The 67,502-nt window shown below is 43.8% G+C and overlaps 1 protein-coding gene across 1 annotated transcript; it reads right to left on the bottom strand.

Annotated features, from left to right (window-relative positions):
* Window positions 1-15,928: 15,928 nt before the first annotated feature.
* Window positions 15,929-55,615, bottom strand: GORASP2 (golgi reassembly stacking protein 2). The gene is made up of 10 exons (XM_003254248.3): window positions 54,734-55,615; window positions 35,375-35,455; window positions 34,059-34,262; window positions 33,510-33,596; window positions 32,337-32,467; window positions 28,989-29,121; window positions 27,227-27,350; window positions 22,013-22,099; window positions 20,576-20,683; window positions 15,929-17,241 (listed from the first exon to the last, which is right to left on the bottom strand). Exons 1-10 carry the CDS (start codon window positions 54,794-54,796, stop codon window positions 16,916-16,918), a joined length of 1,344 nt encoding a protein of 447 aa, XP_003254296.2. The 5' UTR covers window positions 54,797-55,615; the 3' UTR covers window positions 15,929-16,915.
* Window positions 55,616-67,502: the final 11,887 nt, after the last annotated feature.

The raw sequence follows: 67,502 nt of genomic DNA, 5'->3' as shown, positions 1-67,502 counted from the left end.
TATGCAGCAAAAAGACACATGCAAAAATGCTCATCATCACTGGCCATCAGAGAAATGCAAATCAAAACCACAATGAGATACCATCTCACACCAGTTAGAATGGCCATCATTAAAAAGTCAGGAAACAACAGGTGCTGGAGAGGATGTGGAGAAAAAGGAACACTTTTACACTGTTGGTGGGACTGTAAACTAGTTCAACCATTGTGGAAGTCAGTGTGGCGATTCCTCAGGGATCTAGAACTAGAAATACCATTTGACCTAGCCATCCCATTACTGGGTATATACCCAAAGGACGATAAATCATGCTGTTATAAAGACACATGCACACGTATGTTTATTGTGGCACTATTCACAATAGCAAAGAGTTGGAACCAACCCAAATGTCCAACAACGATAGACTGGATTAAGAAAATGTGGCACATATACATCATGGAATACTATGCAGCCATAAAAATGATGAGTTCATGTCCTTTGTAGGGACATGGATGAAACTGGAAACCATCATTCTCAGTAAACTATCGCAAGGACAAAAAACCAAACACCACATGTGCTCACTCATACGTGGGAATTGAACAATGAGATCTCATGGACACAGGAAGGAGAACATCACACTCCAGGGACTGTTGTGGGGTGGGGGGAGGGGGCGGGGACAGCATTAGGAGATATACCTAATGCTAAATGACGAGTTAATGGATGCAGCAAACTAACATGGCACATGGATACATATTTAACAAACCTGCACATTGTGCACATGTACCCTAAAACCTAAAGTATAATAATCATAATAATAAAAAGAACTTAAAACCTCTTCAACTCACACCAGACCTAAAACCTAAATGCCTTATTTTCTTCTGCAATGCCGCTTGACCCCAATACAAACTCGACAGTAGTTCCAAATAGCCAGAAAACGGCACTTTCAATTTTTCCATCCTGCAAGATCTAAATAATTCTTGTCGTAAAATAGGCAAACGGTCTGAGGTGCCTGACGTCCAAGGCATTCTTTTACACATCAGTCCCTCCCAAGTCTCTGTGCCCAATGTAACTTGTCCCAAATCTTCCTTCTTTCCCTCCCGCCTGTCCCCTCAGTCCCAACCCCAATCGTTGCTGAGTCTTTCTAATCTTCCTTTTCTACAGGCCCATCTGACCTCTCCCCTCCTCCCCAGGCTGCTCCTCGCCAGGCCGAGCTTGGTCCCAATTCTTCCTCAGCCTCCGCTCCTCCACCCTATAATCCTTTTATCACCTGCCCTCCTCACACCCGGTCCGGCTTACAGTTTCATTCTATGACTAGCCCTCCCCCACTTGCCCAGCAATTTACTCTTAAAAAGGTGGCTGGAACTAAAGACATGGTCAAGGTTAATGCTCCTTTTTCTTTATCCCAGATCAGATAGCGTTTAGGCTCTTTTTCATCAAATATAAAAATCCAGCCCAGTTCATGGCTCGTTTGGCAGCAACCCTGAGACGTTTTACAATCCTAGACCCTAGAAAGTCAAAAGGCCGTCTTATTCTCAATATACATTTTATTACCCAATCTGCTCCTGACATTAAATAAAAATCCAAAAGTTAAATTCTGGCCCTCAAACCCCACAACAGGACTTAATTAACCTCGCCTTCAAGGTGTACAATAATAGAGGCAGCCAAGTAGCAACATATTTCTGAGTTGCAATTCCTTGCCTCCACTGTGAGACAAACCCCAGCCACATCTCCAGCACACAAGAACTTCCAAATACCTAAACCGCAGTGGCCAGGCATTCCTCCAGAACCACCTTCCCCAGGAGCTTGCTACAAGTGCCAGAAATCTGGCCACCAGTCCAAGGAATGCCTGCAGCCCAGGATTCCTCCTAAGCCGTGTCCCATCTGTGTGGGACCCCACTGGAAATTGGACTGTTCAACTCACCTGACAGCCACTCCTAGAGCCCCTGGAACTCTGGCCCAAGGCTGACTGACTCCTTCCCAGATCTTCTCAGCTTAGCGGCTGAAGACTGACGCTGCCCGATCGCCTTGGAAGCCCCGTAGACCATCACGGACGCCGAGCTTTAAGTAACTCTCACAGTGGAAGGTAAGCCCATCCCCTTCTTAATCAATATGGAGGCTACCCACTCCACATTACCTTCTTTTCAAGGGCCTGTTTCCCTTGCCTCCGTAACTGTTGTAGGTATTGACAGCCAGGCTTCTAAACCTCCTAAAACTCCCCAACTCTGGTGCCAACTTAGACAATACTCTTTTAAGCACTCCTTTTTAGTTATCCCCACCTGCCCAGTTCCCTTATTAGGCCGAGACACTTTAACTCATTTATCTGCTTCCCTGACTATTCCTGGATTACAGCTGCATCTCATTGCCGCCCTTCTTCCCAATCCAAAGCCTCCTTTGCGTCCTCCTCTTGTATCCCCCCACCTTAACCCACAAGTATAAGATACCTCTACTCCCTCCTTGGTGACCGATCATGCATCCCTTACCATCTCATTAAAACCTAATCACCCTTACCCCGCTCAATGCCCATATCCCATCCCACAGCATGCTTTGAAAGAATTAAAGCCTGTTATCACTCGCCTGCTACAGCATGGCCTTTTAAAGCCTATAAACTCTCCTTACAATTCCTCCATTTTACCTGCCCTAAAACCAGACAAGCCTTACGAGTTAGTTCAGGATCTATGCCTTATCAACCAAATTGTTTTGCCTATCCACCCCATGGTGCCAAACCCATATACTCTCCTATCCTCAATACCTCCCTCCACAACCCATCATTCTGTTCTGGATCTCAAACATGCTTTCTTTAGTATTCCTTTGCACCCTTCATCCCAGCCTCTCTTCGCTTTCACTTGGACTGACCCTGACACCCATCAGGCTCAGCAAATTACCTGGGCTGTACTGCTGCAAAGCTTCACAGACAGCCTCCATTACTTCAGTCAAGCCCAAATTTCTTCCTCATCTGTTACCTATCTCAGCATAATTCTCATAAAAACACACGTGCTCTCCCTACTGATCGTGTCCGACTAATCTCTCAAACCCCAACCCCGTCTACACAACAACAACTCCTTTCCTTCCTCGGCATGGTTAGATACTTTTGCCTTTAGATACCTGGTTTTGCCATCCTAACAAAACCATTATATAAACTCATAAAAGGAAACCTAGCTGACCCCATAGATCCTAAATCCTTTCCCCACTCCTCTTTCCGTTCCTTGAAGACAGCTTTAGCGACTGCCCCCACTCTAGCTCTCCCTGACTCATCCCAACCCTTTTCATTACACACAGCTGAAGTGCAGGGCTGTGCAGTCGGAATTCTTACACAAGGACCAGGATCGCGTCCTGTAGCCTTTTTGTCCAAACAACTTGACCTTACTGTTTTAAGCTGGCCATTATTATGTCTCCCTGCAGTGGCTGCTGCCGCCCTAATACTTTTAGAGGCCCTTAAAATCACAAACTATGCTCAACTCACTCTCTACAGCTCTCATAATTTCCAAAATCTATTTTCTTCCTCACACCTGATGTATATACTTTCTGCTCCCCGGCTCCTTCAGCTGTACTCACTCTTTGTTGAGTCTCCCACAATTACCATTGTTCCTGGCCCGGACTTCGATCCGGCCTCCCACATTATTCCTGATACCACACCTGACCGTCATGACTGCATCTCTCTGATCCACCTCACGTTCACCCCATTTCCCCACATTTCCTTCTTCCCTGTTTCTCACCCTGATCACACTTAGTTTATTGATGGCAGTTCCACCAGGCCTAATCACCACACACCAGCAAAGGCAGGCTATGCTATAGTACAACCCACTAGCCCTCCTCTTAGAACCTCTCATTTCCTTTCCATCGTAGAAATCTATCCTCAAGGAAATAACTTCTCAGTGTTCCATCTGCTATTCTACTACTCCTCAGGGACTATTCAGGCCCCCTCCCTTCCCTACACATCAAGCTCAAGGATTTGCCCCCGCCCAGGACTGGCAAATTAGCTTTACTCAACATGCCCTGAGTCAGATAACTAAAATACCTCTTAGTCTAGGGAGACACTTTCACTGGATAGGTAGAGGCCTTTCCTACAGGGTCTGAGAAGGTCACTGCAGTCATTTCTTCCCTTCTGTCAGACATAATTCCTCAGTTTAGCCTTCCCACCTCTATACAGTCTGATAACAGACCAGCCTTTATTTTATTAGTCAAATCAGCCAAGCAGTTTTTCAAGCTCTTAGTATTCAGTGAAACCTTTATATCTCTTACAGATCTCAGTCTTCAGAAAAAGTAGAACAGACTAAAGGTCTTTTAAAAACACACCTCACCAAGCTCAGCCACCAACTTAAAAAGGAATGGACAATACTTTTACCACTTTCCCTTGTCAGAATTCAGGCCTGTCCTCAGAATGCTACAAAGTACAGCTCATTTAAGCTCCTGTATAGATGCTCCTTTTTATTAGGCCCCAGTCTCATTCCAGACACCAGACCAACTTGGACTGTGCCCCCAAAAAACTTGTCATCCCTACTGTCTTCTGTCTAGTCATACTCCTATTCTCCATTCTCAACTACTCATACATGCCCTGCTCTTGTTTACACTGCCAGTTTACACTGTTTCTCCAAGCCATCACAGCTGATACCTCCTGGTGCTATCCCCAAACTGCCACTCTTAACTCTTAAAGTAAATAAATAATCTTTGCTGGCAGGACTATGCTGAATCTCCTTAGGCACTCTCTAATCAGATGTCCTGGGTCCTCCCAATTCTTAGTCCTTTAATACCTGTTTTTCTCCTTCTCTTATTCCGTTTAGTTTTTCAATTCATACAAAACCGTATCCAGGCCATCACCAATAATTCTACACGACAAATGTTTCTTCTAACAACCCCACAATATCACCCCTTACCACAAAATCTTCCTTCAGCTTAATCTCTCCCACTCTAGGTTCCCACGCCGCCCCTAATCCCGCTCGAAGCAGCCCTGAGAAACATCGCCCATTCTCTCTCCATACCATCCTCCAAAATTTTCGCCATCCCAACACTTTACCACTATTTTGTTTTATATAAGAAGACAGGAATGTCAGGCCTCTGAGCCCAAGCTAAGCCATCATATCCCCTGTGACCTGCACGTACACATCCAGATGGCAGGTTCCTGCCTTAACTGATGACATTCCACCACAAAAGAAGTGAAAATGGCCTGTTCCTGCCTTAACTGATGACATTGTCTTGTGAAATTCCTTCTCCTGGCTCATCCTGGCTCAAAAGCTCCCCCACTGAGTACCTTGTGACCCCCGCTCCTGCCCACCAGAGAACAACCCCTCTTTTTCCTTTACCTACCCAAATCCTATAAAACAGCCCCACCCCATCTCCCTTCGCTGACTCTCTTTTTGGACTCAGCCCACCTGCACCCAAGTGATTAAAAGTTTTATTGCTCACACAAAGCCTGTTTGGTGGTCTCTTCACACGGACGCACATGAAACAAACCTTTGAAGTGACCAAAGTAATGGCAGGGGAGAGTATTCGGTCAATTCATGGTGCAGTATCCTTTTTTTTTTTTTTTTTGAGACAGAGTCTCACTCTGTGTCGCCCAGGCTGGAGTGCAGGGACACCATCTCAGCTCACTGCAACCTCCACCTCCCAGATTCAAGTGGTCCTCCTGCCTCAGCCTCCCAAGTAGCTGAGATTACAGGTCGGCACCACCACGCCTTGCCAATTTTTTTGTATTTTTAGTAGAGACGAGGTTTCGCCATGTTGGTTGGCCCGGCCCATGGTGCAATATCTAATAAATTACATTTAACTTCCACGGATCATGTTTAATACAGCTTTTTGAGATTTTAAAGTTATTTAATGAGATATTTAATTTTCTTCACAGAAAAACAATTGTATTGGGGAATTTTGAAAAGTTTTTTGCTTAAACACTGGATCCAAGATCCACCTGGGGAAAAATATAAACAGTGTTCTCTGGTTCTGAGTGAAGTCTGTAAATGTAGTCAGGGTGCAAGACAGCTCTGTTCTCCCCCTACCCCCCCTCCTTTTTTTTTTGGAGATGGAGTTTCATTCTCGTTGCCCAGACTATAGTGCAGTGGCGTGATCTCGGCTCACTGCAACGTCTGCCTCCCGGGTTCAAGCGATTCTCCTGTCTCAGCCTCCCGAGTAGGTGGGATTACAGGCACATGCCATCACGCCTGGCTAATTTTTGTATTTTTAGTAGAGACGGGGTTTCATCATATTGGTCAGGCTTGTCTTGAACTCCTGACCTCAGGTGATCTGCCCGCCTCGGCCTCCCAAAGTGCTGGGATTACAAGCGTGAGCCACCGCATCCGGCCGACAGCTCTGTTCTTTAAGGATCAAATGATATATGTGTGTGTATATATGTATGCATATACATATTTTCTTTTCTTTTTTTTTTTTTTTTTTTTGAGATGGAGTCTCGCTCTTTCACCCAGGCTGGAGTGTAGTGGCACGATCTCGGCTCACTGCAGGCTCCGCCCCCCGGGGTTCATGCCATTCTCCTGCCTCAGCCTCCCGTGTAGCTGGGACTACAGGCACCTGCCACCTCGCCCGGCTAATTTCTTTTTTTGTATTTTTAGTAGAGACGGGGTTTCACCGTGTTAGCCAGGATGGTCTCGATCTCCTGACCTCATGATCCGCCCGCCTCAGCCTCCCAAAGTGCTAGGATTACAGGCGTGAACCACCGCGCCCGGCCTATTTTTTCTTTTTCTTTTTTGAGACAGGGTCTCACTCTGTCACCCAGGTTGGAGTTCAGTGGTGCAATCACAGCTCACTGCAGCCTCAACTTCCTGGGCTCAAGCAATCCTCCCAGCTCAGCCTTCTAAGTACTACAGGCTCAAACCACCACATCCAGCTGATTTTGTTCATTTTTTGTAGAGACGGAGATCTCACTATGTTGCTCAGGCTGGTCTCCAACCCCTGGGCTCAAGTGATCCTCCCAAAATGCTGTGATTACAGGCATGAGCCACCACACCCAGCCTAAATTGTATCTTTTAAACAACTTCGTGGGTTTTTTTAAACAACTTTGTGGTTTTGGACAGCCAATTCAAGAATACAAAGCCTGGGACCTGGGTGTTAGAGGCAGAGTAGCCCTTGCCTTTCGGTCACACTGACCCATGCACAGCGTACCTCCAGAGATAGCCCATGTCCCCCGGGGGGCGGTGGGAAATGGTTTGAAACCTCTTCCCCTCCCCACCCTGCTCCATTCTGTAACTTCCTCCCAGGAAGGCAGGCCCCTCCCCACTCAAATCCCTATCCAGGGTCCAGAGAAGGGAGTGGCCCAGGCAGAGAACCCCACTGAGTGCCCACACATGCCAGACACTGACTGCCACCCCTTCGACTCTAACCTAGCACCCAGCACATGGAGCTACACTCATCGCCTATGCCTTCATGCGGCATATGGTGAGTGCCTGCTGGGACCTAGGTGCTGGAGAGAACTTTAAGTCAGACTTTGTCCCCGACACCAAGGCTTGAAGACAGATGTAACCCCTGAGGCCACCTCCCCTCCTCACAGGTCGCATTGTAGCACTTTCTCACCCCAGTCGTCCACCTTGCCTCTGCTGCTCTGCCAGTCTGCAGGGGCAGAAGGATGCCCGTGCCCAGGAAGAATGCTGAAGCCAGGTGCGTGGCCCCTGCAGTGGTGGAAGCTCCTCCAGCAGCGGGCGGCCATTTGACTAGGCTGAATCGAGTTGACTTCACAACCGAGGCCTGATCACTGACTACACCATCTCCTTGTTGGGAAAAACAAAAAAACCCACAAACCACTGTTATTTTAAATTCTCATCAAAATGAAGATACTAAAAGCCCTGGGGGCTGGGTTCTGAGAATCCCCCACGAGTCTCCCGAGGACCTTGCACCCACGTCCTCCATGCAGCCCTGCAGTTGCAGCCTGGTCCGTTTCTGCTCCACCGGCCCCGCCCCACACCTGCCTGGGTCTCAGGCTTGCTGAAAGAATCCCTGGATCCGATTTCCACCTGGGTACTAGGTATAGGCCCAGCTCTACCACCCCCTAGCCGTATGCTTGTCGGAGAGACATTTAACCTTTCTGGATTTCACTGTTTTCATCTATAAAATGAAGGAATCGAGAGGGAGGATCTCCACACTGCTGTCCCTGATCCATAGGCATCAGTGTTTTTCAAAGCCACCAGGGTTGAGAAGTGCTGGTCCATGGTTGCTTTTCCGAGCTCAGGATTGAAAGAGTCCTTTGGCTAAAGAGCTGAAGAAGAAAGAGGACGCTCTCTCACCCTATCCAGCTTTTGGTTCTTCCCAGTCCGCTACAGGACCAGGGAAAATGTGAGTTACTCCTCCAGACACAACTAGAGCAGGCAGGTGGAAGGTGGGGGATGAGGTGTGAAACAGCACTTTGCTGGACTTTAGTTTTTGGGGATAATGGACTCCTGAGATTTCTCCCACGCCATCCAGCTGGGGATGACTATGGCTCCTTTCTCAGGGATGCCCCGCCTTTCCCTCCTGCTCACAGCGAAACTGCCGGCAGCTCCACATTGGCCTGGCTTTTGAATCCATGTTCCATACGATTTTTTTTTTTTTCCACGAAAGGTCTCTGCTTGCTAAAAAGGAGGTTTTTCAGACCTCCTTTTTAAGGGGCAAGCTCCCTGGGTACTTCACTGCCAAGAACAAAAAACACCCCCCTTATAAACTCCCCAGGGCAGTGCAGTCTAAGCCCCTGAGCATGGCATTCAAGGCCTTTGGCGATCTGGCCCCGCTCCCCCTTCTGTGGCAACTGCTGCCACTCCATACTTGACTTTTCACATTCCAGCAACCAGAGCTGTTTGTAGTTCCGGGACACACCACGTGCCACATTCCTGTGTGTCCTTGCAGACACTGTTTCCTCTGCCTAAGCGAACCTCTTCCTTCCACTTTGACCACCTAAGAGAACCTCTATGCATCCTTCAAATCCCTAATAGTAGCTGCCCACGAACGCCTTCCTTGATCCCGCACATGTTAGTTACCCGGCCTCTGGGCTATTCTGTCCCCTCTGCTCATCAATAGATCCGAAATGGCTAATTTACAGGCAGCGCAGTGGGATGCTTTTGGATTCGGGACACCTGGGCCCAGACCCAGCCACCCCACCCCGGCGCCCCAGGCTTGTGCACAGCAGGAGCCTCCGCCCCGCGGGTGTGGGTTGGACGAGGCCAAGGGCAGCAGCCGGCCAGGGGCCAGACCCGAGTCCAGCACTGCCCTCGGAGGAAGCCGGGTGGGGGCGGCGCTCCTGAAGGCTCCAGCCCCAGAGAGGGAAGCCGGCCCCGCACCACCCGCACTGGGCGCTCAGACCTCTGGCGCTTCCACGGCGTCTGAGGGTTTCTCAGCCAGCGAAGGGTGTCTCCGCCGCACCCAACGGGTCCCCCGGTGGAGAGATTTGCCTTCACAGCAGATTAAAGGGGGCTCCGTTTGGTGAAGGCGCCCAGGCTCATCCCCCACGCTTCCGCACTGGGTCTGAGATGGAAAGAAAGCGGGGGACCAGAGCCCTTCTTCCAAACAACAGAAAGCGCCCCACCGCGACGCCCCGGCCCCGCCCAGGGGCCCTGCGAGGCCGGCCCGGAGACCCCGCGGCCGCTGGTGGGGCGCGACTTTCCCAGGCTCCCGGCGCCACCTGGTGGCCCATAGCGCGCACTGCGGTCCCCGCTCGGGAGGCCCCCTTGGCTCGGATCCCACTCCACGTGGGCGGCGGTAAGACCGGAGTTCCTGAACAAAGGTGAATGTCGTTCCAGGAACCTGCCGCGTGGGGACAGAACTGAGGCGGGGGACCGGACAGACCTACGTGGATTCAGCTCCTACCCCAAAGCTGCCCGCCTGTGAAGCGGGGGCCTCGGTTTGAGCTCTCCAGGCGCACCTGCTTCCTGGGACCTGAGGGAATTAAATCAAGAACTCACCCAGCACTTCTCTTTAAAACCATTCCCTTTTTTCACTGAAGTTAATTTGTAAAATTCGCCATATCCAATGCAACTATTATTTTTTCCCCAATAAGTGCTAAAATAAAATATATAGGTATTAAAGGAGGAAAGACAGTTTTCTTCACTCTGGGTAACACCAGTCCACCGGATCAAGTTCAGAACCTGAGCCTGGCCTGAGGCCTGCCCGGTGGCTCGTCTCTGCCTCTTCTGTCTCCTTCCGATTCAGCCACAGTGAACCCTCACCTGTCCCCTCCTGGAATATGGCAGCATCACGGTGCCAAAGATCCCAGAGGGCTGTCCTCTTTTCTCAGGTTGTACTGCTTACCTAAGAGAGATCTGAATTTGGGAAAATGAATTAGTCTCTAAAGTTTCATGCCCTTTAAAAACAAAACCTTGACAGAGACCAAGGCAAGTAACTGTTTATTGAAATCGGAATGAGCTTTGAGCTCCTGGACTCATACAACAGGCATCTGTTTCTTCTTGATTTTATGAGGCTCCTCTAGCAGTTCTGTTCCTCACCACCAAGAAGCACACAGGTTGTTTAGCCACTGATCTCGAGTGAACATGTTGGAACCATGCATACTTCACTACCTGACGCTAATACTGTTTCCAGAGCTCTAGAGGCCAAAACAGCGCCTGGGTACAACGTGGATTCTTGCCATTGTGTTTCTGGGCTCTTTCAGCATAGCTGTCTGAGCTACACAGTTCTGGCCAAACTGATTTACAAACACAACACAACATTGCAAATCAGTCACAGTGCAAGTCTATTCAGGGAAATTTCACGGATAATTCTAATCTAGGGACAGTGTTGGGGGTTTTTAGCAGAGGAGCTCCCTTTGACCAGTCACGACGCTGCTTGGGGAAAACGCTTCCCCGGCCCTGCAGCAGCGGCCGTCCTGGACAGACTGAAATGAAAGGCTTCAGAAGAGATGGAACAAGGCTTTTTTTTTTTTTTTTTTTTTTTTTTGAGACAGAGACTCTATCGCCAGGCTGGAGTGCAGTGGTGCGATCTCGGCTCACTGCAACCTCGGCCTCCCGGGTTCAAGTGAGTCTCCTGCCTCAGCCTCCTAAGTAGCTGGGACTACAAGCACCTGCTACCATGCCCAATTTTTGTATTTTTAGTAGACAGGGTTTCACCATGTTGACCAGGATGGTCTCGATCTCCCGACCTCGTGATCCACCTGCCACGGCCTCCCAAAGTGCTGGGATTACAGGCGTGAGCCACCGCGCCTGGCCCAGAACAAGGCTTTTTCTGGCTCTGTAAATCTCCCATTCATCCACCCCCTAGATCAAAATAACCCTATCGTTTTTAGTGATTAAAAAGTAATTCACACCGGGCGCGGTGGCTCACGCCTGTAATCCCAGCACTTTGGGAGGCCAAAGCGGATGGATCACGAGGTCAGGAGATCGGGACCATCCTGGCTAACACGGTGAAACCTCCGTCTGTACTAAAGAGACGAGCTTGCAGTAAGCAGAGATCGTGCCACTGTACTCCAGCCTGGGCAACAGATCGAGACTCCGTCTCAAAAAAGAAAAAGGCAATTCAAAGCCTGGCACGGTGGCTCACGCCTGTAATGCTGGCACTTTGGGAGGCTGAGGTCAGGGGTTCAAGACCAGCTTGACCAACATGGTGAAACCCCATCTCTACTAAAAATAAAAAAATTAGCCGGGCGTGGTGGCACGTGCCTGTAAGCCCAGCTACTCAGGAGGCTGAGGCAGGAGAATTGCTTGAACCTGGGAGGTTGCAGTGAGCCGAGATTGCACCACTGCACTCTGTCCTGGGTGACAGAGCAAGACTCCATCTAAAAAAAAAAAAAGTAAAATAAAATAATAAAAAGTAATTGTGTTTTTAAAAATTCTGGCAATACGCAAATTTATAAGAAGACATGAGAAGTTCCTGTAACCCCACCCCCAGCCACCATAATTCAAGTGCTTCTGGAAGAGGCTTGCCCTGAACCTCAGGCAGACTTCTTAGTATGGGTCTCAAACCAGGCCAGCCTGGGCAGAGCTAGGCAAACAGGCCCCACCCCAGGAAGCAGACCTGGAGAGTGTACGACAAGAAAGCCAGTCAGAGATTCATGAACTCTTATTCACAACCCTTGGTCTCTGGAAAAGAGAATTGATGATCCATTCCAATAGAGTTGGTTGGTAAGGTAAATAATCAATGGGTTGGGGACCCAGAATATGGCTTTAGGAAAAGAGACTAGTGGAACTCAAATTGCTGTTACTGTCCCAGTCATTGTCCAGGGACATTTTCTCCCTCAGGTTTATCGTCTAAGCGACTGCTTCAAATTCTGCTAACCTTAGTGCCCATTCCACACGATTCATTGGATCCTAAATAATGAAATCCGTGAAGGACCTTGTTTCCTGATCCTGGGTCCCCACGGGTTCTGGACCCGCTGACTGTAAGGAAACCTCGGTTTCCCAGCCATCCCCTCTCCCCAGACTCAGCTGTGTTACTACCAGGATAACACAGGGCTCTGCAAACTCAGACACCTGCGGGCGGCAGGAGGGGTGCTGGCACACGCAGGTGGGGCTGTGGGAATTGGAGACTGGAGGACAGAGACTCCAAGGGGCGTTCACTTCCCTGTAGGACTGATCTGTTGCCAGATCTTGTGACTCTGAGAAGCCAGAAATCTGGATTTATGTGAAATCTTCTGATTTTTAAATGTTGGCAATTAATTCACATTTTAATATATACAGGGGAGTTCAAAGGAAACATGCCTGGGGGGAACCCATTTGCTTCCTCTTGTCTGCTGGGCAGAGCACTGTCTTATCTCATTATTCACCCCATGTACAGGAAGCACTTAATACATGCTGGTTACCGTTATTATCCCAAGCCCCAGCGGCCTTCATGGATCATGGGCTTGTATCTATTTCTTGCCAGGAAATACAGTGTAACCTCAACTCTGGTAACACTGAAAGTCCGAGGCCCACGTCTGTCAATGGCTGCAGTGTGGCGTTTTCTCTAAACTGTCAGTGACCAGAGTACCCACGTTTGTCTAACTCCCTGGAGAGGCAGTGGGGAGGCATCTGCACCTGTCTGCACTCCTCACTCCTCTGCTCTTTTGCCGCGCATTCTCATTCTCCTCACCCCTCCCCATCCCCCTCACCTGTAGCCCCCAGCTGGGAGTGGGGCCCACTTGCCCTTCCATGTCTTGTTCTAGTGCTTGAATAATTGGCTGTGGCATTAATTCCCCATTTTATCAATTGGCTCGATATGCAAAAGGCCTATAAAGAAACACTTTGGTTAGCCAAGCCGGAAATTGTTCTTCCTAGATCTAATGCAACACACACACACACACACACACACACACACATATAAGTGACAAAAGGATCCCTCCTCTAACCTGTGCATTTTGCTTAGTGGTAAAAGTAAACACCTAGCAAGAACGATGACCTTCCTATGCCCGTTACCTCCCGCAGTTACAGGTCCACCCTCCCTGGGGAAGTTTTTAAAAACTCCAAGAGCCCAGGAATCAATATTCTAATTGAGGCGATTCTAATCTGAAGACAGGGTTGAAACCATGCTGGGTAGTCAGATTATTAAAGAAGACCTTCATCTTCAGGGTCACAGGGAGAAGACCCAACCTTCCTTCACAAGTTAGTGATAAAAAATAGGGCCACTCTCTAGAAGAAAAAACTTTTCACAAATAAATCCTTTAAATAAGATGTATTTAATTTTCTAATAAAATGCACCTGTAGCCAACTGCTGCTGGCGGCTTTAACACCCATGGCTTTCCTACTGTGAGCTCCCTCAGGGCTCCTGCCTGGATTTTTTAACTCCTTCTCCACCTGCTAAAATGTAGGTCTGGCTAAGCCTTCTTCAGGTGCCAGAGAATGTTCCCTTCACCCAGACTCTCCAGGTCTTTGATCAGCTGAGACTCTTCACTTGCTGCAGTTTGCATGAAGTTGCCTCATGTTCCCACCTAAACCATAGGTTCCTTAAAGGTGGGATCAGGGCTTCCATGTCACTACCGTAGCTCCAGCAGCCCACCGGTCTCATCTTCACTATAGTCAAAAGCAGAAATGTTTGGATATCCAAGGCAGAGCCGTCTTTGAGCTTTTGTAGGTGCCTTTCAGGTGAGGAAGAGGTCACAAGGCCATTTCTAGATCTCCAGAATTTTCAGAAAATGAGCTAAGTTAAGCTGCTCCCAGGTAAGCACAATTAGTAATGGACTAAAAATAAAACAGGAACAAAAATCAGAGGGGGAGAGGTAGTCATTGATATGGTTTGGCTGTGTCTCATCCAAATCTCTTCTTGTAGTTCCCATAATCCCCATGTGTGGAGGAAGGGATCCGGTGGGAAGTGATTGGAGCACGGGGTGGTTTCCCCACTGCTGTTCTCGTGAGAATGAGTTCTCACGAGATCTGATGGTTTCATAAGCCTCTGGCATTTCCCCTGCTTGCACTTCTCTTCTGCTGCCATGTGAAGAAGGTTCTTGCTTCCCCTTTGCCTTCTGCCATTGATTGTAAGTTTCCTGAGGCCTGCCCAGCCACGTGAAACTGTCAATTAAACCTCTTTCCTTTATAAAATTACCCAGTCTTGGGTATTTCTTTATAGCAGTGGCAGAACAGACTAACACAGTCATCATCCTAGACTCAAAGTAGTCTTAGCTAGCAAAGGGGGTTCAGGTGAGCCTCCCTCCTGAAGCTGGTCCCCCACTGCGCTGCCCCTCCAGCCTTCATGACTGCCGTATTTAAGCCAAAGCTCAAACTCCCTGGTCCAGCACACAGGACCCAGCCCCATGCACACAAACATTCAAGACTTTTCCTAATCTTGCATGGTTTCCTCACAGTTCACTGCAGCCTTGACTTCCTGTGCTCCCTCCTACCTCAGCCTCCTGAGTAGCTGGGACTCCAGGCACGTGCCACCATGCCCAGCTAATTTTTAAATTTTTTGTAGAGACAGGGTCTATGTTGCCCAGGCTGGTCTTGAACTCCTGGGCTCAAGCAATCCTTCTGCCTTGGCCCTAAGGACTGACTCCCTGGTCTGTCTCCCTACAAGGCCAGGGAGAGTGGCCCACCGTCAGGGAAACTATCTCTTACATCGTGTTTCTAGAACCTGGTACCAGATCTACCACTGTTAAAGACTGAAACTGGTTTTTCTGAAGACAGCAGAAAATAATGAAGTATTTTCCGCCTCAGGGAAGATCCAACGAGCCAATCTAGGCTGAGTCTGTGTCCATTCGTCAAATGAGTGCCAAGAGTCCCTCACTGTCATGGTGGCACACACCTGTGGTCCCAGCTACTCAGATTGCTGAGGTGGGGGGATCGCTTGAGCCCAGGAGGTCAAGACTGCAGTGAGCCAAGATCAAGCCACTGCACTCCAGCCAGGGTGACAGAGCAAGACCGTTTCAAAAAAAAAGAAAAAAAGTCCCTCAATCTCCCTAGAGATTAGTGTTTCATTTATGCTACAGATATCTGCCCAGGAAGAGAGCCCAGACTGTCACCGTTCCCAAATGAGAGCTGTGACTGCACCAGAGTTCACAAGCACTGCCTTGGAAGAACTGTTTTTAAACAAATCATTTTGTAAAACTTAAAAATTACTCGCTTTCCACTAAGGGATCTCCTTAACATTTGTTTTTTAATGTAAAAACAACAAATATTAAGGAGATCTTAATATTTAAGAAATCTTTTAGAAAGTAGTAACTTTCTCAACTTTTCCTATCCTGGAAAGTCAAAAATTACAACATTTAAATGTGCTTGTGAATACTTTCCTCACCTGTTATAAGCTCCTTTTCAAAAAACGGGATTAACTGAAATATTCTAGAAACATTTGCACAGTGTAAACAGAAGCAGCTATGATTAGGGCTGGAGCCTTCTTTCATCATTCAGTTTTAAGTACAAACCTGGCCCCAGAAACGGATCTACTCCCAAAACTGGCTGGCACTGGGCCTCCTAGGAGAGTGCTGGGCTGGCGTTGACCTCGAGTGTCCAGCAGGACGGCCAGGGGTGAGTGACATGAGGGTGATGTGAGGGTGCTGCCACCTCAGCCACGTCCTCCCTGCAGGGGATGAGCATCTTCAGACTCATACCAGGGCAATAACTGAGGAACCACTTTTGTCTTATTTCAAAAACAGGGATATCTGCATTTAATTTCATTCAGTAAATCAATTCCAGTTAACTTACCATCTCTTAAAAACGGGAGAAAGCAAACATAGGACATGAAAAGTTAAAGATGGGTGACATACTGGAGAGTAGTAAGTGCACACGTGGCAATTAAGAGTTGTAATTTAGATGTACCACAAGAAAAAAAGTAAAATTACTGTACTTTATTGCTGTATCTATGCTTTCCCAGTATAGCTATACTACTATAAGGAGCCACCAAGTGCCACCTTCTGGTTTAAAACTGACACCTTCTTTCTTTCTTCTGAAATGTCAGTTTATAAGGTGTACGTAGAAAGCAACAGCAGCAGTTACAAAATGTTGTCTGAGTGATTCTGAGAGCTCAAAACAAGGATCCGTGTATAGGCTGAAGAAAAAGACGTTCAATTAACAGTGCGCGCTGTGGAACTTTAACACAAGTCTTCAGGTGGAATTCCTGTGTAAACCTTAATAAAGATGTGACTCACGGAGACCAAAAGTAAAAATCTCTTTACCGTTTACAGTTTAGTGAGGTGGTCTGCATTCTCGCAAACGACTTACAAAGTACAAGAAATGTTGCGTGTGAGTACTAGGCATAGAATATTTCATTTTCTTACAGAAGGAGCAGCAGGGGACAGGAAACCTAGTGGACGCCCCGCCACCACCTTTCCCGAAGATGCACACCACCCAGGAATGGCAGTGCAAGCCTGGCAGCAAGCCACCCTTACAATTCTTTTTGGTTGTTTAAAATGCAAGCACTTTCTGACATCTCACCCCAGCACGTGAGCCCCACTCAACTTGGCAGGACAAAACCCACGTCCTCTTGTTTAGTTTTCCCCTTGGAATTATTTACAGGATGCCTACAGATACGGTACAAACTAGTATGAAATTAATGATACTTTGCGTTTCCAGACACGCTCCCGTGGTTAAATAAATATACCACGCCAATTCCGAAGAACAGTTCAAAGTTAAGGTGACTCAGAAGCATTGGCATCCACAGCCACAGAAACAGGCTTCTCGCTGACTGGAGTGGAGTCGCCGACTCTGTCCTCAACAGTGGTGGGGGCCTTGGCAGTGGGGGGCGTCACATCCACAGTGAGTGAGGAGGCAGCGTCTGCCTTTGCAGTAGTTGTGGCAGGGTTGGAGGGCGGGAGGGAAGACAGCAGCTCTCCTGAGCTTGCTGCAGAAGAGCTCTCTGGAACCAAGGGGAATGATGGGAGGAACTCGGATGGCAGGGGGAGAGGTGCAATGCCAGGTAAGTTTCGGGGAGGCATGGAAGGAAGAGGTGGCAGACCTAGGACAAAAACGGCATAGATCATACATCCTCCCAGCACTGAAAGGACAGCAGGCATCGTCAAAGGGCTATTTTTATTTACATTTCATTAAGGAAACTGAAGTTGAGGAGGTAACACAAATCACAACCTTGGCTGATTTCCAGATAGAGGCCCTGGCAGGGTTAACTATTCCCTACAATTGCAGCTGCCTGGAGGAATAGGTTCTCAGCTTCTAGGCTCCATATGACCCGGCCCAGCACTGGGGGAAACTGGCTCAGGGAAGAAAGATAGGATCCTTCCAGTCAGAAGAGATAGCAGCCCACCCAGCAGGTGACACAGCTACACTGGATGTCAGACAGGGGGACTCATGCTCACCCATGCCAGCTGCAAGCTGAGTTACAGCTGCATTTTTGACAGACAACAGGGAGAGGTAGGCCACAACCCTCCTGTGAAGGCAGCAGAAGGGAGGGGCCTGGATTCTTGCCCTTTCCACTGTCCTCACCAGGAGTACCCAGCATTTGCTTAAAATCTGTGATTGATAACTATTTATATTACACTCAGTGGGCTCATTATGATGATTTTAAAATGCAAGGCCAGGCGCGGTGGCTCACACCTGTAACCCCAGCACTTTGGGAGGCCAAGGCGGGAGGATCGCTTGAGCCCAGGAGTTGGAGACCAGCCTGGGCAACATGGCAAAACCTCATCTCTACTAAAAAAAATTACAAAAATTAGCTGGGCATGGTGGCACACACCTGTGGTCCCAGCTACTAGAGACTACAAGGCCACTGAGGTGGGAGGACTGCTTGACCCCAGGAGGCAGAGGTTGCAGTGAGATGAGATTACACCACTGCACTCCAGCCTGAATGACAAAGTGAGACTCTGTCTCAAAAAAAAAAAAAAATTAAAATGCATAATGAAGGAAAGGAGAATTATTTCAAGAAACAAAGGAAAGGCAGGGTGTAAAACACAGGTTCAAGGCAACTACCAGCTGGGGAAACCCTCACTACTTAGAGCCTGTCAAATTTAGGGAAAGGGCAGAGGAGGAGCCAAGAATACATGGCACAAAAGGTGGGGTGAGCGCTGCGACAGTAAATGGTAGTTTGACTACTACTAGTACTTAATTTTTTTTTTTTTTTTTTTTTTTTTTTGAGACGGAGTCTCATTCTGTCACCCAGGCTGTAGTGCAGTGGTGCGACCTCAGCTCACTACAACCTCCGCCTCCCGGGTTCAAGCAATTTTCCTGCCTCACCTTCCCAAGTAGCTGGGATTACAGGCACCTGCCACCATGCCCAGCTACTTTTGGTATTTTTTAATAGAGACAGGGTTTCACCATGTTGGTCAGGCTGGTCTTGAACTCTTGACCTCAGGTGATCCATCCGCCTTGGCTTCCCAAAGTGCTGGCATTATAGGCGTGAGCTACCGTGCCTGGCCTAGTACTTCATTTTTAAACCTTTGGCCTGAAAACTAAGTAGGTTATGGAATATATACAGATGGTGAGTGTTACAAGAGGGACAATTATCATCTAGACAGAAACAAGATGGTGATGATGCACACCGTGGTGCTGTAAGATCACTCACTGGCATCACTGACGGGCCAAACTACTGAGATGGCCTATTAAAAGTCAGCCCTCCCAAAGGTTAAGGTATGCTGATCATTAACTGTATGGACTTGTAGGACGCTGCTGCTTCATTTTCAGACAGAACATCTGACCTTAGACATGTCCATCTAAAATTTCCCACAGTTTTGAGTATAAAAGCATTTGTAAATAATGGAGAATATTCATGTCTGTTTTGTTTTTATTTTTAAAAAAAGAAGAATATTGGCTGGGAGAGGTGGCTCATGCCTGTAATCCCAGCACACTGGGAGGCCAAAGCAGGAAGATTGCTTGAGCCCAGGAGTTCAAGTCCAGCCTGGGCAACATGGTGAAACCCCTTCTCTACAAAAAATACAAAAAATTAGCCAGGTGTGGTGGTGTGTGCATGTAGTCCCAGCTACTTGGGAGGATGAGGTGAGAGGATGGCTTGATCCTGGGAGGTAGAGATTGCAGTGAGCCAAGATCGGCACCACTGCACTCCTGCCTGGGTGATAAAGCAAGACTCTGTCTCAAAAAAACTAAACAAAACAAAAAATACAAGCCCAGCCAGCTGAGCAGGGGTGACGTTTTATGGCCCAATTTCTGGGCTTGGGCTATGCACAACAGGCTCCACTACCTCCCCAGTGGCAGCGGCTCCAAATATGAAGAGAATGGCGGGGAATTCATTCGCCTCCACTAGGCAGCCTACACACCTTCATTAAAGTCAGTGCAGCAGGGCCAGTCCACTATGCTTTACTGCTACCCTGGCTTTTCTGAGGCTAAGCCATCAAGGTGCAGGAAGAAGAAAGAAGAAAGATGAGGAAGAAGAAGAGGAAGAGGTGGAAGAGAAGGAAGAGAAGGAAGAAGAGGAAGAGAAGGAAGAGGAGGAAGAGAAGGAAGAGGAGGAAGAGAAGGAAGAGAGGAGGAAGAAGAGGAAGAAGAGGAAGAGGAGGAAGAAGAAGAAGGAGGAGGAGGAGGAGGAGGGGGAGGGGAGGGGAGGGGGAGACGCAGCAGGGACTCAGAGACATTCTTCTTTCCTCTTAAGCTTTTTTTTTTTTTTTTTTGAGACAGAGTCTTGCTCAGTCGCCCAGGCTGGAGTGCAGTGGCGTGATCTCGGCTCACTGCAAGTTCCGCCTCCCAGGTTCACGCCATTCTCCTGCCTCAGCCTCTCCGAGTAGCTGGGACTACAGGCGCCTGCCACCACGCCCGGCTAATTTTTTGTATTTTTTAGTAGAGATGGGGTTTCACCATGGTCTCGATCTCCTGACCTCATGATCCGCCCGCCTCGGCCTCCCAAAGTGCTGGGATTACAAGCGTGAGCCACCGCGCCCGGCCCTTTTTTTTTTTTTTTTTGAGATGAAGTCTTGCTCTGTTGCCCAGGCTGGAGTGCAGTAGTGTGATCTCAGCTCACTGCAACCTCCACCTCCTGGGTTCAAGCGATTTTTCTGTCTCAGCCTCCTGCATAGCTGGGACTACAGGCACCTGCTACCATGCCCAGCTAATGTTTATATTTTTTCAGTAGAGATGGGGTTTTGCCATGTTGGCCAGGCTGGTCTTGAATTCCTAACCTCAGGTGATCCACCCACTTTGGCCTCCCAAAGTGCTGGGATTACAGGCGTGATCCTCTTAAGCTTTTTAAACAAAAAAGATGAATATTTATTTGAAGTAGCTGAAACCTGTTCAACTGATTTGCTCTTTCCAGAAAAAACTGAAGAGGATGGGCATTCCTGAATAAAACGTTAATTAGTGAGAGTCCTAGGAGGGTGAGATCTGCAACATACCTGGGTTTACAAGTTCTGGTAAGCCAACCCCTGGCATGATGTGTGGTGCTGGGAGGTTGAGGTTGAGGTTGGGGAGGTTGGGCAGTCCTGCTGGTAAAGGCATCAGACCTGAAGAGAAGGCAGAAAAGAAAAAAAAGGAAATCACCTGACCTGGGGAAGAAATAAATCCTTATGTATTAAAAACAATCCCAGCCACCTCTAAGTGACAGTACCAGAATTCCACCTAATGTGTGGCAGTTGTGTATCATAATCATATTAATAATAAAATTTCACTTAATTGAAATATATTTACCTACCTAAGTGATTAGATAGATTAGGTGGCTAAATGGGTGAAGATGAAAATAAATAACTAATACTCTTAACACTCTGGAATAAGAATGATGATGGCCCGAGTGCCTTGGAGAAAAGGCTGATTTGTTTCAGTAGATATGGCAGAAAATGAAACTGAATTTTTCGTTGATGGCTGAGGTTTACAGTCTCTATGACTTTTTAAATTTCTTATTCTGAAAAATAATTGCAGACTTACAGTTGCAAAAGTAGTAAAAAGAATCCACCTTTCACCCAAATTCCCACATGTCCACATATCAGCACACTTGCTTCATCATTCTGTGTGTGTACACATTTGGTTCATGGCTTAATATGCTTGGATAATGACATTTTTAGCCATACATTAAAAGCTCTCACAATGAAAGTATATTTGATCACTAAAATAGTATTTGATTATCATTGGCTGGATAAAGGGACTTGGTCTTCACTGGGAATATGAAGAGAAAAACACAAAATCTTAATTTAATGTTAGTGCTACTGAAGACCAAATAAGAAGCCTTCTCTTCCAGGCTCACACAAACGACTGTCAGGAAGTCCTCACTAAGGAGACAGTGGAGAATGGACTTCTGCAGATTCCTTATTCCTGGCCGACGCGAGCTGCAGGGGCAGTAGGTGGCCACTGGCTGGGGGTAAGGAGCACTAGGCTTGGCAGCTAACTAGCTGGTAAATGACATCTCTGGTTCCTTGTTTACTAAGGAGAGTTGCCCTAGCTCTCATTTATCACAAACTTATTGCAGAGATAAATTGAGATTAAAAGACATAAAAAGTTACCACATAGGTATAATATTTTTCATTGTTTTTAAGATGCAAATATCAGTAATGCTGTTATTATTATTATTTTTTTTTTTTTTTTTTTTTTTTTTTTTTAGATTTCTTGTCCAGCTGAGTGCAGTGGCGATTGCTCACTCAAGCTCCCTCCGGTTAGCTTCCCTGCTCAGCTCCGGTAGCTGGACTACAGGCGCCGCCACACCCGCTAATTTTTGTATTTTAGTAGAGACGGGTTTCACTGTGTAGGATGGTCTCGCCCTGACCCCCCCCCCTCCCTGCTTCAGCTCCCCCCCCCCAGTATGCTGTTATTATTAGCCACATCTCTAGTTCCCTGGTGGTTACCTGGTAATGTAGTAGCTGGGTTCATTGGTGGCACAGAAGTGAGGGACTGGTTTACTTGTGGTGGCAATAACGGTACTGTTGGTACACCTAAAAAGAAGGCACAATCTTTTCATTTCTAACAAATTTAGTCGACAAGAAATGAACAGAACACATTAGGACAATCTGCAGTCCCTCCTTGCCCCATGGTCAGGTCTTCATTTGGTCCTGATTTCCAGCTGCAACTGACTGTCCATCACCCTTTACGGCAGATTCACTAACTCTGCCCACGGCTCTCAACAAAGGCTGTTACCAGGGCCTGTGACAAGAGGGCAGGAGGCCGTGCAGTCCCACTCCAGCCCAGCTCACTGGACAAGAGGTTTACACCTGACCCAAGCAGGGCTGGATTAGAAAACTGTCTTAGAAATTTGTATATGGGACACAAAGATTCTAGTCAATCTCAACTGGGCTCCTAAACTAAGATGCCACATAAGCCGGGGGTTGCAGGGGGACCATGTGCCCTGTGAAACAGTGAATGCTAGTCTGTGAAAGAAGAGAATGACATAGGTGGCCTGAAAGAGACAAAAGAGCATATGAACCTCTAGGATGTGAGAGAATGACTTGGCTTCCTGAATGTCCATTTCCTTTTGACCTTAGGTTCTGTGACAGTCCTTCGAAGTCTAACACAAACGTGTACTAACATTAGCTTGAGGAGGTTACGTTCCTCATGTACAAGTAAGCCTCAGGATACCACCTAATCACGTTTACCACCTACCCCAGTGGGAGGTTTTGCTGATGTCGAAACAATAAATGAAAGTACACCTTTCACTTATTTAGTACTCATTTTCATTTATCTAGCATGCAGATTCCAGATTTTGTCTTACAGATCTGCTTACATATGGTAGCGGGAATAAATTGTGCCTAAAAGTATGAACCAATCACGCGGGCAGTCTATTATTTATTCATTTATCTACTTTTCTGCGGAATTCAGAGGCAAGCAAAAATAAGAAAAAAGTCTAATGGAAGCACTGGCAAATGCTCTACTGGATCCCAGACTGCATAATTTCACTGAAATAAAAGAAGCTGTTCTCTGCTCTGTACCAAAATGTTAGTGAGTGTGTGCTTTGTTAATGGTCACACACAATAGCAATGCTATAATTTTTTTGTATTTGTTTTGAAATCTCGGTTTTAAGAAAACAAAAGCGGCTTGGATTGGTTAAGCCAATTTCTTCTATTTTCCAATAAAGTCTTTCACATGTTTCTTTTCATTCTTAAAGGATAGATACGTTCACAAGTCTCAAAAATAACTGACTAAATCTAAGCCAGAAAGACTATATCTAAGACAGGAATTCTAAATCTAGGGCCCACAAGTGGGCTTCAGGGGGTCTGTGAAGCTCCTAAAATTATATACAACAATTTTTGGAAGGCAGGTTCTTTGCTTTCATCAGATTCTCAAAGGAGTTGAATGGACAGTTGAGTGTGGTCATTCATTCAAGTTTTCTGGGGGGCACCTACTGTATGTTACACATTGTTTTAGGCACTGAGGCACTTTACAACATGAAGAAAACAGAAATCAGAACCTTCAGGAAATTTACGTTCTAATGAGGGGCAGGAAAAGGAAAGGAGAAAGATCAAATAAGTAAAATACATAGCATGCAAAATGGTGATACACTTGGGCCAGGCACGGTGGCTCATGCCTGTAATCCCAGCACTTTGGGAAGCTGAGGCAGGTGGATCACCTGAGGTCAGGGGTTCAAGACCAGCTTGGAAAACATGGTGAAACCCTATCTCTACTAAAAATACAAAATTAACTGGGCATGGTGGTAAGCACCTATAATCCCAGCTACTTAGGAGGCTGAGGCAGGAGAATCACTTGAACCCGGGAGGTGGAGGTTGCAGTGAGCCAAGATCACAAAACTGCACTCCAGCCTGAGCGACAGAGCAAGACTCTTATCTCAAAAAAAAAAAAAAAAAAAAAAAAAAAAAACAGGAAAAAGGTGTTACACTGCAGAAAAATCAAGCAGGTCACAATGATGATCGATGCCACTTCAAAATCTTTTCTAAAAATTTTATAATCCAAACATCTTCAAATCCACAAAAAAGTTTAAAAATACATATACTTTTATTTCTCTACAGTTACTTTTATGTCTCTACAGTTACGTTATATGGGCTACTATATTACACTATGTTACAATGTATAGGCTACTTTGCAAGCAATATAATGAAAAGTGAAGACTGAAAAATGCCCATCAAAAAGTTGTTTCTCACATATTGTGATGCTAGAACATTTTAGTCTTTTTAAATTTATTTACTCAAAAGCGATGATGTCAATTTCTTTCAGTCTCTTTTGAGCAATCAGTGCTTTATTTGCATTTGTCTTTAACAGTCAAGAAGCCATTTCTCTGCAGTGCCAAAAGCCAGGGATCTCCGTGCACGTGTTTATCAGGCAATACAAGTATAACTACAACGTAATGAGGAAAGATTTAAAATGTCAAAGAGAAAATGGGGCTTGAAGAGACATGTCAACTATCGCCTAAAATCAGAAGTGCATCTGGGGCCGGGCACGATGGCTCGTGCCTGTAATCCCAGCACTTTGGGAGGCTGACGCGAGTCAATCACCTGAGGTCAGGAGTTTCAGACCAGCCTGGCCAACATGGTGAAACCCCGTCTCTACCAAAAATACAAAACATTAGCCTGGCATGGTGGCGTGCGCCTGTAGTCCCAGCTACTCGGGAGGCCGGGGCAGGAAAATTGCTTGAACCCGGGAGGCAGAGGTTGCAGTGAGCTGAGATCGCGCCATTGCACTCCAGCCTGGGCAACAAGAGTGAAAACTCTGCCTCAAAAAAGGGCCGGGCACAGCAGCTCACGCCTTTAATCCCAGCATTTTGGGAGGCAGAGGCGGGCGGGTCACTTGAGGACAGGAGTTTGAGACCAGCCTGGCCAACATGGCAAAACTGCACCTCCGCTAAAAATACAAAAATTAGCTGGGTGTGGTGGCACATGTCAGTAGTCAATCACAGCTACTTGGGTAGGCTGAGGCAGGAGAACTGCTTGAACCCGGGAGCCAGAGGTTGCAGTGGGCAGAGATAGTGCCACTGTACTCTAGCCTTCCTGGGCAACAGAGTGAGACTCTGTTTAAAAAAAAAAAAAAAAAGAAGAAGAGCAACTGGAACACGCTTACTCTAAAACAAATACGAACAATTCAGACTCAGAATGGGCTGCTGCCTTGGGAAGTACACTACCCTACCCTTACTAAGTCTATTCAGGAATAAACTAGAGAATTATGTGATGAGATGTAGGCAAAAAATCGTAATATCATAAAAAGGACTCATACCGCTTGAATGAAATAAACTTTAAGTTCCCTTCCAACTCTATGATTAGAGACTGATGATATTAATATTTAATTTCACCTGGGAAGCATTCTAAAACTGGATTGTGGTGATGACTGCACAATTCTATGAATTTACTAAAAATCATTTAGTTGTTTACTTATTGTGAGTAATTTATGGTATGCAAATTATTTATTGATAAAGCTGGAAAAAAAGAAAACCAGCAAAGAAGGCAAAGGGAAGTATATCCCAATATTGATAATTGATAAAGTTGGGTGATGGGGTTCATTATACATTCCAGCTCTTTTGTGTATGTTTGAAATTTTAAATTTCATCTAGAGAAATAAAACCAGGACTAAAGAGCTGAGATGAGAACCTAGGAGACCAATTCTAGACACTAAACTGTCAACCTTACTACTGCATCTTGGTAGGCTGTTTTAAGTCCATTACAGAACAAAGTGGGATATAAACAAATTGTGAATATAAATATTTAAGACAGCCCAGAAATAAAAGGTATTAATGAGGCTAGGAACCATGGCTCGCACCTGTAATCCCAACAATTTGGGAGGCCAAGGCAGGATGATCACTTGAGGCCAGGAGTTAGGGAACAGCCTGGGCAACAGAGACACCCCATCCCTACAAAAACATAAAAACTAAAACTTCAGAAAAACTGATAATGGGTACAGAGTTTCTTTTGGTGTGATAAAATATTCTGAAATTGATTGAGGTTATTGGTTGTACAACTCTACAAATACACTAAAAAAACACTGGATTGTATACTTTAAGCAGGTGAATTGTATGGTAACATGCATTTTATCTTGAGAAAGCTTTAAAAAAATAAATAAATAAAACCCAAAACAAACAAAAAGGACTGTATCAGGTAGAACAAGGGATGAAGAAAAGGAAGGAGGCTGGGTGCAGTGGCTCACGCCTGTAATCCTAGCACCATGGAAGGCCGAGGAGAGCAGATCACCTGAGGTCAGGAGTTCAAGACCAGCCTGGCCAACATGGCAAAACCCTGTCTCTACTAAAAATACAAAAATTGGCTGCTGTATGGTGGCACGTGCCTGTAATCCCTGCCACTCGGGAGGCTGAGGCATGAGAATCACTTGAACCTGGGAGGCAGAGGTTGCAGTGAGCCAAGACCATGCCATTGCACTCCAGCCTGGGCAAAAAGGGTGAAACTCTGTTTTTAAAAAAAAAAGAAAAGGAAGGAGACAGGCACATGTCCCCTAAGCAAGACTGAGCTCCTCAGAAAGGAGTTCCTACTCACTTTTGCATCCCCAGTGCCTACTACTTCAGAAACACGCAAACGTGTTGAGTAACCAGAGCAGTTAAACAGAATTTCAACTCAGAGTCCTGGATTTACAAGTTGTAGAATCTAAGGAAAGCTCAGGGTCTAAAATATGCAGGGAAGAAGTTTAAACCCCGTGTGTATCCATATGGTGATTTAGAACAAGCTTTCACAGCCAGGACCTGTCAACACAGAGTACATATGCAGTTTTCAAGGTACACTGGCATTAATTTTTTTAAATTCTTTTTTTTTTTTGAGACAGAGTCTCACTCTGTCGACCAGGCTGGAATGCAGTGGCACAATCACGGCTCACTGCCGCCACAACCTCCGAGGCTCAAGCAATCCTCCCATCTCAGGCTCTCGAGGAGCTGGGACTACAGATGCACACCACCACACCTGGCTAATTAAAAAAAAATGTTTTTTTTGTTTTTAGAGACGTGGTTCCACTATATTGCCCATGCTGGTCTAGAACTCCTGAGCTCAAGCAATCCTGCCTTGGCCTCGCAAAGTGCTAGGATTACAGGTGTGAGCCACTGTGTCTGGTCAATTTTTAAAATTCTATGCAATAATATTACATAAAATAGACTGAAAACAGAATATATTTTTTCTGCACACCTGTACTGAGAACACTACTGACAGCTGGTGGAGTTGAGCTCATAGAAAGTCCAGCCAGACTCTGTTCAATTCCTGTAGTTCCTGGTGGTGACAAAGACGGGGGATTAACCGAGGACAGCTGGACCTTCCAAAAAAAGAAAAAAAACCACAAAGATTACTTAAGTTTATTTAAAAGAAAATATAAATATTGGCTCTCTGCCCTGCAGATACATATTTGGTTCACACATCAGCTGTCACAAGCTTCATCTGGCACGTCTGCCTCCAGACATTCCCTCCTAATTTTGGTACATGTCACGGACCATGCACTGTAAGCACCTCTCTGTCCTGTCACTTCTAGTCTTGAGACACATGGCTTCTACCTCAAGTTGCACATGCTGTTCTTCATACTTCCACACTAGAAGAGATTCTACTCTCTCCTCTTTCCTCACCACCTGGAAATCATTTTATTCTACCTTTAAACCACCACTGCTTTCCTGAATTCCCAGCTGGTTTATTTGTTTTAACTTTCATTGCTCAGGAAAGAAATCAGCTGGAAGTCTTAATACATGAAAGACTTCTCAAGATTTCCAACCTCATGAGTGCATTTAATATTTTCTCATCAGTGAATACATGGGGCAGCAAGATCTCCACTTTTCAGGAGAAGAAAAAAAGGAGTCTATATGGACTCTACAGATGGGTGGTTTCATTTCTGAATAACCCACCTTCTGCAGCTCCAGTGCCCTTCAGTACATTCCGAGACAACCTGTATTCTGGCCCTTTGCCTAGCTGCTAGTCACTCTCATCTTCTCAAACTACCCAAAGAGGTTCAACTGGGAAAGCCCTGATTAGGGCCAGTGGATATGGTGGTTGGGGTCTGAACATGTAACTATATTGGCTCTGGCCATGAGCCAGTGTTGGAGGTGAAACTTCCCAGCAGCTCTTCTTTCCTTCCTCTAGAATTGAAGATGGCCAAACTGTGTAGACAAAACCACAGCGGCAGCAGCCTTGTCTTTACAACAGCAGCATTTTCTTTTTGGGTATTTGGTTTTTATTTAGTCGTGTAGACAAGAGTTAACTGCCCTGAGATACCTCCTTAAGAAACATTAAAAAACCCTATAAGCCTGCTCAAATATCTCTTATTCCTTAAAAAGTCTTACTTTGATCCTGTAATAGCCCCTTCACTCCCCTCATGACCCCCCCACACACAGCTCTCCTTGTTTTCTCAATCGTTTCTTGAAGCAATAAGCAACAGCTAGCAGCACCTTTTCACCTATTCACTCTGCTGACCTGCAATTTGTGTTTGTCCCCTGGCAAGTCTCTGAAATTGCTCTCGCCCAGGACATGGTTTTTTTCACTCCTTTCACCTGACTTCTCTGCAGTACCTGACATGGCTGACTGTGTTGATTTCTTGAAGCTTGGTTTTCCCTCTGGCCTCCTGCTGAGCTTCCTTTGCTAGATCTCTGCCCATCCAGATTTTCAAGATGGCGACCCACTCAGACCCAATCCCTAGCAGTACAGGTTTCCTAACAGCCATTGGGTTACATTACCCTCTCTTTGCTCATGATTCCCAAATCTGCATCTCTAGCCCTGTCCTTTTTCCTAAAATCCAGACTCATATATCTAACCTCTATCTAGGTATTTTACAAGAACCTCAAATTTAACACAATCAATACTTAACTCATCGTCTACCCTATTTTCATAGTGCTACTGACATATACACTAAAACACGTGACTTGTTTTGGTAGAAACTTTATGATATACTCAGGTAGGAATGTGATCTTACCTCTGTAAACCCATCTTTAAGAGGTGTAATAGGTGTACCAGCCATTTGTCCTGGAAGAGAAATTTTCTTTCCTTCCTCAAATGGGCGCGTAGGTATTCGATGCAAATAACCATATCCAATGCCACATCCTAGGCTATAAAAACATTTTTTTCTTAACATTGTTATCAATCACAGCTTGTATTTCTTTGAGGTGTTTTTTTTTTGGCCGGGGGGGGGAGCGGGGGGAGTAACCCAAGAGCATAGATTCAAGTTGCCCTGAACATGCACTCCCTTCTTTGAGATTTTAAAAGATAAAAACAAACAAATTTCTATTCTTTTAGATAATGTCATCTAAGCAGAGGTCTCCCAGACCACCCCACAGAAAACAGCACCCTTCCCTCCACTGTGGATAACACCCTTACTCCTTTATTTTTCAAGCATTCATCACCATCCAACATACTGCATATTTATTTACTATCTATCTCCCCCAACAAAACGTTAAGGTCCTGAAGGGCAGAGACCTTGTCTGTTTACTGCCTTCATAGCTGCTGGCACATGGCAGACATTTGATGATTATTTGCTAAACGAATGACATCTATACAGCCTTTCCACTGAAGAGCTCTAAGCACTTCTGTATGATGACATCATTTACACATTCCAGTTCTCTTTCAGAACCTGACACAAATCAGTCATGTATGTTCAACCCAGATCTCTTCTATTTCATCCTCCCACTGCCACCAGAGGCATTTTTCTAGTAAGATGTGATCACATTGCATCTTTCTAGTCTGATGTCTTCTCAACATTCCTTTCTCTTTCCTCCCTTTGGGGAATTACTTCTCTGCTGTTGTGTGCAGTGCTGGTAGGACTGTCAATCAGAGTGTCTGCCCTGCCCAAACCAAGGGCATGGCTCATGGTCAAAGCCAGGCCAATTTCTCTTGCCCATGGCTGCAAACCTTGGGAGTCAGAGGAAAAACAAAAATGGGTTTAGTAAAATGAATGCTGATGACATTGCCAAATACTTCTTCCTATCTAAATCCCTAGAGGTTTTCTGAGTCCTGTCCTTTCTACATCTGGTTCTTCAGCTGTTTCCTTGATTATATGAGCTAATCCATATCATTAAGTATGTTACCAGCTTATGATGGTGACAGCTGGTTTTTACCATTTGAACCCAAAACCCCCTACTGATACAATTATCACAGCCTCAACTGCTCAAAATATATCAGAAGTCCTGACCGTGGTATTTAAGGCTCTCCACAATCAGGTTCCAACTTATGTTTCCACCATGATGTCTTTTATTTCCCAAACAACTTGACAATTTCAGAATAGGCTATGCATGAATACCTCTGTGCCTTTCTCCTGCCACATCATCTATTATCTCCACTGCCACCAAAAGCTGGGTGAGCAGGCAGTGGCCAACTTCAGCTCTTTTTAAATTTATTTATATATATATTTATTTATTTATTAAGACAATTTATTATTCTGTTGACCAGGCTGTAGCGCAGTGGCATGATCTTGGCTCACTGCGACCTCTGCCTCCTGGGCTCAAGCAATCCTCCCGCCTCAGCCTCCTGAGTAGCTGGGACTACAGACGCATGCCACCACGTCCAACTAATTTTTGTATTTTTTGTAGAGACGAGGGTTCATCAGGTTGCCCAGGCTGGTACTGAACTCCTGAGTTCAAGTGATCCACCCGCCTCAGCCTCCCAAAGTGGTAGTACTACAGGCATGAGCCACCATGCCAGGTCTAGCTCCTCCTTAACCAGTCTGATGTGCACAATGATGCTTCATCTCACAATTATTTGTTCCTTCTTCCCTTCTTCCCTCACAATCAAAACGGAAATTCAGCCAGGCATGGAAGATCACACCTATAATCTCAGGACTTTGGGAGGCCAAGGTGGGAAGATTGCTTGAAGCGAAGAGTTCAAGACTAGCCTGGGAAACAAAGCAAGGCCCCATCTCTAAAAAAGAGTTTCTAAATTAGCCAAATACAGTGTGTACGCCTGTAGTCCCAGGTACTCAGGAAGCTGAGGCGGGAGGACAGCCTGAGCCCAGGAGTTAAAGGCTGCAGTGAACTATGATTGTGCTCCAGCCCAGAGAGCAAGACCCTGTCTCCAAACAAACAAACAAAACCCCACAATTCTCACTGGACTGGATTTCACATAGGTTTAGAGAAAGATTAAATAATTTATATTGATCAATTATGGCCTTTCAGAAGTAGCTACGTTTGAAAACAAGGTGCTTATTGATCAAAGTAATTAAGTGGTAATAGACAATGCACTTGAGGCAACAGCAAGACCCTGGGCACACTTAAAGACAGCGTAAGAATGAAATTAAGAGAAATAAGATTTAATAAATGAAATGTGGTCAGCCTCTGAGGAAGGAATAAAAACAGAAGCACAAAAAGACCAAATGCATGGTCAGAGGCAGACTGAGGAAAATGTTCTGTATGGGCTTAGCTAATGCAATGGCCAACTGACAGTATTAAACACATCAAAAGAAAAAATGTCTTCCAAAGAATGTAGCCAAATTTAGTTAACATAATTAAAAATGAAAGAATATGTGATGTTCTTTGCTGTTGGTCTTCACTGTCCACAGAATCTCTTCCTCCAGTTTGATTCCATGCTCAGCAGGCACTCTTGTGGTACTAATCTGACCTGAGTATTATTCTAACTAGAGAGGAGGTATTTTTCTATTGCAAACTGAAAATTTGTCATTCAAATAAATACAGCAGCTTCTCTGCAAATGTAGTTTATATGAGGAAGTGCCTCTTGCAATGAATAAATTTTGAATGCCTCGAGTAGATCGTATTTCTGGGCATTTACAAACCTGGGCAACGGACAATGATAATTTGATCAAGTATTGCCCCAGGTAGGCCAGACTCTTGGATGACACATCTATCTTACTTTTCTCAAACTGCAACAAGTTAGAATACTTGTGGCGAAACATTCAGCTGGAGAATCTCAGGTAGTGTGGGTAAAGATACTGTGAGCAAAGGGAGGCTTTTCCTCCCTGCAGCAACTAAGTTATCCTTTTCCCAGCATGGGATTAGAACTTTTGAAAACGTGGAAAGTTTCCAAATTCTAGGCTTTTCTACAATTATGGCTTATGCGCAATAATTTCTCAAATTAAAAAGAAATGCTGTTGGCTCTTAGGTTAGTAAAGAAAAGGACTATAGTATATATACTATGTTTCCTAGAGATGTACTTTTAAAAAGTTGGTTTCAATATTCTAGACTAGCTCTTCCCTTTTTTTTAAGAGGAGTCTTATAATAAACGAGTAACTTATTTCAAAATAAAAACAATCAATGTTTGCAAGATATCTGACTGGTATGTTTAAGTAGTCATAACTTAGTCTAAAAAATGACCTTACCTGCCTTCTCCACCCCATGCAGAATTTGGTGTAATAATCACTTCTCGACAGTTATCAGTGTCTGTGTTGTACACATACAGTTTCAATGGTTTTGCTTCATGTGTTTCAATAAGGCTGAATAGATCTTCAGACTGCAAAAGTGTCACAGGAGAAAAATGTTTCATGTTACCGTACTTTGGAACAGTGTGTCTCAAACCTGGCTACTATCAGAATCACCTGAGAAATCTAAGAAAAAAATACAGATTCTGGGCCCTGCCCCAGACATAAAAATCACAAGTAGGTTTAATTCAATATATTAATTCAAGCGAAGCCTACTTACTACATACAAGGCTTTATGGCCAGTTCCTTAAGATCTAGTTGGCACTCTTAGTACAATTCTTTTACACCTGAGTTCTACATATTCTGCTTTTACTTCCCACTATTAAGACCTGGTTGTCTGGGCACCTCATTTCTCACTCTTTTTTTTTCTTCTTTTTTTGAGACAGGGTCTCTCTAACTGTTGCCTGGGCTAGAGTGCAGTGGCATGATTTTGGCTCACTACAGCCTCAACCTCTCAGGCTCAAGTGATCCTTCCACCTCAGCCTCCCAGGTAGCTGGGACTATAGGCATGCACCACCATGCCTGGCTAATTTTTGTATTTGTTGTAGACACAAGGTCTCACTATGCTGCCCAGACTGGTCTCGAACTCCTGAGCTCAAGTAATTCTCCCATCTCGGCCTCCCAAAGTGCTGAGATTACAGGCATGAGCCACTGTGCCCAGCCTTTTCTCTCATTTTTGATTTAGCAATGTATACTTCCGCTAGCTAACAGACAAGGAAAAGGATGTAATACAGCTGAGCTAATGTTGTCACTGAACAAAAAGGGGAAGAGAAAATGAAATCAATGAACAATTGAAAATGAGAATTTGATTTAGACTTGAGGTATGCAAAGATTTCTATATATTACACACAAAATCTGTGCAATTGCCGCACAGTATGTGTTTTTCCTCACAGCTATACCTAATAAGACACCTAGCAGATGTTCCATTTAACACCCTGAGGCATAAGTTATTCTTGATCAGCAAAGACTGAAATTTTAACTCTAAATGCACAAAGCATGCAAATATCTTTCTCAACTCAAACATCAATGAAAAAATTTTATATAGTTCTCACTAGGAATAAACACACGAATTACCTCATTCATGACTGTATCTGCTCCAATTATATAATCACTGTGTGGTCTAAGACCTGCCAGTGCTGCAGGAGAATTTGATTCCACTTCCTAGAATGACATAAACACACACCCTAAAATTAATATATATAAAATAATCTTCTAAGGTTTATAGTCACAATTTTTAATTATGTTGATTTTTCAAATCTGTATACTTCTGTCTTGCTGGAGATGTGTCAGATGTCAGAAACTACAGAATATATTTTAAACTTCTGAGCATAAAAATTACATAATATTTAACAAATATTTAAAATATTTTTGTAGCTATCTACTCTAACACATCTTATAATGAATAAATCATTAGAAAAAGTTCTTAAACTTGTACATTTGCTTCTCTTCCTCAACTTAAAAAAAAACTGATCCATATTTAAAAAGCAATGAACGCTGATTTTTGGCAAAAATTGCCTATTAATAATATCCTCACAATCTTATTAAGCCAGAAACAACCACTGTTAAAACATCTTTCCACACTGCTTCATGAACCTCCAGTAACAGTTCACAGTTGATACGTACCAACACATGCCAAACATTTTCATTTGCCCCATCAAAGCTGCAGAAACGAATGCTCACTCCCAATAAGCCCTGGCCGCCCCACAGGTTACTTGGTGTGACTGAGGTCTCTCGCAGCTCCAATGTTTTGCTGCTATAGATAAGCATTTTTACAGGCTTTTCAACGTTTGCTTTCAGCAGATCCTTAAGAGTGTCATTGTCTTTATTCTGTGAACACATAGAAATCACATTCCTTAGTAAATAAAAATTTAATGTTAGCTTAAGCATCCAATGGCCCTATAAGAGTAATATTAATAATCAACATAAATAAAACATTCAACAAAGGTTTCACCAACATTTAAATTTTCTTCTATGTAAAAGAATGTCAAGAAATTAAGAACAACTCTTATGTTAGGAACAGCTTGAAACTGATTTTTTTCTAATAGCTCACTATGGATTATGGAATTTGCAACCCAACATTATTTAGAATGATCTAGGGCTTCAATGTGTAAAAACAAAATATGCCATAAGAAGTCACATTACTAACGAAGTTGTGATGACTTTGATTATAAAAATCTAAAACATTTACTGGGGTTAACGTTTAATTTTGGACTCTATTTCTAAATACATGCTTTATTAAGAGCTGGATAGAAAAGAAAGTAGAAACAGCATATTAAATATTTCATTTCATAAACAATTAAAGGCCAGATGTTGGCCTTTATTTATATGTCAGAGATGTTGTAAGTAATGAACAAAAACTTAAGACTGTTACGAAAAATTAAACCAACCAAGTGGCTACTGTCCTAAGAATTTGCTGAGATTATATAATTTCCTTATCTTAGAACTTTATTATGGGTAAACTCTAAACAAGGTATAAAAAGTGGTTTTAATTTGGTACTTTGGAGCACATCTCTCTGTCTGGTTCTAATAACATTATTTGTATATTGTGAAACTTAGCACCAAGAAAACTGACAAGTTTGAGAGAATGAGATGAGAGAATGAATCTTTCTACTAATCCATTTGTCAACAACCAACAGAAGTCTGACATCTTTAAAAAGCAATCTTTTACATCTTAATTATTTCTTTCTACTTATAAAAATTAAATATTTAACATATAAAAGACTCCACTGATTCTGAAGACTTCCCTAAGATAATCAGTGGAGCATAAGGTATAATGTTCTAGATATTTCAATGTTTATTAATACATGATTATTTCTATAAATTGGCATACTACACATAATGATTGTAACTAATAAATACCCATCTCAGGTCATCTGAAAAATTCCATTTTTGAGAGATTACAAATACTATAGACAAAAATTACAAAAAGTTGAACTTACCAATCTTGAACCATTAATAGAAACAATAAAATCAAAGAAAGGCTCCAAACCAGCTCTGTGTCCTGGGGAATTTTCTTGTACCTGTGGAAACAAAAACGACAAAAATAAAAAATGTAAAGCTTAGGTGAAAATTGTAAGCCGAATCTCTCTTTTCAGTAAAAACTGACCAATTTCATTGATAATGAAATACAGTACACACTAGTTCTCTCATTTCGCTTCATCTCTCCCAGATAATGCCCGTCCAGCTCCCTAAACTCTATCCATTCTTTAAGTTAATCTTCTATTTATATTTTTATTTTATTTCTTTGAGACAGACTCCACCTCTGTTGTCCAGGCTGGAATGCAGTGGCACAATCTCAGTTCACTGCAACCTCTGCCTCCCTGATTCAAGCAATTCTTGTGCCTCAGCCTCCCGAGTACCTGGGAGGACTATAGGTGCGCACCACCATGTCCGACTAATTTTTGTATTTTTTGCAGAGACAGGGTTTCGCCTTATTGCCCAGGCTGGTCTTGAACTCCTGGGCTCATGGGATCCACCCGCCTCAACCTCCCAAAGTGCTGGGATTACAGGTATGAGCCACTGCACTGGGCCTAGTTCATCTTCTATATGAAGTTTTCCCTCTGTGGTTCTATTTCCGCACCACTTTCTCCTTTTTTGGGAGAAAGGGGCTAATCCTCTCAGCAATTAGCAGGGGACACAGCAGACAGTTAGTCACTACAATTGAGTGACAAATTCAAGCAATTATTCCTTGACTACTACTAGCAAGGCACCACTCAGTTACAAAGCGAATACAGGCACATAGTCACCTATGTCAAGACATTTATAATCTGTTGAGGAATAGGTGAGAAGAGGAAGGGGCAATGGATACACAGCTCTCTAATCACTATAATGTAAGACCAAACAGGCTAAAGGCTATTTGGTATAAGGTTCTAAGGGAAAGATTAATTCTGACTGAAGAAGCTTCAGACATAAAAAGTGATAAGGAATTGTGGTTTAAAAAGAGGGTAGAACATTCAAAGGTAAAGACGGTCAAGGGGGTAAGAAGGACATCTGAAAATAGACAAAACAGTATGAGTAAACACCCGAAGCAGGAGTCTGAAGAATGAGGATCATAGCATGTGTAGCCAGACGACAGAGTAGTGTGGACAGAAATAGAGAATTACAGACTTTGAAAACTAGGATTAACCCAGAAATCCTCTAATCCAGGGATCTCAAATTGAGGTCTGTGGATGGCTTCAGAGAATACTACAGCTCCTGAAATTACACACAATCTTTTATATGAATAAGCAGTTTTCAGGGTGTAAATATTGGTGGCTTTCATCAGATTCTCAAAGGGTTTCTCCATAACTCCAAGAAGGTTTAAAAACCATGGATTTTGTGCAATTCTTTCATTTGATAGGTTAAAAAAAAATACCGTGTCTTGCTTATGATTCCATAGCTGCCTAATGGTGGAAGTGAAACTCAAAAATCCATCTTTTTTATTTTTATTTTTTGAGACAAGAGTCTTGCTCTGTTGCCTAGGCTGGAGTGCAGTGACACAATCTCGGCTTACTGCAACCTCCACCTCCCAAGTTCAAGTGATTCTTGTGCCTCAGCCTCCCAAGTAGCTGGGATTACAGGTGTGCACCACTACCATACCGCCTAATTTTTTTTTTTTTTTTTTTGTAGAGGCACAGTTCCACCATGTTGGCCAGGCTGGTCTCAAACTCCTGGCCTCAAGTGATCTGCCCGCCTCGGCCTTCCAATGTGTTGGGATTACAGGTGTGAGCCACTGCATCCAGCCAAAAGTCCATCTTGAAACTATTAGTCCAACAGAAGGCTGGAAAGAAGGGGTAGAGCTACATTTATTGGCCTTTAAATGAAAGAGTGAGATTACTTTTAATATAATTCATAGGTTCATAGAATGAAAAAGATTACTTAGCTTCTCAACAACTCAAATGTTTATCATCCCATATTTGATAATGGACTGTCAAATTTTCAAAATTCACAGTAGTAAAATGTTAGTAGCTAGTAACAGAAATACGACAAAAAAGCAAAAAACAAATATAATCCACTCTATTTTTTTTCCAAAATATTTTCCTGTCTAAGGAATTTTTATTCTGCTTGATATTATTAAGTGCTGTCAAAACTATTCCATGGCCAGGCGCAGTGGCTCATGCCTGTAATCCCAGCACTTTGGCAGGCCAAGGCAGGAGGATTGGAGTCCAGGAGTTTGAGACCAGCCTGGGCAATATAGGGAGACCCCTGTTTCTACAAAAAATTAGCTGGGTATGGGGGTATGCTTCTGTAGTCCCAGCTACTTGGAAGGCTGAGCTGGGATGATCACTTGCACCCAGGAAGTTGAGGCTGCAATGAGTCCAGGTCGCACCACTGCCCTCTGGCATAGGCGACAGGGCGAGACCCTGTCTCAAAATAAAACAAAACAAAAAAAACCTATTCCACAAGAACAAAAGTTAGCACTGATATTTATAGGTTGATTTTCTATAATAGTCCAAATAGTTCTACAGTCAGTTTTGCAAATAACAACAGCAAATGACAGATACACGTTCAACCATACACAAAGCTACAGCTATTTATACAGTAACAAGTCATTTTAATACTTTCAAAATGGAACCCAGATTGTTCCTAAAATACATCCCTCTAATACCAGTGGCAATCAGAATTGTTCATTACCTCTTACTGTTACCTTTTATTTAAGCCAAATTATAGTATTGTCTCAGAAGTAAAACTTGATATTCTTCTTTTGTTACAGTAAAGAATAGTTGCCCTATATAGACGGTTCAATGTCTAACTCCCTAAAACTGTTTGATCATGTTTTTATGTTTTCCTGCAAATTTGGGACCAAATCATTTTGTAAATTAAATGAGTGAAATATCAAAGGGATCTATTAAAGGTGTTCATCTTCTTCTTCTCCTTTTTTTTTTTTTTGAGACAAGGTCCCACTCTGTCACTCAGGCTGTAGTGTAGAGGGGTGCATTCATAGCTTAATCCTGGCTTCCCAAGTAGCTGGGACTACATGTGTGCACCACCATGCCCAGCTAATTTTTAAATTTTTTCTAGCACAACACCACGCACAGCCAATTTTTAAATTTTTTCTAGTACACCACCATGCTCAGCTAATTTTTTAATTTTTTTGTAGAGATGGGGGTCTTGCTATGTTGCCAATGCAGGTCTCGAACTCCTAGTCTCAAGTGATCCTCCCATCTCAGCCTCCCAAAGCACTAGGATTACAGCCTCCCAAAGCACTAGGATTACAGCATACCCAGCTTTTAGTTTCTGTATACTCAGTTTTCTATGGGGGTTATTTCATATTCTATATGTTACCCAATAAAATGTCTAGGACTCAAAATAGCATATTTCTTCTCAAATGGCAACTCTGAAAGGTAAAGTAGTGGCTGCCTGGAGTCACAAGAAAAGTGAGGTCAAGTCATAGCTATTTGGGACAAAGTCAGATCAACCAGATGTGAAATGCCTATTAGCTGGTTATCAATTAGATGTGAAAGGCCTCAGGTGTGAAAGGGGATGACCAGCACAGATCCTTAGGCGCCTCCTCAGAGTGGAGTTTCTCATCTAATAAAGCCCACATCTAATCATCTAATTCTCTGAATCTGAATGTTTCTAAAAAACTATTAATAGCATTTTATCTAGAACTCAAACTAGGTCACTGATCAATTTCAGACTTTGCCACTGAGACTGCCAGAAGTTTACCTTTTAGTTAAAAAGGGCTAAACACAGCACTTTTATAACGTAATCACTCATTTAGAAAGCTGATCCTGCATACTGATTCTTACTAGGCCACCCTTATAAAGTTTAAAGTATAAACTTTAGAGTATAAAGTTTAAACTATTTGTCTGAAATGGAAATTTTCCAATATCAGAAGTATTTTTCCTATAATTCAAAGATGACTCAATAGCTAAATTTGAATTCTAAAATAAACTTGATCCTTTCCCTAGCTCTATTTTTCTATTTCATTTGTTACTAACATTGATTTCCTCTCTGTTTCTAATGGCCCTTGAAATTAACTTCTTTCCTAAATTTATGTACATCATCAGTATCTGCACAATTACGTAGGTAGGTATCTTAATTACTGCTAGGAAGTCAGCAGAGAGTGCCCTAGAAAAATTCTCTTTGACTCTCACATACCTAAAGGAAATTTCCTGTATTTTGTAGCATGGAAAATATGATCCACAACATAGCAAACCAAACATTGACGCAGGTAAGTTTCTCTTGCAATGTTATCCACTGACAAGAATCTCCTGGCACACAATCTCTCAAGCATCAGATTACCACTTCAATACTTTTTATCCCCTATGAGATCTCCTGATTATTAATTTATCTTCTGCTTTCTTCAAGTCATCTTAACTAAAAGTCTATATATACTTGGCTCCACAGACCATTTAACATTTATTACTGGGCCAAATATCAAAGCAATTTACAATGAACAGGTTAAATCTGTAAATTTAATAATTAAGGCCAGGCACGGTGGCTCACACTTGTTATCCCAGCACTTTGGGAGGCAGAGGTGAGAGGATCTCCTGAGGCTAGGAGTTCAAGATCAGCTTGGGCAACAAAGTGAGACTCCATCTCTACAAAATTTTTTTTAAAAATTAGCCAGGCGTAGTGGCACGTGCCTGTAGTCTCAGCAACTCAGGAAGCCAAGGCGGGAGGATTGCTTGAGCCCAGGAGGTCGAGACTACAGTGAGTCATGATCACGCCACTGCACTTCAGCCTGGGCGACGGAGCAAGACTCCATCTCACAAATAAATAAATAAATGAGATTTTAAAAGATTATATACAGTGAAAAAATAATAGACTTTTAGAGCCAGACTGAGTTGGTTTTAAGCCATGATTTTGTCCACTTATTAGCTGTGTGAGCTTGGTAAAGTTTATTTACCACTCTGGGCCTCAATTTTCTCATTTGCAAGTAAGGGATAACACCATCTTCTTCACAGGAATGTTGTAAAGATTTGATGAGTTAAGTTTATGAAATGCCTAGCTAAGTCTCAAGCCTATGATAGAAGGCCAAGAAATCTTAAGCTCATCCTCCTAATTCTGCAATCACCATCTGAGGGTAAATCTTTATAGCTAACCAATTCCTGGACACAACATTATTTTTGCAACCATATTAAATACCTTTTACTCTTAAAAAGAAAAAATAAGACTTATAAAGTGTTAGCAGGAAAGAGAGACAAACCATTTTTTCAAATGTTGCCTCCCACAAATCAATTCCAGATGGATGGTAGATCTAAAGGTCAAGGGTAAAACAATAAATGCTGTAGAGAAAAACATAAGAGAATATCTTTGAGACCTTCAAGTTTGCAAAGGCTTCCTAATAAACTGGACACAAAATGCACTAACCATAAACTAAAATAAATTGATAAAGTGAACTACACTAAGAACTTCTGCTCATCAAAAGGTATAATTAAGAAAGTAAAAAGATATAATACATATCCAACAAAGGATCTGTATCCAGAACAAATCTTGAACTACTGTAAAGCATTAAGAAAGACAGACAATAAAACCACAAGATACTATTTCTTGTCCACTGGAATGACCATAATTAAAAAGAGAGTAACAAGCACTGGCAAGGATGTGGAGAAAATGGAACACTCATACATTTGCTGGTGGGAATGTAAAATGGTGTAGCCGCTGTGGAAAACAGTTTGGCAGATCCTCAAAATGTTACACACAAAGTTATCACATGATCCAGCAATTCCACTCCATGTATACAAACGACCAAGGAAAATGAAAATATATCTCCATGCAAAAACCTGTACACAAATTTCATAGCAGCATTATTCATAATATCCTTAACGTAGAAACAGCCCAAATGTCCCCCAACTGATAAATGGATAAACAAAATGTGGTATACCCATAAGAAAGGATGAAGTACCAATGCACGCTATGACATGGATAAATCTTGAAAACATTATGCTAAGTGAAAGAAGCTAGTCACAGAAGACCACATATTGTTTGATTCAATTAATATGAAATGTCCACAATAGACAAATCCATAGAGACAGAGAGCAGATTAGTTGTTATGAGGAGTTGTGGGTGGAAGAATGGGGGAATGGCTACTAATACATATGGGTTTCTTTCTGGAGTAATAAACAGATTCTGGAATTGGGCAGTGGTGATGGTTGCAGAACTCCATGAATATACTAAAAACCCACGAAACTGTATACTTTAGAAGTCTGAACTTCCTGGTATGTAACTTTTATCACAATAAAGTTGCTTAAAACAGAAAAAAAGACAACCCAATAGAAAAATGGAGAAAAGATTTTAGCAGACACTAAACAAAACAGGATACTGAAGTGATCAATAAATATGAAAATGTGCTCAACTTCAATGGTCATCAAGGAAATGCAAATTAAAACCACAATGCAACACTACACATCTATCAGAATGAACAAAATTAAAAAGATGAAAAATACTAAGTGTTAGGGAGGACGTAGGACATTTAGAAATCTCAATTACTGCTGGTTAGAATGCAAACTAGACTTGGCAATATCTATTAATATTGAAAATATGCACACCTTTTGACCGTATATTCCCACCTTAGGTATATACCCAACAGAAATGGGTATACACATGTTCTCTAAAAGAAATACACTATAATGTTCACAGTAGCACTATTTATAAAAGCCCCAAACTGAAAACTACAAAAATCCCCATCAACAGGTTAATAAATATTGGCATATTCTCTCAATGGCACCAAATACATTAATGACATGAAAGGTCTACAATAATAGACATGAATAAATCTCACAAGCAATATCTGAGCAAAAGAAGCCAGATACAAAAGAGTACCTAGCACATGGTTCCCCTTATACAAAGTACAAGAACAGGCCAAACTAATCTATGCTGTTAGAAATCAGGATATTCATCCTGCGGAGGTGGGGGTTGTGCAGGATGTCACTGGAAAGGGATAAGAGGCTGGTTACATTAAGTGTGTTGCTTGTGAAAATTCACCAAGCTATACACTTGTGTGCACTCTTTTAATGTAAAGCCTTAAAAGATGCACCCTGTATCAAAACAAGTATATTGAGGTTACACTTTTTCCAAATGCCTTTTTTTCCACTTCTTCTTAGGGCCACATGATTTACTTTGACAATTAAGAAACGTAATAAAGCAGCTGAAAATACTAAAGAGCAATTACACTTACAAAATAATAATTATAAAAAGATATATTACCAAAACATGGACAGGTAGAAGAAATTACGAACACACTAACTGGCAGTTGTAAGGTTCAAACTATACGTCTGAGGTTAGCTTACAAAATAAAAACTACAGCAGCGTGAAAGAAATGCTTCTCTCCTAACACTCTAGAAAAAATGGCTGCAATAAACAAGATGATATTTGCTAGACAGTTTTTACCCCTCAACAAGCAAAAATGAGAAGCTTATGATGAAACTGCACAGTAAAGGGGCATCTCTATTACATAAAAAGAAATTTGCATCAATGGTTAGAAGCTGGATTTTTTAATCACCAACTTTATAGCAATAATCCCTAAAGTGGTGTCATTCAACTACAGTGGATGATTTCAGTAGGTTCTGAAATCAATTTAGTGTGTCACAAAAGACAAGTATCAAAACACAATATCACAATAGAAAATCTGTCAAAAATGCATGATATAATAAAGGCCTATATTCTTCATGAAATGTAGTATGTACTGGTTGCAAAGGAAAATACATTTTTTGGTTTGAGCTACAATAAAAATAAAGTTAGGAAAAGCTGTCCTACAAGATACCGTTAACACTTTTGCTCCATCAAGTTCCTGGTATAAAAAAAAAAAAAAAAAGCAATTCACTTCTTGACTTTTCCCTCCACTTCTGATCCCAGATCATTAAAAGTTTTACCAGATTTAGCCTAAACTTTTCTTTTCTTTTAACACACAGACCTAACTACTGCTTTCCAGTGAAGCATTCATCTCTTCTTCCAGGATTAAGAATGTTCAACTACTACTACTTATGCTAGGTTTGGGTCATTTCACACTACCTCTTTCTCTCTTTAATTCTTCACTTGGGGGAGAGAAGAATGGCAGAGTAAGAGGGAAGAAGTGTTTGGGTGGAGCTGGGTGTCAGGGGGCATTCTCCCAACTGCATTGGTCTATTGACTTACATACTTTCAGCTGAGGTATACAGACCTTCTACCTTAAAGTAACAAAGAAAGGAAACCACAAGGCAACTTGCAGCACAGGATATCACCAGACTACATATTGCACTAGGTGATATACAAAGACACACTTATCCGTGTTTCTGGCTGATATGTAAATTATCTTCCTTAAGTTTTCTAACAATGAAAATTTTACCATAAAATTGGCTTACTAGAATGTATAACTGTCTCCTTTTTATTACTACACCATATATTCCTTTTCCACACATAAAATGTAGAAAAGCCCCATTGAATGACTATCTACGCTTTCATCTCTTCTAACACTCTCCCTCTTGTACTGCTTTTAAAAACAGTGGAGATGTTAAACAAGACTAGAAAATAAATTCAATCCAAGCAATACCTAAATGATGACCCACCTCAACTATAAACATAAATCCTCATGCAGTATATGTGTGCGTAGGTGATCAAAATGATGGGAAAAGATCTGGGAATGTGATATAATAAAAAGAAATCCTAAATCCTCCGTGGTTATAATAGGCATTTTTTTAGTGAGGAAGGGTGAGGGAGCTATAGTAGTCCCCGTTATCTGCAGGGGATATGTTCCAAGACCCCCCATGGATGCTTGAAACTGCAGAGTACCAAACCCTACATATACTGTACTATATTTTTTCCCATATGCAAATACTTATGATAAAGTTTAATTTATATGCTAGGCACAGTAAGAGATTAACAACAATAATAATATAAAACAGAACAATCTACCACTTATGAACTGTTTATTTCTGGAATTTTCCATCTGATATTTTTGGACCTCTGTTGACCAAAGGTAACTGAAGCCACAGAAAGTCAAACTGTGGATAAGGAGAGACTACTATATTCTATGTCTGCAAATGGGTAAGTTTCCTTATTTGGGGGTCTTGACACAAATGTGTGGTAAGTAATTTTGCAGTAGACTAGAAGAGTTCAAGCCTCATCTGCTAAAACACTGTCTTCACATGTTCTTCTCAAAGCAAAGTGCATGTTCTCCTGACACTAACCCTGACATAATTTTTAACATTCGAGCAATTTAAAATAAAATTGTAATGGCAACTAAAAGGAAATAAAAACCCATTATTGCATAATAGTTTTACAGAAAAGATCTGTACATTAGAAAAACAACATTGGAAGAAATTGAAGTTTGCTCTAAAAGAAGCAAAAACTCTGACAACTTCTTAATGCATTTTATACTATTCAAATAACTTAGGGATTCGCTTCTTAGGGAAAGAAAACTTGCTCTGTGACCTTGGGCAAATCAGATTAACTTCTCTGTGCTTCTTTTCTTTTTTTTGAGATGGAGTTTCCCTCTTGTTCCCAGGTTGGAGTACAGTGATGCAATCTCAGCTCACAACAACCTCCGCCTCCTGGGTTTAAGTAATTCTCCTGCCTCAGTCTCCCAAGTAGCTGGGATTACAGGCGCCCACCACCATGCCTGGCTAAGTTTTTGTATTTTTTGGCAGAGACAAGGTTTCATCATGTTGGCCAGGCTGGTCTCAAACTCCTGACCTCAGGTGATCACCGCCTCGGCCTCCCAAAGTGCTGGGATTACAGGCTGTGCTTCTTTTCTTTAGCTGCAAAAATGAGGAGGCTAACTATGTAATCTATAAGCCTGAATGACCCACCATGAAATAAGTCAAACTGTTGCTAAGCTATCTGTAGATTCTACAAGGAAGAAAATCAAATACGGCAAGATCATTTTAATTACATAGACTCTTTCAGCCATTTTAATTAATGTGTGTGGTAACACTGTAGCAATGCAATGAAAAGGATACTGGCACTCCCCGTTTAAAATTAAAAAACAATTTCCTTAAAAATGAGGATCGGAGGAAATTAACAGGCACCATTTATGTGTGTGCCTAGATGACTAAAATTAATGGGTCAGATCTGACCTCAAAATTACGTTTTAAACAGCAGTAAAGTACAGGTTAGGTGCACAGACAAAAATTCACTGTTGCTTAATCAAATAAAATACTAAAAATGTTTACAACTACAGTAGTATATTTTAGCTAGTATTGCCACCATACTGGTTCTGCACAATAATGCAAATGCTAGTAATAAAGGCATCAGCTAACATTTGAATCCTTATTATATTCCACATTCTAAGTTAAGTGCTTTACATGGAATATCTCATTTAATCCACAGGATAATCAAGGAGGTAGATAGTGTTGTTTTAAGAAAGAGATTTAACAATGCTCAATTGTTTTCATTATTTTCATACACAGTATCTAATGTGTTTTTTAGTGGAAAAGGTGGAAGTGGCTCTGCTATTATCCGCACTTTTCAGATACAAAGACTGAAGCTTTTCAAAGCAGTTCAAAGGGTTGCTCAAGGAAATAGAATGAAGTGATAGAGCTGGCACTAGAATCCAGTTCCCAAAGGTGGTCTCTGGTGGTTGACTATGATAGTTTCTCAATGTACTCATGTCCACAAAGATAACAAGATTCTTTCCTTCTGTCTTTATTTTTTTTTAGAGACAGGGTCTCACTTTACTGTCTAGGCTGGTCTCAAACTCCTGGCTTCAAGTAATACTCTGCCTCGGCCTCCCAAAGTGTTAGGATTACAAGTGACAGTCACTGTATATCAGGTGCTTCCTCCTTTGTTTCCTCCCTCCCTCCCTTCCTTCCATCTTTCCCTTCCCTCCCTCCTCCCCTCTCTCTTTCTTTTTCTTTCTCAAGCTCTCAATATTTTGCCAAGGCTACTCTTGAACTCCTGGGCTCAAGCAATCCTCCCACCTCAGCCTCCTGAGTAGCTGGGACTACAGGCACATGCCACAAAGCCTGGATTTTACTTTTAATTAATTAATTAGGGCAGGGATGTGGCTCACAGCTATAGTCCCAGCACTTTGGGAGGCTAAAGCAGGAGGATCACTTGAGCTCAGGAGTTTGAGACCAGCCTGGGCAATGTGGCGAGACCTTGTCCCTTAAAAAAATCAGCCAGCTGTGGTGGTACGCACCTGTAGTCCCAACTACTTGGAAGGCTAGGGAGGGAGAATTGCTGGAGCCCATGAAGTCGAGGCTGCGGTGAGCTGGGACTGCGACACTGCACTCCAGCCTGGGCAACAGAGCAAAACCAGGTCTCTAAAAAAATTTTTTTTTTGGGGATGGAGTCTCACTCTGTTGCCCAGGCTGGAGTACAGTGGCACCATCTCGGCTCACTGCAACCTCCACCCCCAGGGTTCAAGCGATTCTCCTGCCTCAGCCTCCTGAGTAGCTGGGATTACAGGCATGCGCCATCACGCCAGTCTAGTTTTTGTATTTTTAGTAGAGAGGGCGTTTCACCATGTTGGCCAGACTGGTCTTGAATGCCTGACCTCAGTGATCCATCCGCCTCAGCCTCCCAAAGTGCTGGGATTACAGGCGTGAGCCACCGCACCCAGCCTTAAAATTATTTTTAAAAAATTAACAAATTAATTAATTTTAGATATGCTGCTGTTACCGAGGCTGGAGTGCAGTGGCGTGAGGATAGCTCGCTGCAGCCTCAAAGTCCTTGGTCAAGTGACAATTCTGCTTTTATTGAGACCGGATCTCATTATGTTGCCCAGGGTGGTCTTAAACTCTTGGGCCCCCACCTCACCTCAGTCTCCTGATTGGAGTAGCTGGGATTACAAGTGCACACCATTATGCCTGGCTCAAGCTTCCTTATTTCTGACAATGTGCTTGAGCCTTCTCTCATTGGTGCTTAAAAAAGAGAGAGAACAGGCCGGGCGCGGTGGCTCATGCCTGTAATCCCAGCACTTTGGGAGGCCAAGGCGGGCGGATCACGAGGTCAGGAGATCGAGACCATCCTGGCTAACACGGTGAAACCCCGTCTCCACTAAAAATACAAAAAATTAGCCGGGCGAGGTGGCGGGCGCCTGTAGTCTCAGCTACGCGGGAGGCTGAGGCAGGAGAATGGCGTGAACCCCCAGGGGGCGGAGCCCGCAGTGAGAGGAGATCACGCCACTGTACTCCAGCCTGGGTGAAAGAGCAAGACTCCTTCTCAAAAAAAAAAAAAAAAAAAAAAAAGAGAGAGAGAGAACAAAACCCCAGAATAATTATCTTCATGCTACAGTAAATTTATTTGCAATGCCAACAGGGAAATGTAGTCTCTCAAAGTAACTACTTAGGACTAGGTGTGGTGGCTCATAAGTGTAATCCCAACACTTTGGGAAGCCAAGACGAGAGGATCGCTTGGGCTCAGGAGTTCAAGACCAGCCTGGGCAACACAGAAAGATCTCTCTACAAAAAAATTTAAAAATTGGCTGGACATGGCAGCATATGCCTGTAAGCTACTCAGGAGGCTCAGATGAAAGGATTAATTGAGCCCAGGAGTTCAAGGCTGCAGTGGGCCATGACCACACCACAGCACTCCAGCCATAGCGACAGAGTGAGACCCTGTTTCAAAAAAAAAAAAAAAAAAAAAAAGGCAGTTTCAAAACACATATCGAACTTTATATTTCCTAGTTTACATTAGTATTTTATTAGTGAATCAATCAATATATATAATCCTTTCAGTAGAATATTGAAGTAAGCAAAATGAACACACTGATGTTAATGGTTATTCTAAGCTCAATTTTTATAAAATTTGCAAAGGAATTATTAAAAAGCCCTGTTGGTATCTGACCCAGAAGGCAGAAGAATCAGTGTTGTACACGCTACTACTTACTGAAACCATGATTAACCACTAACAGCAGATCTCCCCCAGTGAGGATCCTGAGGATGATAGTGCAGGCATTAAAACACACCTCATCACATAAGTATGAAAGCGTATACAGGCCGGGCGCAGTGGCTCATGCCTGTAACCCCAGCACTTTGTGAGGCTGAGGTGGGTGGATTGCTTGAACTCAGGAGTTCGAGGGCAGCCTGGGCAACATGGCAAAAACCCATCTCTACCGAAAATACAAAAAATTAGCTGGGCGTGCTGGTGTGTGCCTGTAGTCCCAGCTACTGGGGAGGCTGAGATAGGGGAGGATCACTTGACCCTGGGAGTTGGAGGCTGCAGTGAGTGGAGACTGTGCTACTGCATTCCAGCCTAGAGTGAGACCCCGTGTCAAAAAAAAAAAAAAAAAAAAAAAAAAAAGAGGTAGGGGGTTGGGGGTGCTGGGTGCAGTGGCTCCCACCTGAAATCCCCACACTTTGCGAGGCTGAGATGGGCAGATGACTTGAGGTCTGAAGTTCTAGACCAACCTGGCCAATAGGGTTAAATCTCATCTCTACTAAAAATACAAAAATTAGTTGGGTGTGGTGGTGGGCGCCTGTAATCCCAGCTACTTGGGAGGCTGAGGCAGGAGAATCACTTGAACTGGAGTGGCGGAGGTTGCAGTGAGCTGAGATGGCGCCACTGCACTCCAGCCTCGGTGATAGAGCAAGACTCCATCTCGAAGAAAAATCAAAGTGCATATAAACAACATGACACTACTAATTTGTTCAAGGCCTATTAATATTAGAAAAAGTTTATGTTCAATGATATAATTCCTAAAAGTATCCCAAGATTTATATACATTGTATTCCATGGCTTTAATAAACTGAGATATCCTGATTCCAACATTTGAAAGCAATTTAAAAGAATGTTTATTAAACAACTTCTGGGCCTTTTATTAGAAAAGATCAATTTTGGGCTGGGCACAGTGGCTCACGCCTGTAATTCCAGCACTTTGGGAGGCGGAGGCCTGTGGATCAGCTGAGGTCAGCAGTTCGAGACCAGCTTGACCAATAGGGTGAAAGCCCGTCTCTACTAAAAAATACAAAAATTAGCCGGGCACGGTGGCAGGCACCTGTAAACCCAGCCACTCTGGAGGCTGAGGCAGGAGAATTGCTTGGACTCAGGAGGCGGAGGTTGCAGTGAGCCGAGATTGCACCACTGCACTCCAGCCGTGGCAACAGAGCAAGACTCCGTCTCACAAACAAACAAACAAACAAAAAAAGGAGAGATCAATTCTGGGGGCAGGGTCAGACTCTTCAGGTTTCACAATTATAACTTTATATATAGAAAACAATACCAAATAACCTTACTGTTTTCTTTTTACAATTGTTTCCAGAATGAGTGAGAAGGGAGCCAGAGTGAGATTTCTGTGTTAGGGGATGAGGTAGGGCGTGGGCTCACACCTGTAATCTCAGCACTTGTTGGAGGTGGAGGCTGGTGGATCACTTGAGGTCAGGAGTTCGAGAACCGCCTGGTCAACACGGTGAAACCCCACCTCTACTAAAAATACAAAAATTAGCTAGGCGTGATGGCAGGTGCCTGTAATCCCAGCTACTTGAGAGGCCGAGGCAAGAGAACCTGGGAGGTTGTAGTGAGCCGAGACGCGCCATTGTACTCCAGCCTGGGCAACAAAAGCAAAACTCCATCTCATAAAAAAAAAAAAAAAAAAAAAAAAGAGGGCATGAGTTTCAAAAGTTTGAGAAAGACAGTGTTAGAAGAATAAAGAAAACAATGACTATTGAACATCAGAAATTAATTTATTCAAAATAAGTACTAAATTGAAATCCCATCGCAACAGGATTGCATGTAGGTTAGTTAGGCACCATTTAAAAAGAGCAGTACCTTTGGGAGACCTCATCTCTGACAAAATAGAAAAAAATACATAAAAAGAGCAGTTCCATATGATAGTAGATATGGTCTAGGCATTGCATTTTCTATAGAAGTAATTCCACTTGCAGTTGCTTGCTTCTCTGAGAACACCTAAATGCTGCCCAGTCTGCAGCAAATAGCTTAGAAGATAAAAACCTGTTATTACACTGGTGACGCACTTCATGTCAATGACCCTTCCTTCAAAATATCCACCACCTCAAAATCTCTCCCAGAAGAAAGCATGAGAAAGAATGAAAATGCTATTTTCCGTGTCTCCACACTGGTGTGAATACTTGCTCCAGAAAGTATGCCCTCAGCTAGTCCCCATCTCAGAGTTTGTAAGTGTGGAACAGAATATGAATATTTTAATTTAAAAGCAGGTCCTATAATAGGCATCTGTGAGGTCACTCCAAAAATTTAATTTTGTGAACTATGTCACTAATAATTTTTTAGACAACCTTGTTTATTACCTTTCAGCTTTATTTTCCTGAGCACTCAAATGTACCTGCACATACAAAGGGTGTTTGAAACACAATTTTGAGCGAATATATAGCATTCTATCTGTGGTTAGGCCCTGATTTGTTTAACAATTTCTCAGCTGTTGGATATTTTGGTTTAATTTTGAAAATGGTCTTGTTGGGTTCACTGGATAATTAATGGAAAATGTAGGCAAAAATTCGATATTAAACACAGTTCACATATAGGGGGTAACTTACAATAACTTCACACACTGAGAAGCCCTAGCATTTTTCCTGCCTTACATTAGGATTGGAGGACCAAAATGAAAGTGCCATTCACAGTGAGCACAAATCTGACCCGCTATATAAGGAAATCTGCAATGCTATTTTTAAAAAAAACACTTCTACGCAAATTTTTAAATCCTCCACTTGGAGTCCACTTCTTTTTTAAAAGTAATTTTGCATATCTACACGTTGGGTGACTATACAAGTATTTAATGATCACTTCAGAAATCCTAGAAAATACATTAAAGTTAAAAAAAAAAGTCACCATCCACTAATAATTTTTTAGACAACCTTGTTTATTACCTTTCAGCTTTATTTTCCTGAGCACTCAAATGTACCTGCACATACACAGGGTGTGTAAAACACAATTTTGAGCGAATGTATAGCATTCTGTCTGTGGTTAGGCCCTGATTTGTTTAACAATTTCTCAGCTGTTGGATATTTTGGTTGTAATGTTAACCTTTTAAGATAACTTTTGGCCATATAGTCCTTGAATATGTCATATTATTCAAAATCTTTGTGAAACATGGCTAAGGGGCGATGTTAGGCCCAGGAAAAAAAGGAGACTAAGAGAAGTACTTCAACAGTATTTGCCTTTAGATGGTGGGATTACAGGTAATTCAGGTTCTTTGCTGTACTTTTTTACCATATCCAAATGTTCTCTAATGGACACATGTTGACGATCAGAAAACAATGTAGTTATTTACTAAAATAAAGATCAACATTTATACAGACAGCTACCATTAAAATTCAATACAGTAATCTGGGAAAAGGATGTATGTTATGGGAAAACAAAAAGTAGGATTTAAGGTTGTAAATATGTACTTATAATAACAGAAGACTAGATAACCAAATGTTCAACACCAGGAGGTACTGCTTAACCAATCTATGGTACAACAGACTACCGTGAGCTAACTGAAAGCATGAAGCAGATGGCCACTTGCTACACAGAAAGACTGCCAAGATAGGTCATCAACTGAGAAGACTGAGGTGTGCAACAGCACGGATCATGATTCCAAAGTAACAAAAAGAAACAAGGAGAGAAGGGTGGGAGAAGAAAAGACTCTTTTTTTTTTTTTTGGAAACGAAGTCTCACTCTTTTTGCCTAGGCTGGATTGCAATGGCATGATCTCAGCTCACTGCAACCTCCGCCTCCCAGGTTCAAGTGATTCTCCTGCCTCAGCCTCCCAAGTAGCTGGGATTACAGGTGTGCACCACCATGCCTGGCTAATTTTTTATATTTTTAATGGAGACGGGGTTTCACCATGTTGGTCAGGCTGGTCTCGAACTCCTGACCTCAGGTGATCCGCCCACCTTGGCCTCCCAAAGTGGGGATTACAGGTGTGAGTCACTGCACACAGCCAAAGAGACTTTTATAAGCATAAAATATATCTGAAAGGCTATGTAAGAAACTGTCCACAGTGGTTACTCTGGAGTGGGGATAAGAAGTTGGGTACACAATATGATCACAATCTGAAAATACGCACTCATACATAGAGAATACATAAAAAGGAACTACACTGCTCATAGCAGAGCTTCTGAATCCATTTAAAGGCTGTCCCCTAAAGATTTTTAGATGGATATTGAAAAATAATGAAAAAAATGGAAAGTTCAATCTATCTGAATTATAGGGACTCATGAAATCAAAAGACAGAAGTGGATATAAATGTTATTATAATTGGTATTTCAAAACCCAGTCAATCATATAAAGTTTTTACTACAGCAAGATTGGCCAGGGAATTGGTTATTCAAGAAAACTAACTTCTAATTAAATAATTCTAGAACTTGTTGAATATGGGTGATTTTATTCAAAATCTTCCTGCCACAGTTACTCCAGTTTACGAGCTTGGTAATCTACCAATGAAATATATCGCTGTCCATTTAGGCAATAACAAATGAAAGCAAGACATTTTTACGTGTTAAGATTTAACACAGCACTTTTCCCTCTAAAAACAAAGATAAGAAAACCAATTACAGAATCAGGGGCAGAGGGTCTTAGGAACGCAGACACAAAATTCTCCTAAACTAGATCATTACTGTTTTAAAGCTCTCTTTAGCAAAAGTCTAACTAAATAAGAATTATTTCATCATGTGCAACATTAATGCTCCAGATGCAGATTGGTAACTAAGGTTGTCCCTAGTTTTTCTAAAAATCAGATTTATAGATTAATAACACATCTGCACTACTGAATATGTATGAATGCTGTTTCACTTGACTGCACTTACATAAAGAAAATACAAACTCATTTTATGTCGGAGGGTAGTCACTAAGTTGGAATCCTTTTGATGTGTATGGCTTTCTTTCACACACGTGACTTTTTTTTTTTTTTTTTTTTGCTTATTAACACTAATGTGTTTTACTGAGTTTCCCTGAGTGCATGTATTATAAAAATATCACGAATCCCCAAGGATTCACGACCACAATCGGTCACTGTGAGAAACAGCTGGTAATACTGGGTAACATCTCAGGGTAGAGAACTCAAAATCAGACCAGATAATAGAAAGAAAAGCACAGCTTTCACCTCACATTTGGGAAGTGACAATTCTCATTCCATTTCCTCTCTCAGTCTGGCTCTTGGGAGTTTGGTTAACAGAAGGGGATGGGAAGATTATAATACAGTTTATTTATAGGCTCCCTTTTCCTTTCGGGGGAAAAAAAATCACCCTTTCCTACCATGAGTATGGCAGAGGAGGGATTTTTAGTGTAATGGAAAGGCAAAAGACACGATAATCCTGAAGATCAGAAAGATGATCTGTCTCAGCCCTATCGCCTAGACAGCTGGGCAATTTAAGAATGTTGTCTCACCTAAAACATGGGACACAGGGCAGGAAATGAAGGTAGCACCAGGAAGTGCACTCTCTTACTTTCAGTGAAAACGTTCTTGCCTGTGAGGAGCTAATATTGAGTGACACTCTATTACATCCCTAAATGGCGCTACACGCTGCGGCCACTCTGTTGACAGTTCTTCATGTTAACACTCACACAGGTGTCACAGCAAACAACCATCAATGCTACTTCTAAAGTCGCCCGGTTCCATGAGGAAAAGACCACATGCTTTCTACTACCCAGGCCCAGGCCGCTCATAGGTAGGGGCTTAGCTGACGCCTTTTGAGATACTATGTTTCTCTGTGTCCCGGAAGTTAAGCTAGGGTTGTTTTCCTTTATATATTCCGATTTTTTAAAAAAAATTCCTCTGCACTACCTCTTTACCACTGTGGATCTAAACCTTAATCTAAACCACACCCTCAGCAATCGGAACAGAACGGAAGTTCCCACTCCAGGAAATCTTGAGAAGGAGGTTTGGGAGGGTCAGGAGTGGTACGGGAAAGGAAAAGTCTGGTCAAAATCAAGTCTGTTTAAGTCCGTCGAATCTATTTCTAGGCCATTTCGTTTTCCGTCTCCTGCCCCGCTGGTCTTTCAGGCCACTCGGCCGGCGCCGAGGTGATTTTAACACCTGCCGCCGCAGGCCCCGCCTCCGGACTGCGGGTCGGGATCCCTCTCCTAGGAAAGCGCAAAGGCTGCCTTCAGAGTCACCACTTTGGAGACGTTGCCTGCGCGCCCTTCCTAACTTTGGAAGCTAAAAATGAAGGGGGGTGGAGGAGAGAGAAGGCCGTGCGGAAAAAGAGCAAGGTCTTCCCCCCGTCCCAGGGCTGCCCCCCGACCGAGTCGCCGGCAGCCGCCTCCAGCTCCAGCCCGTCCTCCTACAGCCGCGGACCCCGTGCCCAGGGCGCTCCGCGGAGGCGGGATGCGAGCGGCCTCCGAAACCAGCCTCGGCCAAGGCAGCGCCCGCGACCGCCGCTCCTTCGCGGGATCGGGCCTGGCAGCCCCGTGAAGGAGCCCATGGGGGCCTCCGCCTCCCCCCAGCCGGTCCCGCCTCCAGCCCGCAGCTCCCCGGCCGCCGTCGGAGCCCTTACCCGTAGAACGTGGTAGCCTTCGGTGCCCCCGCCTGGGATCTCGACGCTTTGCGAGGAGCCCATGGCGGCGGGCGATCGGTGTGGCCGAGCCGGGCTCCGCGCTGCTCCCGCCCCCAGCGCACCGCCCGCTCTGCTCCTCCGCGTAGCACTTGGGACGTGGCACTAGCTGCCGCCGGAGAGCCGGGCCGCACAGCCCGCCGGGAGATCGTCTCTGCTGCAGCCCGGGCCGCTGCGACGCCGCAGACAGCGCCACCTGCCGCGAGCCACTGGAAGGGGCCCGAGCGCGCGCGGGCCAGGAGGGCGGAGAGGGAGGGCCGGAGGAGGACTGGGAGGCACCGCGTCGTGCTCGCGAGAGAACAGAAATGCGCTTCCCCCAGCTTTGGCACCTTGCTACGGGGCCCTGGATTGGACCAGATTTATGCAGACGCGTTCCCGCTCGCCTGAAAAGAACAGATACTTGGTTGCAGGTCCCCCTGGTGGCCAGAGGCGAGGAAAGGGCTGCTGATGAACAGGAGCGAACTCAACACACACCAAGCTCTCTGTTCTCCGGGTGTGTAGGTATTTTCCCAAACTGTACAGCTGAGGGGAATAGTGGCCTCCTGTGGGCTGCATACTGCATCTGCTCAGCTAAATTTTATAAAAGGAAACGCTCCCTTCATAAAACAGGAGTCTCACAGAGTCACCTACCAACTTCTTTTTTGGTTTGGGTTTTTTTTTTTTTTCTCCCTCCCTAATTGTGAGAATAAGATTAGAGGACTGGTCATAATCAGAGCGATGCCAGCGTGGGAAGCACGGTTGGATTTCCCTGGCATTCCACCACCTGCTGCTGCTCAGTTCCCCGTCCCACCTCCTTCAGGTAGCCAGGTCGTATTCATGCTTATTCCGTTGTCGTATTCCGTTGCTGCTTTTGCCCCTTACGTGTACTCCCTCTGAAACCCCTAGTTGCTTTGTGGTCAGTTGGACTGATGGTGCGTCAACCAGGTATTATGTGGATTCCTATGTGATGCAATGTAAAGTACGTGCTATCACCCATGAAGTATTCTAGCCCAAGATGGTTAACTTGCCTCTATGGCATCTTGAGTTTGATGTTTACAGGAAGTAAGGAGAATTGAGGAGCAAGTAAAATGACACCACAGGGAACCAGGCAAATACAGGAAGTGGGCCTTCCTTCAGGACAGCTGGCCAGTTCTCTTTGTCAAGTCAGAATCCTATGAAAGGGCCTATGCCAGATTAAAAGGAACACGAAGAATATAACCAAGAGACACACTGCAAGGGCTTAAGTTGGGGGCCAACTTGGAGAAATAAGCGTAAAAGACATTTTTGGTTCATTTGGAGAAATTTGAATATGTACTGAGTATTAGAAGAGTAGTTATTCACATGGAAACGTGGAAATTATTGTCTTTTTTAAAAGCTAGTTACAAGACGGGATGTGTCTGTAGACAATATGAAAAACATGTCCTCAAAATACAGATTAATGTATGCATATGAAGATGTGGGAGGAGAATATGAACCAAGGGTTACAGTGGTGATCTCTGGGTGGTGACAGAGATAATTTATTTTTTGTTTTGGCTGGTTCCATATTCTATGATGCTCATGAAGTGCTTTTGTAATAAGAAAATATTATTTAAAATTTAAAAATAATTTTATTTGCTATCAATAAGTGAATAGCAGGTTTTTAGAAGGCCTAATAAATCCATAGATCCATAAATGAAATCTCCAGTTATTAGGCTCCTCAAAGACAGGGTCTGCAGTGGAGTTGGCTCTATGTTCTTGATATTTACCAGAATGCCTAGCAGCTAATTCAACAAATTAATACATTTAGTGCAAAAGAATAAATGTAAGAACTAGATCTAATTGTAATGTTCTCGTTCTGCTTGGCAATTATAACCCTCTTTATGATGGAAGCTGTTGCCATGTTCAGTGGTCAAAATTTTTGGACCACTTGTCTCCCATATGTCTGATGGCAGCCGTGGCTTGTAGAACCCAGGCTGTGGATCGTTGGTGGTCCGTGGGCAAGTCCAGCCCTTCCTTAGAGCTGTAGCGTGTGTTTCAGCCTCATGAGTGGCTGCTTGCTATTCTCCACACAAGCCATTTACTTTCTTACCTTCTTGATTTTATTCATGCTATTCTCTACTTCTGGAATGCCCTTCCTTACATTTTCCACTTACAAAAATCCTAACTTTGAAGAAATCCTAATCCTTTAAGTCGCATCTCAAATGTTACTTATTTATCCTTAAGGTCAGCGTGACTCTCTCCTTGCCATGAAACAGTTAGTTCCTTCATTTCTATGACATCATCGTCATCATCACAGGCCTGTCTTCCACCATTCGTGGTCCATTCATTCGGAGCAAGGATCATATGTTTTGTTTTGTTTTGTTTTCCCTTCCTTCCTTCCTCTCTCTTTCTTTCTTTTCTCCTTCCTTCCTTCCTTCCTTCCTTTCTTTCTCTCTCTCTCTCTTTCCCTTTTCCTCATTCCCTCACTCCCTCCCTTCCTTCCTTCTTTTTTTTCCTTTCTTTCTTGTGAAATGGGTCTCACTCTGTCTTCCAGGCTGCAGTGCAAGGGGTGTGATCACAGCTCACTGCAGCCTCCACCTCCTGGGCTCAAAATCATCCGTACCTCAGCCTCCCGAGTAGCTAAGACTACAGGCACGCACTACCACGCCCAGCTAATTTTTTTGATTTTTTGCAGAGACGACGTCTCACTATGCTGCCAGACTTGTTTCGAACTCCTGGGCTCCCATGATTCTCCCACCTCAGTCTCCCAAAGTGCTGGGATTATAGGTGTGAGCCACCATGCCCAGCTGATCATGTGTTTTCATCTTTAGATCCCCAGTTCCTGGTTGAGTATTGGGAACATGGTAGTACTGTTTATTGATTTGAATTGAACGTGTGTAATGAATAGCTTCAAAGCCTTTTTTTCAGAATCAGTTAATAAGTTACCTCTGTGGCTACTATTTGTGTCTCATCAAAATCTGTGGGTTTCTTTTTTCTTTTTTTTTCCTAATTCCCAGGGTGATGGTAAAAACCCATGTTATTTCTTTAGCAGCAGTTGGTGGCAGGTGTGAAGGTGAGGTACAGGGCCCACCCGGTTTGGGACTGAAAAAGTGTGAGAATGACTGCCCCATTTTTCCTGGTGCCAGTTGTTTCCTCTTTTAGTTGGAGAATACGCTCCAACAGAAGGCAAAGGATAAAATCTCAAGGATATGACCGAAGCTAATATAAATAATACAACATGATGGAGGGAACACGTGGGAGATTATTGTCAAGTCAGCTTCAATTGGAGTAAGAATCTGCTGCAGGCAGGTTGGTATTTTGAAACATCAGAGGCAGCAGAAAAGTGAAGTCCAACAGAAGCAAATGTCTACAGGCTAAAAAACCGGAAGTAATCTATTCTTCTGGAAGAAGTATCTGGTACTCAATTTTGTGTGTGTTCTGAGTTCCATTAACATTAATTCTGAGTTCTTCCTTCCCCTCCCCTCCCCTCCCCTCCCTTCTTTCCTTCCAATAGAGTCTCGCTCTGTTTCCAGGCTGGAGTGCAGTGGCGCAATTTCAACTTGCTGCAACCTCCACCTCCCAGGTTCAAGCAATTCTTGTGTCTCAGCCTCCCAAGAAGCTGGGATTACAGGCATGCGCCACCATGCCCAGATAATTTTCATGTATTTAGTAGAGACGGGGTTTTGTGGTGTTGGCCAGGCTGGTCTCAAACTCCTGGCCTCAAGCAATCTGCCCACCTCGGCTTCCCAAAGTGTGAGCCACCACACGTGGCCAATTCTGAGTTCTTGTAAATAAGTTGTTCATGATGGAGGGATCATTTTTATCATATACATTGAATATCCCTTATCTGAAATGCTTGAGACCAGAAGTGTTTTGGATTTTGGATTTTGGAACATTACTGGTTGAGAATCTCTAATCCAAAAATCCAAAATCCAAAGTGCTCCAATGAGCATTTCCTTTGAGTGTTATATCAGTACTCAAAAAGTTTCCAATTGGAGCATTTTGGATTTTCAGATTAGTGATATTCAGCTTGGTATTGGTTAGTGCAGCCTTATCTTTTTGCCTTCAGACTACCCTGAGAAAGTTTTGTTCCTACCATATTTGAATAAGAACCACATTGGATAGGGCAGATGAGGATCTCCTAACCTAGCCTGTTTTGCTGAGGGAGCAAACCACATGAGACCACATGAGAGACCATGTTATGTGCCATGCACTCTCAGTCACAGCTGACTGGACTAGAGGAGAGCCCTGATATACAGGCAGCCAACACCCACACTGAATGAGGTGGCCTTTAGAAAAGGTTCTCCCCCCAGAAGTGGATGGTAGTGACTAGCTACACCAATCAGGTTTTCTCTCTGGGGACTTGGAACTGGGAAATACAAGGAGAGACTCCGTCAGTGTATATTTATTTGCGTATTAGAATGTAAGCTCCATTAGCGCATGGACTTTGCCTGAGTGTCTACTACTGTGCTGTTAGTACTGACAAAGAGCTGGCACATAATAGTTAATAAATGGCTGTTGAACATATGAATGGTCATGTTCATAGTCACGTTGATGGCAGTGGCGACCCATATGGAGTGGCCATTGCGAGGACACCAGCTGTAGTGGGGGAGGTATGGCCAGGGCTGTGCACTCGTTGGTCCATGGGGGCCAGGAACAGTTGATCCCAGTGGGAGCCTCCATGCCCTACTGAGTTGGTGGGGTGGGAGCCCACCAACTCCTGGGTGCAGCTGCAGCTGCCCAGCTATGGCTCCAGACCCAGGCATCCCTATGCTCTCAGGGGCCCAGGAAGCCTCCTTCCCCCACAAGCTCAGAAGTGCCTGCTCCCACTCCCTGGCCTCTCCACATCCACAGCACCCATTTTGGTGTGGAACACAGTTGTGGCCAAGCCCAGGTACTTGTGCAACCCAGCCAGGTGTGTGTATGCTCGGGGCAGTACTGAGGCACCAGCCCTCTGTTACCTCGGCCCCTTCAGACTTTGGGCACTAATGAGCATGGGAGGAAGGCTGGGGTGCTGAGGGTAGCTTGACATGGGCCTGCAGACAGCCTGGGCACTGCAAATGGCCTGTTGATGGTGGCAGGAGGCAGACAGGTTCCTAGGTGGGAAGAGACAGGTCCCCGGTGAAACCCCATCTTCAGGCCAGGCCTAAAACCTGGGGGCCTGGCTCCCAGTTCCAGGTGGAGTTCATGACCCAGAGTGAGAACTTCCTTGATGCCTTTTGGCCAGTTGGATGGTGCCTTTTCCATGAACAAATCGGCATGTACTTCTTCCCTTCTGAGCTCATAAAACCCCCAGACTCAGCCAGACTCAGAGACTCATCAGGATTACCTGCTTGTGGATAGGAGCTACCCATTTTGGGTCTCCTCTATACTCGTTGGGAATACCTGCCTGTGAATAGGAGCTACCCAGTTTGGGTCTCCTGTCTGCTGAGAGCTGTTTGGTTGCCCAATAAAGCTCTTCTCTGCCTTGATCACCCTCCAGTTGCCCATGCAACATCACTCTTCCTGGATATGGGACAAGAACTTGGGACCCACCAAATGGCAGGAGTGAAAGGAGCTGTAACACTTCCCTGGCTGGTTCCCTGAGCTATGGTGGGAGCTAAAGGGGCTGCAACACTATAGTTCTCCCACCCTCTGCTGGCGCCAGACAGCTGCCCCGTGTGATGGGAAGCAGCAGCGGGGCTGGGCTAGCCCAGGAGCTGTGGCCCAGAGCATGGTGGCAGGACTAAAAGAGCTGTAACACAAATGGGCTGAAACATGCCCCCCAAAACACACCCCCCCACTCACCATGCTGTGGGCAATGAGAAGGAGAGAAGAGCTGTGGCCCTTCTGGATGCCCAGACCTTGGGGCTCCCTGAGCAAGGGCTGTGACACATTGTAACACCTTCTTTGGGACTCTGCAGTTCCTTGCATCTCTGAGCTTTTGGGTGCCACCAGACTCCCCTTGTCTAGATGCTAGTGCCCACAGTGGAAGCCGCTTGTGGTATATCTGGTCCAGCTGCAGCGTCACATGGAGCCAGCGCCTGTGCCAGTGCCTGGAGCTGCCCACCCTGCCACAGCAGCCAGTGTACCTGGCTGTGCAAAGAGGCAAGAACCTGTGCTCACTCACTCACATACCCCTCACTGCTCCACACCTGACTCACCCTTGTCAGGTGTGGGATCCAGGCTGGCAGCACAAGCAAGTGCAGCCTGCCAGGCCAAGTGGGCAGGACAAGCCCAGCAGGCACAAGCAAAACTCAAGCAGAGGTGCTGCTGATCACAGAGGTTTCCAGCTGGCAAAGCAACACCCTAAGGATCCTGTGACAATGTCAACAGAAAGGCACTAGAACAGTGATTCTTAAGCTGGGGTATGTATCAGGTTCACCAGGGAACCTGGTAAAAATACAGAAGTCCCAGTGCTAGTCTACTTTGATGACCCTGGTCCCGTTATTCGTCATTAGTTTCCAGGTGATTCTGATACACACATTTGAGAACTTCCCCATTAGAGCAATGTTTAATAAACTTCTGCTTTTTTGTGGGTAATCAGATAATGAATAAGAATCTCTAGAGCTGGGAGGAATCCTCTTAGCAATCAGACTCGGCCACAAAGACCCAGATTGTGCTCAGTTTCTTATATATCTTTGTTGTTGCCATCACCTTTATTGTCAAATTTTTCTTTGTTTTTATCTGTTTTTTAGACAAAATGTTGATTTTGGAATAATTTTAAATTTAAAAAAAAGTTGGGTAGAGACAGGGATCTTGCTAGTTTGCCCAGGCTGGTCTCGAACTCCTGGCCTCAAGTGATCCTCCTGCTTTGGCCTCCCTAAGTGCTGGGATTACAGGCATGAGCCACCACCCCCAGCCTGGAATAATTTTAGATTTAAGGAAAAGTTGCAGCCAGTACAGAGAGTTCCCATAGGTCCCCTTTACCCAGTTTCTCCTATTGTTAACATCTTACATCAACCACAGTATATTTGTTAAAACCAAGAAACCAACATTTGTACATTATTAGCTAAACTCTAAACTTTATTCAAATTTCACAAGTGTTTCTGCTAATGTTCTTTTTCTGTTGCAGGATTCAATCCAGGCCTACATCACAATTAGTTGTCATGTCTCCTTTGTCTTCTCTGGTTTGCGACTGTGTCTCAATCTTTCCTGTTTTTCATGACCTTGAGAGTTTCAAAGAGCACTGCTCAGGTTTTGTTTCTTTGTTTCTTTGTTTGTTTATTTTTGAAACGGAGTCTCTCTCTGTCACCCAGGCTGGAGTGCAGTGGCTCAATCTCTCGGCTCACTACAACCTCCACCTCCCGAGTTCAAGTGATTCTCCTTCCTCAGCCTCTGAGTAGCTGGGACTACAGGAATGTGCCACCATGCCCAGCTAACTTTTTTATTTTTAGTAGAGATGGGGTTTCACCATGTTGGTCAGGCTGGTCTCAAACTCCTGACCTCAAGTGATCCACCTGCCTTGGCCTCCCAAAGTACGGAGACTACGAATGTGAGCCATCGCACCCGGCCCTGCTCAGGTATTTTAAAGAATATACCTCCTGTTGGGTATGCCTGTTGTCATGATTAGACTGAGGTTATGGATTTTGGGGAGGAATACCACAGGGGTGAAATGCCCACGCTTTCAGGTCATATCAGGAGTATGTGCCATTAACATGACTTATTAATGGTGATTTTAACCTTGATCATTAAGATCTGTCCATTTTAATAGTAAAGTTACTATGTTCCCCTTTTTCCTATGGAGGCAAGTCACCATGTCTAGGCATCCTTGAGGGTGTGTGCGTGTGTTGGGGGAGGGGAATTAAGCTGCACCTCCTGAAGGGGATTATCTATGCAAATAATTTGGGGTGGGGTGTGGTGACTCACACCTGTAATCCCAGCACTTTGGGAGACTGAGGAGAGAGGATCACTTGAGGCCAGGAGTTTGAAACCAGCCTGGACAACATAGGAAGACCCTGTCTCTATAAAAAATTTAAAAATTAGCCCGGCATGGTGGCGCACACCTGTAGTCCCAGCTACTCAGGAGGCTGAAGTGGGAGGATCACTTGAGCCTGGAAGATTGAGGCTGCAGTGAGCTGTGACCAGTGCCATTGCATTCCAAACTGCAACAGAGTAAGACCCAATCTCCAAAAAAAAAAAAAAAACAACCCAACTTTGGGAGGCTGAGGCAGGCAGATCACAAGGTCTGGAGTTCAAATCCAGCCTGGCCAACATAGTGAAACCCCATCTCCACTAAAAATACAAAAAAAAATTTAGCTGGGCATGGTGGCGCACACCTGTAGTCCCAGCTACTTGGGAGGCTGAGGCAGAAGAATCACTTGAACCTGGAAATTGGAGGTTGCAGTGAGCCGAGATCGTGCCACTGCACCCCACCCTGGGCAACACAGCGAGACTCTGTCTCAAAACAACAACAACAAAACAAACAAAAACACAACAATGACAAAAATAATTTGGAATTCTGTAAGGATTTTTGCCCCGTCTCTCCCATTTATTAATTAATTAAATCATTTATATATCAATACGGGTTCACGTATATGTGTTTTGTCCTTTGTTGGTTTTTTGTTGTTGTTGTTTGAGACAGATTCTCTCATTGCTGGTGGGAATGCAGTATTTTGTTGCTAAATGGTACTGGCTTTGACCATGGAAAGCACTTTTCAGGTTGGCTTTTGTGTCTCTTTGACAGACCACCATTCTTTTAAAAAAAATTGTGGTAAAATGTACATACATAATATTTAATAGCTTAATCGTTTTTACATGTACAGTTAAATGGTATTAAATATATTCACATTGTGTGCAATTATCCTTCTGTATTTTGAGCATGCTTGTACTTTCTGGCACTATAGGATGCTCAGGTTCGTCTTGTATTTCTTCTTGCTCTAGCCCTAGAGTTAGCCATTTCTTTAAGGCACCCTGAATTCCTTACAATGGAGAATGGTATTTAGAAACCAAGATTTGGCTTATTTTCTTATTCTCTTAGTGTAAATCACAGGGCAAAAGCTAAATTTTGATGAAGTCCAACTTATCAATATTTTCCATGGATGGTGCTTTTGGTTTTATATCTAAAAACTTATCACCAAACCAAAGGCCATGCAGATTTTCTTCTAAGTTTTCTTCTAGAAGTTTTACAGTTTTACATTTTATTTATAGGCCTATGATCCATGTTGACTTAATTTTTGTATAGGTGTGAGATATGTGTTTAGGTGGATTACTTTCACAGATGGATATCCAGTTTTCCCAGCACCATGTGCTGAAAAGACAATCCTTCCTCCATTGAATTGTCTTTGTCCCTCTGTCAAAGAGAATCTCTGGAGCTGGATAGTCTTCCCAGCAAGCAAACTCAATAAAAGGCCTAAATTGTACTGATATTCTTGTATTTCTTTGACATTTCCATCATCTTCATTAACATATATATAAAATTATTATTATTATTTTGAGACAGAGTCTCACTCTGTCGCCCAGGCTGGAGTGCAGTTGCACAATCTTGGCTCACTGCAACCTCCGCCTCCCGGGTTCAAGCGATTCTTCTGCCTTAGCCTCCCAAGTAGCTGGGACTGCAGGCGTGCGCCACCATGCCTGGCTAATTTTTTGTGTTTTTAGTAGAGACGGGGTTTCACCATGTTAGCCAGGATGGTCTTGATCTCCTGACCTTGTGATCTGCCCACCTTGGCCTTCCAAAGTGCTGAGATTACAGATGTGAGCCACTGTGCCTGGCCACACATATGTATATTTTTAACTAAAACCTGTATTACTCAAGGTAGGCTGCCGATCTGTTTTTTGGGTTTTTTTTTTTTTCAGATAAAATAATCTTCTTAACACAGCCTTCCTGGGCCTGCCTCAAACTGTCTCCTTGCAGTTGAGTCCTTCTAGCAACTTTGCAGGTGCCTAATTTTAGGGAATAATTGCTTGGGTTAATTATTACCTGTGGGTCCTTTGAAGATGAAAGATATTGGTAGGGTCAGTAATTACTGCAGTAAGAACACTATTCACCTTTTGATGCCTGCCTTACTTGTTTGATACTTCTTTAATTCCATTTGATATTATGAAGAGATAGAGAATGTAAACCAAAAATAAAATGTGAAGGCCCCGCAACCATCTGAATGGACTTCCTCCTCAGCCAAGGGACTCTAAAATTTCACCTGAAAGACTGGTTCAGGCCACGACTGAAAGTGGGGGTTGGACATGCCTCATTATTCTCCTCCAGCATTAACATCAACACAGACCTTCAGTCTGATAAGAAACATTTTCAGTCTTCTCTCTAAAGCCTGCTACTTGGAGACTTCATCTACTTGATAAAACCTAGGTCTCTACAACATCTTCCTCATCCAGATATTTCCTTCCTGTTGAAAATAACTATTTCAACCAATTGCCAATCAGAATATGTTTAAATTTACCTATGACCAGGAAGCCCCACCCTTGGAGTTGTCCTGTTCTTCCACATCAAACCAATGTAAATCTTCCATATATTGATTGATATATTATGTCTCTTTAAAATGTATAAAAGCAAGCTGTAACCCGACAACCATGAGCACATGTCCTCAGGACCTCTTGAGGCTGTGTCATGGTCATGTCCTTAACGTTGGCAAAATCCACTTTCTAAATTGATTGAGACTTGTCTCGGATACTTTTTGGTTTACAAAACCCATGAGCTGCACCAAATTACTTCCTCAGAATATGGAAGAAGTTGGTGTAATTCCATATGGTTCTGGGCAATAGAGAGGAGCCTATCTTGCCATTTCAGGCAACTTATTTCTCCTTGCCCCCTCTGCTACATCATGGGACAGTGTCAATCATGTTGTTAAAGCATGATACATACAGTGATGTGATGTTAAGAGGTGATTGCTAAAGGTCTCTTGTCTAAAGGTCACATATTTCAAGAGGCTTTCCAGGCTTACAGAAGGCTTGGTAACACATTATTCCTTACTTCTTCTGGAAATTGCCTCAAGGAGAGAGCTCTGTTTCATGTTAAGATAAATTCTTTCCCCTTCCATGACACTGTTAACAGATGGTTTTCACTTGGAAGACACACACGTCTGGGGCATATCAAGGATTAAGCAAAACTCTCAGTTTGATAGCTGTGATTCAAGTCCTTTCTTAAGAAAGTGATAGCAGCAGGAGGCAAACAAATCCTAGGCAGACAGGGGGGCCCCCAGTGAGACCAAAGACAGTTTAAAGCCTGAAAGCCAAGCTACAAGTCTTGGATAAATCCACAGACTGGTGAGAATGCCTCTTCCCACTTGGCATGCTTTCCTCTGATTGATCCCGCCGCTTTACCTATTTTACATATACATACCCTTCTCTAATTGTTTTTTTACACTGTCATGCCCGTCTTTGAGTGGTGCCTTGTTTTAGCCTTTTTTGAAACTCACAAACCAATCAGCACACACTCCCCATTCTGAGCTTGTAAAAGCCCTGGACCCAGCCACACTGAGGGAGAAACCACCTGACTTTGGGTAAGGGGCCACCCTCACATCCCCTCTCTGCTGAGAGTTGTTTTGTCACTCGGTAAACTTCTTCTCTGCCCTCCTCACCCTTCAATTGTCAGCCTATCCTCATTCTTCTTTGACATGGGACAAGAGCTCAAGACCCACAGAACATAGGTACAAAGAAGCCTGTAACACTGTGACCCTTTGCCCTCTGCCAGCAGAAGGCAGCTGCCGCATGTGATGGGAAGCAGCGGTAGGGTGGAACCAGCCCCAGAGCCATGGGCCGGAGCAGGGCAACAGAACTGGCAAAGCTGTTAAGACGCCGCCATCTGTTGGGCTGTGGATGGTAAGACTGAAAGGGCTATTAGCATGCTGTAACACCCCCTCTAGGGCTTTGGGGTTGCAGGCATCCCTGCCTGGGTGTCACCAACTTCCTCTCATCTGGATACTGGAGTCCACCTTGGAGATGGCTTGCAACATGCCTGGTCCAGCCTCAAGCTCTCCACAGAGCCCACTCCTGTGCTGGCACTTGGAATGGCTGGCTGGATCCTGTACTTGCTTGCTCACACACCCTCTTGCTCACCACACACTTGCTCACACACTCACCAGGGGCTGAGCCCACAGTCGTGGCAGCCATGGAATTTGTGCTGGAATGCAAGCCAGGTGTGGCCCAGGTGGCTGAGTAAACGGAGCATCTCCTGTGGCAGACCAAGGCCCAAGCAAGCCTGGGCAGGGGTGTCACCAGCTGGAGGTCTCTGGCTAGCAAAGCAACTGAGAAAAATCCTGCATCAAAAATGTATTGTAATGTAACTGGATGATAATGCTATTATTACTGGAAAACTTTGAGCCTGCTTTAGTGTGGAGAAAATGTCATTTGCAAATGATGCATTATTAAGTAGTAATATATTACTGATGTCACCGTTAACTGTAATAGATCCATTGCCTTATGTGCATTGCTGTAGGGACCAGCCCCACAGGGTTGGTGGGTTTCTCCCTGTGTGCGGAGATGAGAGAGTGTAGAAATAAAGACACAAGACAAAGAGATAAAAGAAAAGGCAGCTGGGCCCGGAGGACCACTACCACCAAGACGTGGAGACCGGTAGTGGCCCCGAATGCCAGGCTGCACTGATATTTATTGGATACAAGACAAAGGGACAGAATAAGGAGAGTGAGCCATCTCCAAAGATAGGTAAGGCCATGTAGGTCACGTGTCCACTGGACAGGGGGCCCTTCCCTGCCTGGCAGCCGAGGCAGAGAGAGAGAGGAGACAGAGAGAGAGAAAACCCGCCATTATTTCTGCTTATTAGAGACTTTTAGTACTTTCATTAGTTTTGCTACTGCTATCTAAAAGGCAGAGCCAGGTGTACAGG

Source organism: Nomascus leucogenys, chromosome 22a, assembly GCF_006542625.1.
Source record: "Nomascus leucogenys isolate Asia chromosome 22a, Asia_NLE_v1, whole genome shotgun sequence".
Lineage (NCBI taxonomy): Eukaryota > Metazoa > Chordata > Mammalia > Primates > Hylobatidae > Nomascus > Nomascus leucogenys.
Note: the sequence above shows the minus strand (reverse complement) of the source record. Positions and strands in the feature narration are given on the sequence as shown.

What these genes read in the sequence shown, in the direction of transcription:
- GORASP2 (XM_003254248.3), bottom strand. Translation starts at nt 54,796, where the DNA reads ATGGGCTCCTCGCAAAGCGTCGAGATCCCAGGCGGGGGCACCGAAGGC. An exon ending in CAGTAGTGTTCTCAGTACAG is followed by an intron (nt 22,100 to 27,226) that starts GTGTGCAGAAAA and finishes CCTTCTTTTTAG; the next exon opens with GTGTACCAACAGTACCGTTA. An exon ending in CCCAGCTACTACATTACCAG is followed by an intron (nt 20,684 to 22,012) that starts GTAACCACCAGG and finishes CCTTCTCTTCAG; the next exon opens with GTCTGATGCCTTTACCAGCA.